The sequence below is a fragment of the Malaya genurostris genome, chromosome 3, assembly GCF_030247185.1.
Source record: "Malaya genurostris strain Urasoe2022 chromosome 3, Malgen_1.1, whole genome shotgun sequence".
Classification (NCBI taxonomy): Eukaryota; Metazoa; Arthropoda; class Insecta; order Diptera; family Culicidae; genus Malaya; species Malaya genurostris.
In genome coordinates this window covers 189,816,270-189,888,358 of record NC_080572.1, presented here as the reverse complement: position 1 = coordinate 189,888,358, position 72,089 = coordinate 189,816,270, and the positions used below count along the sequence as shown (strand labels likewise).

Sequence of the window (72,089 nt, the reverse complement as noted above, 5' to 3'; positions counted from 1 at the left end):
CGCACTTTGGACTTGACATTCTTCATTAAATTCTGCACAGTTACTTTTGTGACTTTCCTGGTGGCAGCTGTCCAGTGTTTTTAACTCCTGCATGTTTTGGGACACTGTACCTTCCTTCCGAAAGTGCCGCTTGACAATTGCCCAATTCCTTTCAATTGGCCGAAGATCCGGGCAATTCGGTGGGTTGTCCTTTTCCACGAATTGTACATTATTTTTTGACAACCACTGTGGAACGGAGTTGGCGTAGTGGGCTGAAGCCAAATCCGGCCAGAAGAGAGGAGGAGCCTTATGCTTTCTGTACACCTGGCGTTAATTGTGCCCTTCGTGAAGAAAATCGACGACCGCAAACCACAGGTACAAATTGCTTGCCAGACCAACACCTTCTGCCCAAACTTTCCCATCGCCACCGTGGTGTCAGCGTCGTCCAGGTCCTGGTACACCGATTTCGTATAATATTGCGGTCCGGGCAGCGCTCGAGAGTCTTCCTTGGCGTAGGTTTCGTCGTCGATCAGGTTGCATCCGTCTTTATTCTGTAGAATCCGGTTATAAAATTTTCGCGCTCTTGTTTTGGCCTGAACTTGCTGTACCAGGGACTTTTTCGGCACCTTCTGTTTCTTGTACGTTTTCAGGGAGTTCCGAACTTTGATCCGTTGAATCATCCCGAAGCTGGTGTTGAACTGCTTGGCCAAATCCCGCGTCGACGCCGGTGGGTTTTTCCTGATGTACTCAACCACTTTTAAGTCCCGGCCGGGCTGGCTGGGACCCGTTTTTCTAACGGATCTTTACAAATCCTTCATGGAAAGCGTCTTACCGAACTTCTCGATAATATTTTTGACACTGGTGTGGTGAACTTTCACCCGTTTTGCAATTTTGTTGTACGTGACACCACTTTCTGAGCACCAAGTTTGCAGAATTTTCTTTCGCGTTTCCGGAACAATTCGACTCATCATTGAAACGATAAACCGTACCGAGACCAATCGATTGCGCAGCTGTTATTGACATGTAAACAAACATGTCACCGCAAAACACGCTGCAAAAAATTAAGCCATTTCAGAGTAATAACTGTTTGAATGTTGCTAACTACTTATCGATACGCTCCTTAGTTGAAAAATCAGCCGTATACAGTATAGTGAAGGAAAATTTCTCATAATTCTGCAGGTATATTATGGTTCTAAACAGCAACATGCAGAATTTTAATGTCGATTATGTAGTTTTGGATTTGAATATTCTAGTGAAAGAAACTAGGCAGTACGGGATTAATATCTCTAATATGAAATTAATTACTATTATTATTATTATTAATATTAAACACTTGCACTGCGAAAATTCCACAAAGCTGATCAAGTTATCCTAGATTTGCACTACAATGATGGTTTAATATCCGATTGGCAAAGAAGGAATCTTTTTTGTTCTTTAGATAACATTTGGAGCCATTGGAAGGATCGATTTTGCATAATGTTCCCCATTGTTGTCCATTTTTCGTTGTGTTTTACTCCAACGCAAACGACCAGCAACAGGATGATGAGATCAATCTTTTGGGAGGGAAATTGACTCAGCGACTTTTATACCACGCAAAAGGTTTGCTTTCATTGCCGACTGCTGCTCCTGACGACCAGAATCCAGATGACAGCACGACCTGAGTGGAGATGTCGTAATATCGATCGATTATTCGAGTAATCGATTAATAATCTCGATAATCGAGTAAAATTTATTCGATCAGTTTGAAACTAATGTTCGATTATCAAACCAATCGAATAGTTTAAAAAAGAAGTGTATTCTGTGTATCTTGCTTTTAAAGTTACCTCTATTCCTCGACTTTACCTAACAGGTTCGACACTAACATCCGTCCGATTCTCTCCTTCCCTCGTCCGTCGACCATCTCCATCGAAACTAACAAGATCTTTATACGGCTATTAATTTTCACTCACCAATCCTTCGTCTCTTCACCCTCTCGATGTCAACTAATAATAATTTTTGCCGATCTAAGTCATTTCGCTTCCTTACCCCTTTTTCAATCCCGTTTGCTACAACATTTACTTCTCTCTGTTTCCTACCTTCTCTTCCAAAAAATTCATAGGCCAAGGATAGTCGCTCAACGTCGGAACGTACCAACGTCACCTGGACAATTCCTCATGATCTTACCCACCAGTCATGGCTGGACACCAGTTGGACACTGAATATCACAGAGTTGCTGTAAAGCATTGTAACAAATTGCTAAATTATTCTAGTTTCAAATAGTTATAAAAAAATACATGTCATGTAATGTAGTGTGTCTTAATAAACATACATTAAAAAAAATAGACCCACATACAATAATATATAGTACATATATCAGTACTATATATTATTGTATGTGGGTCTATTTTTTTTAATATATGTTTATTAAGACACACTACATTAGCTCTACCATACCCATTACATATATCACTAGGCCCGGGTTGGTGGTTCAATGCATAGGGCGCTAGTCTTACAAGCCAGTTGTCGTATGTTCGAGCCCCGACCTGGAAGGATTCTTAGTGTCAGTAGGATCCATTGTACTAGCCATGCAATGATTCTGTACACTAAGAATCGGCAGCGAAGTCTGTTGAAACAGAAAAAGGCCAAATTCCACCAAAGGAATGTAATGCCAGGACTTTGACTTACATATAACAGTTCGGCTGAAAAGTTCGTATCGTTTAATAGAAACACACATTTTTTTGCCGAAATTCGTTTTTATTATTCAACATAATTACCATCAGAGGCGATACAGCGATTATAGCGATCTTCCAACTTTTCGATACCATTTTTGTAGTACGATTTGTCCTTTGCCTCAAAATAGGCCTCAGTTTCAGCGATTACCTCTTCATTGCTTCTAAATTTTTTACCAGTGAGCATTATCTTGAGGTCTGAGAACAGAAAAAACTCACTGGGGGCCAAATCTGGAGAATACGGTGGATGAGGGAGCAATTCGAAGCCCAATTCGTTCAATTTCAGCATGGTTTTTCGTTGTTGTTTTTGATCGATTGTGAGCTCACGCGGCACCCATTTTGCACAAAGCTTTCTCATATCCAAATATTCGTGAATAATATGTCCAACACGTTCCTTTGATATCTCTAGGGTGTCAGCTATCTCGATCAACTTCACTTTACGGTCATTGAAAATCATTTTGTGGATTTTTTTCACGTTTTCATCGGTAACAGCCTCTTTTGGACGTCCACTGCGTTCATCGTCTTCGGTGCTCATATGACCAGTACGAAATTTTGCAAACCTCTTACGAATTGTTGCTTCGCCCGGTGCAGAGTCTGGATAACACTCATCAAGCCATTTTTTGGTATCGGCTGCACTTTTTTCATCAAAAAGTAGTGTTTCATCAACACACGAAATTTCTTTTTTTCCATTTTTTTCACAATAACAAAAGTAGCTTCACTCAAAATGCAATATCTCACAAACTAATAATCAGACAGCTGTCAAATTTATACACGTATCTTTTGAAGGTTGATACTAACTGAAAATGGTATGGATTTAATTCTAGTGACGCCCTCTCATAGAAACGATACGAACTTTTCAGCCGATCTGTTATCAGACCCATTTTGGAATATTGCAGCCTAGTATAGAATCCATATAATATTATTCACGAAGAACACATTGAATAGATTAAAACACAATTTCTTTTATACGCACCGCGTATATTAAATTGGACAGCATTTCCTCTACCATCATATGAAGCACGCTGCATGCTTATCAATATACAAACACCTAAAAAACGCCGTGACTTTGCAATTCACTTATTTTATCAGCGACATTATTGCATTCAATCAACTTTATTATTATTCAACGATTTTGTTTTAGGCTTTGTTAAGACGTAAAGCCGCCTTGAGCTAGTTTTAACATGATCAGTATCTAACGGGGAAACAGATTGGAAAACCGACATGTGAACACAATGATGTAATGAAAACCGCGAAAATGTTACCGCAGAGACGGGACTCGAACCCGTAGCTAACTCCTAACCGGGGAAATTGTTTTACCAATTAAACTACCCTGCATATGAAAACACATGAAGAGAAAGTCCAATTGATTATTATTGCAATTAAATTTTTATATACCTAGCCGTCAACTACGAACCAAGAAATTATTTTTAGAAAGGCACACAAGTAAAAACTATGCAATATACAGTCCAGTCAATCGAATAATGTGCCACTATAATCAATACTGCGAACATCTGGACCTTACTATGTCAAAAAATAACATCATATCTTAGCTTTGTCGTAAAAATAATACCTAGCATGTAAGTGAACATTGTAGCCTACATTTGCTTGATAAAATAAATAAATAAATAGTTCTGCCTTTCTCTCATAGAAAAGCTAAGCAATCACGTTTGAAAGGAGACCCGGAAGGCGGAGTGTCATATACCATTCGTCCAGATCACAAAATGTGTGTTGCACCAAAAAATGAAAAAAAACGTTGTTACTCACTTTACTCAGAGATAGCGTGACCGATTTGCACAAACTTAAATTCAAACGAAAGGTGTTACAATTCCACAGATCGCTATTGGATTTTATTTTTATCCGACTTCCGGTTTCGGAAGTATAAGGCAGTATGAGCTTATGAGAAAATGCGCAATCAATTTCTTCACCGATTTTTACAAACTTATATACAAATAAAAGGTCTTAAAATTCTTTAAAAAGTACCCGAAAAGTTGATCCAGATCCGACTTTTGGTTCCGAATTACTGCGCGAAAATTTTAAATTACATGAGTATTTTTTGAAAAGTGATGTCGAAACGAGATGCAAATTTTTATAAAACTTACTGGTATATTCATCTAGTTGGCAGACCTTGTTAGTTAGTGGATATAAATTTACTTTGGGACTACTAGTCCGCTATTAAGGCCATCGTCCAAGTATCATGAGCGCGGGTGGTTTTAAGAAATTTTCGATGGAAATTTTTGAAAAATTTGCCAAAACCAATAACATATAGACCTTTGAAAAACTTTTATCTCTACGTAGAGTGGAAATTGCTGAAAAATTCGCTGGATTCGTGTGAGAATGAGTGTTTTCGTGATCTTTCATACAGGGTCCGGCACTCGAAGTGTAACCAACTTCAGATCTTCGAGCCTGGCGTCAAGGTAAATGCGACATATTATCGGGAAAGTATTCTGGAGGTTGCTTTGAAGCCGTGGGCAAACAAACATTTCGGTGGCAGACCATGGACGTTTCAGCAGGACTCGGCACCGTCTCACAAAGCTCGAGTGAACCAAGAATGGCTGAAAAACAACGTTCCGAACTTCATCACGTCCACACAATGGCTCTCGAATTCACCAGATGCAAATCCAATGGATTATTCTCTTTGGGCCATTTTGGAGAGCAAAGTCCGAACTAAAAGATACACCAGTCTCGAGGCGCTGAAAAAAGTTATTGTCCGCGAGTGGGCCAAAATACACCTGCAAGTCACATTCGGGCAGCTTGCGATTCGTTTTTTGACCGTCTCAAGGCCATAGTCAAGGCAAAAGGTGGTCATATCGAGCAAAAGTGAATTGATTCTGAATTTTGTATTATTTTTACACATTTTGTACTTTGAATTAAGTAAAAGTAATTTTCCAAACTGAATTTATGGCCTTTTTAATTGGTTACACTTCGAGTGCCGGACCCTGTAATTCTTTGGAGAAATAATGATATGTTAATTTTTTTCGAATAAACCTTTTTCTGGCTGCAGATACATTCAGATACAGTTTTGGAAAAGCTTTCCATGCTTTTCATGGAAAATTAATTCGTTGTGTTTTGACGATTTGAAAGTACTAAATGAAATACGAATTATTTTGCAACGATGTTCATTCAGTTCATAAAGAGAGTAATGTCAGTTTTGCAGAGTTTTTTAAGTTTTCCACTGAATAAAATCAATTTTACAATTAGCTGAAGAAAATCCGCTTCAGCTGGAATGTGAGTAATAATTGTGAAAGATCACAAAAACTCTAATTTTTCAGAGCTATTTTTTATAACACTCGAAAAATCCGAATTTTTCAGCCATTTTTGCCCTGCAGATAAATAAAAGTTTTTCAAAGGGTTGTATGTTATTGGTTTTGGCGAATTTTTCCAAATTTCCATCAATAATTTTCTAAAACCACTCGGGCGCATGATACTTGGACGATGGCTTTGATGAAGAAAAACTCCAAAGCACGGAACTCACTTTGATATCTCAGCAGCATGATTTTCAGAAATCATGATTCAAATTGAAGCTCTCAGTGTCCTAAAAGATGCTGTGCAATTTCATCCAGATCCGATTTTCGGTTCCGAAATTATAGGGCGATGAGTATCAAAACTTTCAAACAGAGATGGCATTTCACTAAAGTGATACACCAGGGCGTAGGTTTCAATTATACACTGCGGATACATTTGCTGCGCTCCACACAAAGAGGAAAGCGCACTTCTTCTCAGTGTCCAGATAGACAGACTTTGAGTGCGTGCTTGTGTTCAAAGAAGCTGGTGCGAGAGAATAACATTCTCTTCGCACGAATCGCTCTCACGTGCTCTCGCTTAAATACACCCAAGTGATCACTGGCGCGTGATGGTGAGCACTTCTGTGAACTTCAATTAATAGAGAGTAGATCTGGCCTTGTTATGAAAAATTTGCAATGAAAACCGAAAATTTAACGATGAATTGTTTTATTTTGCGTGCCCCGCGCTTCTTCTACGCAAACCATACACCTTTGTGAAAGTATCTGCATCCACCTTAGAGAATTTATTAGCTAATGCTCTAGCACTTCGGAGCGATTCAGTGAAGGAGGTAAAAGGAAATAAACAAACGCACTCATGAAGCGTGCATACTTTATACAACAGTAGTGTATATATGTGAAAGAGAAGAGCTCTCGTTGAAGTTGTCAGTGCGAGGGGAGAAATTTTGCTCGCTCTTCGTCACACAGAGGAGATGGGCATCTCTGCTTTCAAACTATCATACAAAATGATGCAAAATCAGAACGCATCGGTACATGCCAGTACGGAAAAAGAAAACACCACCGCCTAGCACACAGCGTGCTTTGTTCAATTTTGTATAGGGTCGCCACATTTGAATCTATATTAACTTAACATATCTGTTTACAAATTGTAAAGGTTATGGTAGTTTGTACCCAAATAAAGTTTTTGATTTTATTCAAGTTTGAAAAAAAATCTTGACACAATCTCCTAGTGATGTTTTTGAAAATATAAGTAATATGAGAAATGCATCGTTACATCACTAGGTAGATTAAAAAAGGTTTTTTTTTTAATTTATACCGTTTATTTATAAATGAATTTTTAAAAAAATTCCTCATTAAATCAATTTAAACATATTTTCCAACTAACTTCTCATCGTTTGCAACGAATGGTAGTCCAGAACGATGCCAGTTTTCGAAGTCGAAATTACAATGTTTGAAGAGTGAAAACCACTTGCGACATGTTCTGTTAGTAGTAACATCCCGACAACGAACATTCGATTAGTAGATCTTTTCTTAGCATTGAAAATGACAAGCAAAATTTAACGAGATATCAGTTCAAAACTGGAATTCTAGCGATAATATTGGGTGATTGTTTGATATTTCAGATCGATTCATGTCGATCGATACCAACCCCAGGAGAGGATGTGCACTGTGCGTTATTTAAATTCTAAATTTAGATATGACTCGACGAAAATAAATGGACTTTAGACGTTTTGAATTGCTTGTGCAACCAACCCCTGATGACAGTCCAGTTTACCAATGAGCTGATGCACTCTATAATTTGTCGTTGATTATACAGTTTGGAAAATGCGATATGAAGAACCAGAGTGCAGTCAATCGAAACCACTCTTAATGAATCTTCATAAGAAATGCATAAAGTTCAACTGGTGATTGTTGATGAGTTTATCTATCTTGGAACACTTGAACAAACGTGCACCAGAAACATCGACCTTGAAGTAGAAAAACGTAATTTTCTAAGGCTTTGGTAATTGGTTTTAATCCATTTTGCTTAATGACACACATAAAACATAAATGTACAAATTGTAGATTGTACGCCTTGATTTTCGAGTGATCGGCGTTTTCGATGGAATAAAGTGCACTTTACTGCACTGGAGAATGACGCAAATACCCGCTACCCGCTACCTATATAGTTAGCAAAAAACTAATAAAACATGTCAGATCATAGCGAGCTAGATATATAACTTTGGATATATCCAAAGAAATGGATAGTAGGGAGCAGAGATGCCAGAGCTGCAGATTTGTCTGTAAATCTGTAGATTTCGGAGATAGTGCTGCAGACATTTTTTGTAGTGCAGACTTTCGCAGACTTTTGAAAATCGAGTTTTTTTTGCAGACTGTCGTCAAAATTTACAGACTGTTCAAATTGTCGCGAGCTTTTTTTGTTGCTCGCCAAGTAAGTTTAGAGTACCATACTTTATAGAGAAATTGCAGCCAGCAAGACATTCTTGCTAATTACAGAATTTTTTTTCGGATATACAAACATTTGCAACCCTGTCTGAAGATATTTGAAATTTTTACCTGCATCTCTGGTAGGGAGATAGGAATCAGAATGAAGCTTAAGGTGAAATGTAGCGGAATGCGCTAATCGCGTTTTTGATCAATTATTCAAAAACTAGACCGATTTCAAAAAACTTTTCGAAATCAAATTTATCACAAGTAAGTATTCTTCGAATTTTAAAAATTTTCGTTGTCGAGCCGTTTTTGGTTTTTGAAATGTATAAACGGTTACTGTTTCGTTTCACGGGGACGGTTTTAGAACTAACAGTAGTGTTTGTAGCAGAAGAATTTGAAAATGCAACTCAAAATTATAAAATTTTAGCCAAAACAACCGAAATTTGAAAAAGTTTACATAAACTTTTCCGCATTTTTTTATTGCTTACGTGCTGCTATTTCGTATTGAGGTGGTGTGAGAAATGCACGGTGGGCACGGTGGCATTATATCGTGAGCAAAAATTACATATCAAATAATGACGCGAATTTATGCAGCATTGGATTTTGTGTTGAAATGAAAACGAGTTGAATACAATAAAATGGGTATTGTAAGCAATCGTTTATTTTCTAAGTAACTGTCATTTATAATGCTAAAAATGTCCAACTCTGTTATTATTATATAATAAGTATAATTTTGGATTTTAGCAATTTTTATAGCAAAACTAAAATTTAAACCATTTTTACAGGCTATTGAATGAAATGAACACAAGCCAAGTATTATCGTATGTAGAATATTTGAAAATATAACTATTATATAACCTGTGATACAAACCTGTGATACAAACCTGTGGCCTGGTGAACTACAGGCAAAGATATCGAAAATACTTGAATGTTCTCTTCTCTTCAATCGGTCTTTTAAAGAAGAATCCATGCTTGCTACAAAACTCAAGCATATATACGGTTAGCAAGTTAGTCAATACATGTACATATAACCTCATGTTAGTCATTCATAATTACTCATGATTCATAGCTCTAGTGTAAGAGTAATCACTAACAATAACGATTGAATTACCAGATATTCAAAGTTTGAAAGATACAAAAATCCATTACGTCCAATCTTTTTTGTCCCGAGTTGGCGGTTCAATGCATATGACGCTGGTCTTACAGGCCAGCTGTCGTATGTTCGAGTCCCGACCTGGAAGGATTCTTAGTGTCAGTAGGATCCATAGGATCCATAGCCATGCAATGATTCTATACGCTTAGAATCGGCTGCGAAATCTGTTGAAACAGAAAGGCCAAATTCCACGGAAGGAATGTAATACCAAGACTTTGCCAATCTTTTTTACAAGGCAACATAACGAGAGGTAAGCCCACTGTGCTCAATCACTGGAAAAAGTTCTGGTTCGTTCAACTGAAGCGGATGAAGTTTTGCGCGCATTTTATGACGCTACATTCTACCTTAAGGCTCCCTCCAGAAAACTAAAGCAGAACAAACAAATGTAATACAAATAATATTAAGATTGGAGAATTAAGGATTTCTATAATCTTTAATTCGTTCGGCCGTGCACCTAAGACGAGTCGTTCTTCTCACACATCCTCTCGTTTCTATTTCAGTCCACCACTGCTCATTTATCCTTTCATGATGTTTGTTCCTCTACCAGTAAATTGTTCGTTGAAGCTGAGACAACACATAAGTTCCTATCTCATGTCTTCCCGGGTACCAATGATGACTTTTGGTCAATAGAACGGGCATCGGATAATTGAATTGGTTTGGGTGTTGAATACAACTGCAAATGAGATTGGTTTGTTTTCATCCAGGAAATGCCAGTTTTAAATACGACTAATCAATCTCGGTCGACACAAGATTAATTTAAGAATTTTTCTAGCCAAATATTATCCACGTCCCGGACCTATAATGTTTCGTGACGTTGACCTTGTCTGTCTCTATAAAACGAATTTTTCTAGAAAAAAAATCTTTGTTATATTGGATGTATACTGAATACTCATCGTGTCATCTGTGGGAAGCTGGAAATTGCACAATCGACGGCACAACGAACGTTTGACTGCTGATCGGACGAAAAAGGTGGCCAAAATAGTTTTCCTTATTGTGAAAAAAATCACAAGCAGGTAGTTCAAGCTTTCAAGAGAAATCCATAGCGGTTTGAGAGAAACTTTCGTGCAAGACTCAAAAAAACGTAGTGGACTACACACGTACAAAGTTTAAAAGACGCCGAATCGCAATAAATACAGCAGAATGCGATGCGAAAATCTCGTGCACAGAAGCTCTACACATTGATGTTGACAAAACCGCTTTGTTTCATTATGGATGACGAAACGTACGTGAAAGCAGACTTCCGTCAGCTTTCGGAACTCCTGTTTTTCACTGCCCATCATAAGTTTTATGTCCCAGAAGACGACACAAAGCAGAAGATGACAAAACTTTACAGAAAATAAACAATTTGGCTATCAATTTGCTTATATGGAAATCGGTATGATTAATAAGCAAGTATATAGGTATAAATGAATGTATCCAAAAGCGCCAAAAGCTTGCTTCAGATAAAATTGGAACAAAGACAATTGCCTGTATTTCAGTTATTTATTATTGAATTCAAGATCTTTTTTTATACAAATGTAACGTTTTCTTCATACTTTTAAGAAAAAAATACGGATAAAATTATTCGTCACGGTTTCGAAGTAATTCTCGAATATTTCCTGTAACACGGCTCATTAGGCGGCGCACACCTTCTTCGTCCATCGTTTTAGCTATCTTATTCCACCAGGTCGTCATCTGATTGATGTCTTTGACAACCTTTTCCTTTGCCTTGAGTCTCCTCTTCATGATTGCCCAGTATTTCTCAAAAGGGCGGAACTGGAGGCAGTTGGGTGGGTTAAGGTTTTTCGGAACAAACTGGACCCCTTTCTCTGCATACCATTCTTGAACGACTTTGCTGTAATGACAGCTTGCCAAATCTGGCCAAAACATTACGGGATGGTCGTGGGATCGAATGAACGGCAAAATTCGTTTTTGAAGACACTCTTTTTGGTATAGTTCCGATGTTATTGTCTTATTTGTTACAAAAACTTTCGTTTTTTTGCCACAGCTGCAAATACTCTGCCATATCATAAAATTTTATTGCAAATTTGTCGGCAAAATCAAATTGAAATTTGGCTGAAACATCCCCCCGAGCCGTTGCCAAGTAAAATTTTTGACCTGGGATTTGCCCGAAGTCAGCCTTGACATAGCTTTCATCGTCCATCAGAAGACACCCGTCGAACTTGGTCAGCACCTGGTCATATAGTTTCCGAGTACGAATTTTGACCACACTATTCTGTTTAATGGTCCGATTTGGCTGCTTGCTACCTCGATACGACTTGATTCCTTCCCGGAGTCGAGTTCTCCTCACAGTACTATGGGCAGCACCGAATTTTCTGGCGAAATCACGGTCCGACAGATTAAGATCTTAATCGTCTTAATCGTCTTCGAAATCTTACCACGCAGTTTCCGGTCGACAGTTCCACTCCGACGATTGGCTTGAGGCTTCCTAATCGTCTTCAATGTTTCCTTATACCGTTTGATAACGTGCCATACGGTATTTCTGGGCAATTACTGGGACTACCGGGACGTTTTTTTCCTCATCGGCGATGACTGAGCTGCCGGCGTGAATATGTATTGGAATCCCGGATCCGGGATAAAATCCATTTGGTTGCCACCGATACTCCTCGCCGAGTTTTTTCCAGCGCCGACGGTCCCGGTCGTCCCATGTAGTGCGAACAGGCTATAACTGTGCCCAATTTTTTCCCTTCTTTTGGCTTCCATGTTGATTGTTTACAAAGTACAGTCGATTTGCGGAATGTCAAAAATCAACACGTGGGCGCCAAGAACTTCCAAATCCGTCCACCAGGAGCGCCACAATATGAGCAAAAGTTTGTTCCAATTCTAAGTGAAGCAGACTTTATTGAGCAATTCCAGGAATGAGTAGACGAAAAAGTGACAACATCAGAATCGACTTTCTCCGATTTGGATGAAACTTTGCACATGACTTCTATATGGCAAACCATAAGTTTTGAACCGATGGAGAGGTTAATCCGACTCACGACTGATTTTTCAAAAGGGCGAATGTATTTCTGCATTTCACAAAAATTGCTTTTTTTCAAATCTTTTTAACTCGGAAACCGTACAAAAATGGCGTTCAGGAAGAAGTTGTATGGAATCGATTGGGCACTCTAAAAAAATATGTACGGGAAAAAGTTTTTGATTTGTTTTCTCAATAATTAAAAAATAATCCGAAAAAGTTTTATAAAAAAAATCAGGGTTTTAATTTTTTTTGATAATTTTTATTTTAAAACTCTTTATAAAACCTACAGATTGATGGCTATCCCATCCGTGCCTTTTAAAAAATGGAGAAGTTACAGCCAAGGATGGCTTTTATCGTATCAAAGAACGTTTGCTGGCAACTCTTCAACGATTGAATCAGTGCCATCAAAGAGAGTTGAAAATCATCGCAACAACAAAAACCCGGCATGGCTCATTTAACATAGAATCGACACCAGTGCGAGAGCGAATTTCTCTCGATGATATTTCTGAGAATCAAAGGTTGGCACGCCGCTGTGGGGATCTTCTCTGAAGCAACAAACGGTCGCTTATTCTCGTTTCTCGATCCGATTCTATACAGGCAGTTGACAATTGCGATAGAATCATTTTACTATTTCCGCTTATTCTAACTATGTGCATATAATCTTTGTATAAGTTGTGTCTATGAAAATGTATGTGAATGCTCCACACAAGGGTTTTGAAATATTGCAACCTAGTGTGAGAATCATCAAGTTGAATCATCGATTCGATTTTCTGCGATAATTGTCAACTTGCGATTCTCTCTTGGTAAATTCCACACAGCGGCGATCATTATCAGACTGCAATTTTTTTTAAGGGCCGAGAAATACTCAGAGTATGAAGTGGAGTGGAGCGAAGGAATGTAGAAAAATTCTCTCGCGGTTCATGCATTGAGAGACTCGAGTTCTTGTAGCATCTTCTACCGGATTGAAAATGTTGTATACAATATAGATAGCGATATAGCAGCTTCTGTGAAATTTTCGGCAATCACCAACACTGGTTACAGCTATAACAATTTACAGATATATTCGAAATTTCAAGTTCTCGTTGAAAGATAATCATTAAAAAGTAGAATATTATTATTCTAAAAGTAGTTGGTCTTGAGATACTTGAATATTTAATTATAACACCATTTTTCATGTTACCATGAATTGTTTATTTGCTTGCTATATCTACAATTATTACATGTAGATGAATAATTCTTAATTATATTTATGGTTTTAAATTTTTAAAAATTGTATGAGTACTACGTGCATAGTCATTCGAATACAGTCTTGTGACGATTGTGGTTTCTGAAATCGGAACGAAAGAATGGTATTTCTGTGCGCCTGGAATCATTTTGGTATCCTTATAAATACTACTCCACTCGGCCACTCCCCGTTCATATTCTTATTGTGACACGTAACAAAAAGACATGGTCGTGAATGCATCTTGAGGTCTCTGCTCTGCCCATTCATATACTTGTTTTGCAGTTGTGATTGGGTATTCATGTAGTTTAGCCAAGCTTTCATGTCGTACCATTCCCTTTAAATTACCCCCGAGTGCATCACATGGCCATTTACCATGAGAAGTTGCAAAAAAAATGCCACTCAGCATCACATTTATACATTGATTTAAATTTACAGCGACTTGCAAATTTTTTTTCTGTTTTTGTACTGCGGGGAAGCTGCTTGCTTTTAATTTGAATTTTGCATTTCAAAAATGACATTAGTTGTGAAATAAACACTTGAACTGCGATGGTATCGTGTTTAAGCACTTCTGAAATCACAATGAAACTTAAATATTTAAGCTCTTTTGATTCTCTATAATAAATTTCAAACGGATGAATGGTTGTTTGATCATTGCTCCTATAGTGGCATTGAACAGCATCCTGAAGCATAAATAAAAAAATTTCTGAAAAATCACAAATAATTACTATTTTTCCTGTCTTTAAATTATATTTTGACTTTTTATGAAAATCAGATTGCTGATTTTTAATAAAATCATGAGTCACAAGTTTTTCTAGTTTTTCGCAAAAATATGCTGCAAATTCTTCTACTGATTGACAAATTTCTCTAGATCACATCTGTCAGTAGAAACCCATTGTTCAAATTTTATCTCAGTCAAATCACGTTCCTCGAAATTGTCTAAAACGCTTCTCTCCAGATCTTGTGTCGCTGGCCAACTTTTGCATTCACGGAGGTAGCAGGATCTTTTTGATGAGTTACATAATAACTTTTTTAAATAATAATTCTTATCATCATACTTGAAACATTTTTCAACAGCATGAATCAATAATGAAACATTCTCATGGATTGTGCAAACACATATGTTATGTGAACCAGAACTTCCAACCAACGTGCAGTGTTTTGGGCTTAATACTGTAAATGTGCTAAATCCAATATTTCGATCTGGAAATTCCTCCTTACAGCTCAAATAAATTTCTTTCAATGATTCAATTTGTTTGCGTTCACACTTACCATTCATTTCGACTGTGTCGCAATCTCTTGATCACGGCATTACACTGCTGACGTCATCGCTGTTGAAATATTGAAGCACCTAGTTTTCTATCGTTTCGTTCTTGCTGCGTCCCGTTTGTTTCTTGGCTTTTTTTTTTCGTCCGTTGATTCTCTTGCCTCCTATTTGTGCGCCTTGAATTGGGTGGCTATTTTCTCCTTTGACCACGAGTTTGGCAAGACTGACAACAAACGAACTTTTTCTTTCCTAGTGCAATCAGGCTTAGCAATTTAGTAATCTAAACTGCCAAACTCACCAGAACTTCGTCCAACAGAAACATTTTAGGCGGCTTTGAATTGTAAGCTCCGGAAGAAGAAGAATAGACTTCAAAATCGACAAGATTTGTTGAAAAAGTTGATGAAAGTGTGTAAAAAAGATGGCACAAATATTGCACAGGACTCAAAGGGTAGTGTTGAGTTCAAGGTGCGGGCACTTTGCCTAAGAGAGTAGGTAGTATAATCCAACTTCGCAAAAACATAGCCAATATGAGAAACATAACATGATGCACGTGCATAACAAAGCATATACCATTCGATGTCTTCTTATTTATCGATATAATATCATTTACGTATCTCCTAGACCATTCGAAAAAAACATGGGTTCCGTTTATCGCGCCGGGATATTCATAACCACTTGACTTTCACGTACAGAGGCGAACAAGCCTCCGACGGAAAGTTTTCCAAATATAATAAACCAAGAAATGAACGAACATCCTTTACCGCCGCAAACCTTACGTCGATGCGATCCCACGCCCATTTATCGCAATATTTATGGAATGAGTATTCATCAAGCTCCCGGTCGCGTGTCGCTAAGTAGAATAAACAATGATTGATTGATTGATCTTTAAGAGCCCAATACATTAAAATAATGCAGCCCTACAAAACTGGTCGGTTATTACCAGTCAAACTGGGCTCTGTGCAGCAGCTGTGACATCCATTTGGGAGATAAGAATAATGATCGATTGTTGAATTTAAAGGAGTTTTCAGCTTGTATTCCTTAATTTTGAAATACAATTTGATGTTGCAATTGACGTAATATTCCATTATTAATGGTTCTTTGCGAAATATTTCTACGTACGAGAATGCAATAAAACTTAAATTGACTTAGGCTGAAAGCGGCAATAATATGATGCTACATATTTGCGACAAGGCTCTAAAATAGAAACTTTTTCGCTTCATCCGCCTCCGATATCAGCCTCCTATCAGTCCAAATTGGGCCAATCAAATTTTATGGACCTACACACACTCCCCCAATTTAAAAATTGAATCAGCTGTTGGTTTTGAATGACGCTTGAAGTGACTGACTAATTCTGCCATAATCTTTAACCAGCTAATCAGTTCAGTGGTTTGCAACTTTTCACAGGCGTTGATGTGATCTGTAGTATTTTTTTTTGCTGCCAAATTTGCGTTTTTGACGATGCAAAATCGGAAAAAATTCTTCTAAATTTGACCCGAAATAATGCGGTTCCGAAAGTATTGGAAATAGGGATAAAAATCCCCACACCTCACTCAATCGCTTTTCTACGGGATGGTTCAATCGATTTTCTAAAACAAAAAGCTCAAATAAATGGTATTCGGTAGCTACAGGGTGAGGTTTGTTAAAAATTTCAAACCGTTATTTAGACAGATGCTGCAAAAGAAATCGGAACAAACTCTTCTAATTTTGGCTGTTAATATTCAATGAGAAGTTCTTTCCAGAGTGCCATAGTAATACTTCTGACTTCTGAGAGTATGACTAATAGGAGAAAGGCATCTGGCTGAATTCAAACTGTTTTTTTTTGGAGTGCATATTTACTCTAGATAGTCTTAAAAGCTACCTAAAACATCTTCGAAAAAAAAACAAATCGATTCACAGTGTTCCGGATCCTCCAATTAGAGGAACAAACATATTTCTGGCTTAGTCTTAGGTCGCTATCAGAGTGAAAGCGTCACGCGAAGCGTCTGGACGCGCGTGTGAGCTAGTTACATTTGATCAAAGCAAACCTGTCAGAGTGAATGCGATGTGGCAAAAGTGCATCGCATTGAATCGCTTCGTTTCGGTCCGCATTCCGCGCTCACTCTGACATGAACCTTATACTTTATGGCTACGATTCCTTCAGAACAAATGATCAGTGTCAGAGAAATCATCTTTGGATATAGGTGGTATTAGGGTGACTCTTATTATGATGATGATCCGAAAATAGTTTTCTGAGTGTGTTTAGGTACTGGTTTACAATGTTCGGCAAGATTTAGTGTAACTTAAGTCAACCAGCAACTGAGGGCGTTCCTCAAAATTAGTCCTTTTGCTTTAGTTTGTTTTTATTTTTCATTTCTACTATTCAGTGGCTTTGAACATTTTTAGAGGTTATAAAATCAATTTTTTTCGTACAGTGGTATTATTCTTAGATTATTTTGAAACTGTTATGTTTATGGTCAGGTTCCTTCAATTCAATTTCAAAAAATTGAATTATTTTTGCCTTAATTACTAGTAAATACTCTTAAAAATGATATAGGATTAGTACACGTGACAAAAAGTTGGTAGAAAAAGGGGGAGACGGTGCGTGTCCAGGCACGATTAGTCACGAATGAAAACTTTGTTCGACTTTTTCTCAAAACCACGTTTTTCCAACTGGGTGTCATTCGTGTTCAAAACCAATGGGACGTATCAACATGAATAAAACGGCATTTTACTCGTCCCTATGGTCGGATCTACAACCAAAAATATTCATTGTTATTTAAAAAAGTTATTAACAATTACAAGTGCAAAAAAGAGTCAAAAATAGGAGAATCCGTCACGCTACAGATTTTTCCTGCACGCTGTACGGAATTGAATGAAGTACGTTGTTTACCTCGTCAGAAAGGCGATGGTGTTTTCTTCTTCCGTACCAGTACGTAGCGGTTTTACATCGCCATTTTGAATGATGGTTCAAAAGAATTGACACTCATCGGCATATAATTTCGGAACCGAATGTCGGATATGGATGAAAGTTTTATACAAATTTGCACCTCGTTTCGCCATCTCTTATGAAAAAATACTCATGAAATTGAAAAATTTTCACTTATCGCGCTGTAATACCGGAACCGGATGCCGGATCCGGATCGAATTTTCGGGGACTTTTTGAATAATGTCAGGACCTTTTATTTGCATCTTACTGTGAGTGTGACTTTTTTCATAGATTCGCACATATTACCTTTTAATTCCGGAACCGGAAGTCGGACAAAGATTAAACGATCACTCACTTTTCTCAGAGATGGCTGAAACGATTTTCACAAATTTAGTTTCAAACGAAAGACTTTATGTTGCCATAGCTTATAATTGAATTTCATCTTTATCCGACTCCTGGTTCCTGAATCACCAGGTAATATGTGTAAATTTATGAGAAAATGCTCTCTCATTTTTCTCGTAAATTTTTCAACCGATTTGCACAAAACTAATGCAAATAAAAGGTTCTGAAATTCTTCAAAAAGTTCCCGAAAAGTTGATCCGGATTCGATGAGTAGTTTTTCACAATCGATGACGAAACGTGGAGTAAATTTTTATAAATATTACAGGTAAATTCATCCAGATAGTTCATGATAGTTAAGAAATGCTAAAAAAACGAAACTCACCTTGATTTCTCAGCATCGGGTCAACCGATTTGCATGAATCACATTACAAGTTATAGCTCTCAATGTTGGAAAAGATACTGTGCAATTTCATCCAGATCCGACTTCCGATTCCGAAATTATATGGCGATAGATTTAAAAATTTACACATCGGTACGTGCTGGTATGGAAGAAGAAAACACCACCGCCTTCTCAAACGAAGCACAATTTTCTATAGACTGTACGGGAGAACGAAAAGAGAACAAAAACTTACACCGTTTCTAAAAGACACCCGAATTTATCGGCACCAAGCACATTCATACTGTAATTATATATTGATGATAACAAAGAAAACCTTTTCTAATCCACCTAGTGGTGTAATGATGCGTTTCTCATATTACTTATATTTTCCAAAACATCACTAGAAGATTCTGTCAAGTTTATTTGTTTGAAACTTGAATAAAATCAAGAACTTTCTTCGATATAAACTATCATCACCTTTTTGAAAACAGTTATGTCAAGTTAATAAAGATTCAAATGTGGCAATCCTGCACGCCATACAAATTTACACAAAGCACGCTGTGTGCTAATCAGGTGCGTTTTCTTCTTCTTCCGTACCAACACGTACCGATGCGTACCGATTTTGCATCATTTTGTATGACAGTTTGAAAGTTTTGATACTCATTGCTCGATAGTTTCGGAACCGGAAGTCGGATCTGGATGAAATTTCACAGTATTTTTTAAGACAATTAAATTAATTTGATTCATGATTTCTGAAAAGTGCTATAATTTGAGTCATGATTTGTGAAAATCGGTTTAATCGTTGCTGAAAAACCGAAGTGAGTTCCGTTTTTGGAGCTTTTCATCACAATTACTGGTGCGTTCGGAAGCGGAAACCGGGCACCAATAGTCCCAAATTAGATTGATATATCCACCAACTAACAAGCTATATGAATTTAGTAGTAAGTTTTATAAAAATGTTCATCTCGTTTTGCCATCGCTTGTGAAAAAATGCCAATCTCACTGTAATATCGGAACCGGAAGTCGGCTCTGGATCAGTTTTTCGAGGACATTTTGAAGAATCTCAAGACCTTTCATTTGCATCTTAGTTTGTAAAAATCAGGTGAGAAATTTCCGAGAAAATTCACTTTGCTTCAGCAAGCCAAGTAAAACTTAAAACCATGTGCTTGCTTTCGTCACACCGTTCGGACTAGTTGGCATTGATCAAAGCATGTTTATTTTTCATGTATGTCGTCATAACGAACTATTTACAAATTTTTGGTTACCAACGCTAGCAAGTCATGAGGGTCTGCACCACATGTTTCTATCGCATTGCCCAAATACTACCTATATCCAAAGATGACTTCTCTGACACTGATCATTTGGTTTTTTTTTTCGATTATAGAGGTTTTAACCTTAAGGTCATTCGCCTCTTCGGCCAGAAAAATTTTCCGACCCTATGTGCGGGGTTGGGAATCGAACCCAGGTGGGCTGCGTAAAAGGGCATCGACTTACCCATCACGCTATACCCGCCCCTCTGATCATTTGTTCTTAAGGCATTGCAGCTATAAAATATAAGATTAGACCGGAAATATTTTTGCCCTTCTAAATTGTTGATCCGAACCACCGATTGCACTCGAATAAACAATTTACGAGGTACAGATTTAGACAAAATTGTACGAATTTTTGCTTTGGCTTTTTTTAAAAGTTAGGCTAGAATCAAAATGGCAAAACTTTCCTTTTTGGTCATGAAGTATGCCTATGCAAAGTTTTAGCCTAATCAAAAAGTGGGTGGGTAATGTCAGAGACATAACTGGATGAAATGAATACGAATAAAAATTTACACTTATGTATTTCTCAAATCGAGAAACGATCATAAGTTGATATATTGTGTGGATTGTGCAAGGTATCATTTATTTATATCCAGAATTTTAACGGTGCACCTAAAGTACGACGAATTAAAGACACACTAACTCTAACACACAATTTAATAATATAGGGCAACAGATAGTAAAAAATATTTGCCTGGAAAAGTACACACGGGATGAATAATAATAATTTCAATGGAAGAAAATATCAAAAAGCTATTTGATAATTAATTTACTGATATTAGGAATTACCTGTGCAGGCTAGAATGAATGAAATGATTAGATTTATGTTCATTATATTTATTGAAAGAAGAATTACATGTCTTCTACACGCAAAAAAAATCACGGTTGTTTAAAACAACACAACGATCAAACCAAAAAAACTGTTTTAATCCACCTAGTGGTGTAATGATGCCCTTCTCATATTACTCATACCATCATATATACTACTGTGGAATTCGCAAAAACAAATGTTTATTGAATAGAAATAGAAAAGTTTGTTCGGTCTTAATCTAACAAACTCTACAAATCCTGTTTAGCCTGTAGTTCCGGAATCGGAAGTAGTATCCACAACAAATTTAGGAATTCCGTATAAAACTGTAAGATTTTTCTATTGAATCTATAAGTTTTAAAACATCATTTCCAATTCTTCCGAAACCGGTTTCATATGAACGGAATAGCCAAAGTTGGTTCGTTTGCCAACAACAAATATAATCTACAAATTGGGACAGTTTTGAACGTAGGTAAACCTATACTTACTATATCATACTATATTTCGATTAAACCAATTAAACGAAATCTAACAAACGAAACAAACCTGCGTCTCTGTTACTTCTTTACATGTAAGTCAAGCTAAACAGTATGAATCAGTAGCTGTAACGGCTGTGAAAATTGCATATTTTTTCAAATAAATTTCAATTCATTGACATTCTGCTATTCTTTCGGTTACACTTATTATAAAATAGCTAAAATTTCTATCAATCGCAGCACCGTCTTCTACTCATAGCACACACTAGTAGCAGACATCCGCAACCGCTTCGTTTTCTTTATAGCGTTTACGAAATAGAACAAAGCACGCATCGCTCGTTTTGTGTCTTCTTCTTCCACCGTACCACCACGTACCGATATTGTATATATTGTCATTCTATATGGCGATTTGAAAACTTTGACACTCATTGCCCTGTAACAGCGGAACCGAGGGTCACATCCGGATAAAATTTTACAGTAGCTTCAGAGATAATATGGGCTTTAATTCAAATCAAGATTTGTGAAAATCGGTTCAATCATCGCAGAGAAATCAAAGTGAATTCCACTTTTGAGTTTTTCTTCACTACTGTCGGTGTTTCCGGAACAGGCAAAGGGGGAACCTGTAGTGCCGAATAAAGTTTTCATGTCCACGAACTAACAATTTCTGCAAATTGGAAGAATTTTCAGACAGTTTTATGAGATTTGTACCTGTTTTTGACCATTATTCGTATAAAAATACTAATAAAATTGACAATTTCAACTAATCACGCTTTAGTTCCGGAACCGGAAGTCGGTTTCGTACAAAATGTTCCAGCAATTTTTTGAAAACTATAAGATCTTCCATTTATATCTTAGTTTGTGAAAATCGGTTGAGCCGTTTCAATGAAAATTAAGTGCACACTTTTTCTCTAATGTTCACATATTACCATGTAACTCCGGAACCGGAAGTCGGAACCAAATGAAATTCAATAGCAGGCTATTGGACCATAATACCTTTTATTTGAATCTTAGTTTGTGAAAATCGGTTCAGCCATCTCTGAAAAAAGTGAGGGCATATTTTTTCCATTTTTTCGGTACATCCTATATCTCCAGAACTGAAAGTCGCATCGGGATGAAATTCAATAACAAACTAATAGAGGGCCTTGATAACTTTTATTTGAATCTTAGTTTGTGAAAGTCGGTTCAACCATCTCCGAGAAAAGTGATTGTATATTTTTGTTACACATAATCCGCCCCCCCCCCTCCCCCCCCCCACACACACACTGACCTTTGCTGAGTTCATCGGGCTGAGTCGAATGGTATATGACTCGGTTAAAAAGTCGATTTTGCATAGCCTTTCTATATATGAAGGGCAAACATTATGTTGTTGGGTTAAGGACAACAAGAGATATTCAAGATTAAGTTCTACCAATTCTTGTACAGGGTAAATTTTGAAAAGGTGACACATAGTAAAGTCGATAAAAATACAAAAATAATTCGACCTTCGACTGCATGTGGAATTGCTCGATGACAACATAATTCTATTCCATTCAGTTCTTTGATTCATTGAAAGAAGAATTACATGTGTTCTATACGCAGAAAAATCTCGGTTCTTTAAAACAACAATACGAATAGTTGTCTATCAAGCCATATAAAATAGTTGTTTCAAACTGAGATCTTGCAGATTCAAACAAAAATTTGAATACTTGAAACTATAATATGGTTGTTTCAAGCAAATGTTGGTTGCTTTATAAAAACATTAGTTGAATGAAACCAGAATTGCAATTGTCACAATATCAACAAAAATCGTTGTAATAACTAGGAACCTATTTATTATTACATTTTTTTCTGCGTGTAGAGAGTAATTATGAAACTATTGACGGCTCTACTATTATTTGACTAGTATGAAATAAATATTTTAATAAATATTGCTTATCAATTATTATTGTTAGAGGTTACCAAGAAATAAACCAGCGTAATTTTCGATGACAGTTTTTAATAAATTTCGATTAAAGGAAAATTATTAGTTTTACCAATCGATATTCCTAACTTAGATTTTCTGTACGAAATTAACACGACAACTCACCTGACGCCGCCCGGTTCATGTGCGCAAATTCGGCGGTTATGTTGATCGCAGCGTGTGAAGATGCACTGTTTGACGAATCGATTATCGAAGCACGGCCGGCTGGTTTCGTGATAAATACATTTGGCAGAACCACTGCCGTCAGTCAGTCAGTCAGTCAGCTAGGACCTTCTGTGGCTGTCCGTGTGTTACTTCTAGCGCCGGTGGGCTAATATTAGACGCGGCCAAACAGCCCAACTTCAGTCGGCTGCTCGCACTCAGCACAATCGGTTCGGTTCTCGTGAGTTACTTGGCTGCCGGGAAACGAGTGAGAAAGTGAAGAAATTTGGTGGTTGACTACTACCTAGAACCTAATGGTCAACTAATTTCTTGCAACGGCAGTAATAATAATAGATAATAATTGGTTAGTTTTTTTTCTCGAGACTCGGTATAAATCAAGTAGCGAATCACATTCGGCGGTTGAATAAGAGCTCCGGCGTTGGATTGCGTGATTTTGAGTATTTTTTTTTCAAGACACTTGAAATCCATCAACGAGAGCAAGAAAAAGTGCAGCCTTCTTTTTTTTTCATAATTGTGCCCGCGAAGTGAATTGTTACACGTGACGATCAAAAAACAGCACCCCGAATTTGTGATCGAGTTCTCCGGCCGACCTTCTGTTCGTTCACTGGCGTGCGGTTTGAACAAGTGCTCCAGGGCGTGTGAAATTCCACTAACAATGAGACGTAGCACTACGATGCCAATTATCGAATGCTAGGCTGGTCTGTCGATACGACTGTGTCAACTGGTGCTGCTAGGAATTTCTTCCGTCGGCAACCGAAGGCAACAAGTCTGTCGGAAAGTGAGTTTTCCGCGAATTCCGGGCAGCAGCAAAGCGGACTGCATTCACCTGTTGTTTTTTGTATGATCTGCTACAGAATTTCAAGCAAAACAATCGACGCATCATAAGCAAAACAGTATGGATGTTGTGGAGAGTAGCAAATTGAGGTAATAACTGCGCCACAAATTGTTGTCATGATTGTTGTTTGTTACTTGGTAGTTACTGTGTAATGTCTCATAAACCGAATTGCACGATAATGATGGCGTACCGACGTGCTTTAAATAAGCCTCATTGATAATGTAGAGAATTTATTTTTTTTATTAGAGGTTTGTCCCTATCGGATGGTACTGGAAACGAAAATGAAAAAAAGCAAGTTACGCCAGCTTGATTCAAATAAATTAAGCAAAATAGTTAAATTTTATAGAACATTTCCTCCAGTTACTGTTGCATTTTTGGTTCGTTGATTCGAGTAAAATATGTAAAGTATTTTCCTCTCGCCTTTAGGCAACGAGAAAATTTACACATTTAAAATAGACAAAAAAAATGTTTTGTTTTGTCAGATTCCGTGACACGTTCGGTTGCTTGAGTAGAATTGTAATGCTTTCGATATAAACTAGTGGAAACAGTGGATTTAGCCGCATTCAACAATTTCGCCAACTTAGTGTGAGAAAAGTTTGGATTTTTGCGATAGGCGAGCAAAACTTTGGTGCATTTAATTTTCACATCTAAAGATCAAATGTTGAAATGGAAGCTTTGGTTAAATGCACAAAGCATATAAAGCTGGCGGAAACACATTTTTATCACAGCATTCACAACCATTACCGCGTTTAAACTGTTACTCGTGTAATTGCATAAAATTCTTGATTCCCACTGGAAACAAATCAAAATTTGGTTCTGCACATTTTCATTAAATTCTTAAGCTACGAAATTATCCAAAAACACTTTTGAAATATTCGGTTTGTGTAAACCAGAACTCAAACGTGAAAACTGATCTGAAAAACAGTGGACGACAGTTTCACTCAGATCAAATTTGATGGTTCTAGAGTACATTTATAACACATTTGTTGTGGGCTATTTGGCTATTACTTTTTTGGTTAAGTGTAATGTATATTCAGGAAAATCTCATGATCGTCATTTTGATGTTCTCTATCGTAGCACTTAGTGACATGAAATAAACTTCGAAATACTAAAACGTGGAAATATGAAGGACTCCTCTGATTCATTTTTAGAACGTATGCACAATTTTTGACGCAACGAAACAGATTTATACAAAAATGACGATAAATTAAAAAAAATAAGACATGAAGAATTATGCAAAAACTACATTTATTACAAGGTGATTCAAAATAATTCTTATTTTTATCTACATATTCGCGATAAAAATAAAAGCGCATGAAGTTTTAAATAAAAAAAATCTCAAGCTCGCACTTAAAATCTAAGATATTCTTACTTATTGCATTCAAAATGACAGATTAGCCATTGCGATATGGTTTCAAATTTTTTTTTGAATTTGGAATCAGTTCGAAAAAGATATTACGCAGATTTATGCTGATTCTTCACTTTACTTTATAAACCCTTTGAAAAATAGTCCACTTGGCAGGAATATGCTCTTACACGGAGAACCCTTCGATCATAAAATTGCGATATCACAGTTTTTGATTTTTGCGATAGTTGATTTAACTAATTTCTTTTTGATTCAACCAATATGGTTTTTGATTTGCATATATTCAAGTAGTTGAAAAATATGTTGTTTTGAATGCTGTCAAATGCCGGAGACAGTTGAAAGCAAAACAATAATCGCAATGCGAAATCAACAACTTTTTTAGTTGAAATCTGTTCGCGTCGCTTCAAAATGTCAATGAAAACAACGTCGACGGTTAAAGCGTTTGGTGAAATTGTGTTCATTCGATTTGAGAAATTTATGATAACAAGTGTTTATCTAACAGCGGTGTTGTGATAAAGTTAATCTTGTTTAAGACGAAAAAGATTTGGTGACAAATTAGAAAATGTTAATGAATGATCATCTCGTAATCTTTCAGATATGCGCAAAAATTTTAGCTTGAGCTTGAGCTTGAGCGACCACCCCTGGTTGCTACTCCGTTACTGATCGGGATTAGCTGAAATTGTACAGGGAGTTTCTAGATGATCCGACCTGGGACTGGTAAATCATCCTTCAATGTACATCTTCTGGTAATCCCAAAATTAATCGATCAGTACCGGCGCCGGCCAGGCCCGAACGTAGATCGTCTAAGGAATGGGAAGGGATGTTAGTCCAACACTTGTTGTTACTAGATGCCGTATATACTACTGCGCACTCCACAAGTGTCACGGGAGAAGGATATTTGTTAGTAAAAAATTCAGTATTGGTTTCGCGCGCGACTTAATATGTTCCGGTTTCAAGATGCTCGGATGCACCACTAAACTCACTGACTTCCCGAGTGAACGTTTCAACAATATCCTATATTGAAGTCCCGGGAAGTCTTGATTCACAGCTTTTTTTCGAGGAAACTAAAGAAAAAATTGCAATACTATCGGGTAAAGAATAAAAACTTCCCTATTTTTTTATAAATGAAATTACGTGATACAAAATAAACGAGTGAATAGGATTTAGATAAAATAGTTGATTCATTGCATTGACATATCCTAAACAGTTATAAAAAAAATCATTTTAAATCATCAAATAAAGGTCAACAGATTTCACGCGCGTCTCGATTCTGTATTATTTCCGCTTTATTATTTTAATTATTTATTAAAATTATTAAATGGTTATATTGGTTGATCTGGGCAGCCGGCTACCGAGAAAAATAGTAATTTATTGTTTGAAATATTAATATCAAGTGTTTTTTTACCTTTTTTTTATATATATAAAAAATAGGTATAGAATTCGCTCAAACTTTCGAAAAATTTTCCGAGGCCCGGAGGGCCTAATGTCATATACCAATCGATTCAGCTCGACGAACTGAGCAAATGTCTGTTTGTGTGTGTGTGTATGTGTGTGTGTCTGTATGTGTGTTGTCAACTAAGAGGTCGAGATCTCAGAGATGGCTGGACCGATTTTGATCAAACTAGTCGCAAATGAAAGGTCTCCCCGTCACCCAAAACGCTATTGAATGGTTTTGAGATAGGATGTTTACTTTTTGAGTTATACGGAGTTTTATGTCAAAATTTTCAGATTTTTGACAGTATCTGTCACAATTGACCTTGAAAACAGAATATGTTTCCAGACTTAGATTTCGCTCTGTAATACCTATCCAACAAGCCATAGATTGTTAAAATCCGTCCATTTTTAACGGAGATATCGATATTTTTGTGTAAGCCTCATTCCAGTAGAAGGAATTTGGAGCGCTATATGAAAAAGCAATGCTTGGGAGCAACATGAAACACGATTTTTTATACTGTTACATATAATTGTTTCTAAGTACCAAAAAGACTGTGTAGAGCATCCTTTTTCATGACAATTTGCCTCGGACCAATTTTAGCACGATTCATTTTTGGCAACATAATCTTTCGAATATGGCATATGTAAACCAGATGATACCAGCATTATCGAGTTGGAAGTAATTCCATAATTATATTGATTCAAACTATTTACAGCAATAAATGCTGGAAGAACATGACTTCCATATACCATACGACTCAGTTCGTCGAGATCAGCAAATGCGTGTGTGACAAATAATTTCACTCAATTTTCTCGGAGATGGTTAAACCGTTTTCTACAAACTCAGATTCATATGAAAAGTCGTATACTCCCAAACAAGGTTCCTGAATTACGTTTGGATCCGACTTCTGATTGCGGAACCACAGGATAATATGTGAAACGAAATTAAAATAATGCAATTAATTTTTCTCGTAGATGGCTGAACCGATCTAAGATTCAAATGAAATCTAAGAATAATCTATGATTCAAATGAGAGGTCTTAAAATCCTATAAAACCTCTTACTTTTTAGTCAGATCCGACTTCTGGTTTAGAAAATGCAGGGTGATTAGTATAAAAATGTCCATTTCACATAAATTAATCAGGTTTATCGGGTTTGCAGATTTGGATAGTCGATTACCAAATAAATTTATTTCAGTTTGAGCGGTATTCGTTTTTGGATTCGGAATGTACCCCCAAATTTTAGTTCGCACTACAATTTCTCAAAGATGTCTACACACTCCTCAGGTGAATTTAACTGATTTCGGCTACACCGATTTTAGAATTCCGGTTCCAGTATCGAATCGATTCTCAAAGCTCAATCATTTTCTCAAAAAAGACCAAATCGAACTTCAAAAACAAATATTACAGGGCTTAAGGTCCCAAACAAAATTGGTGACTTTTATCCGATTCTGGAATTACAGATGATGAGTTTATAAATTTCATGTAAATTGTTTGGCGTAATAATTTATGGCCATTCGAATCATTTTGGGCTATGCTAATTCCTGAATACCGGCTCTGGAAGTACCATAAATAATGACGAAAAACTCTAAAGTGGAACTTACTTCGACATCTCATGGAATGTTCAATCGATTGTCACACGCTAAGATTGAAATTCGATATGTTTTGCAGTTTCGGCATTACAGGGTAATGAGTGATCAAAATCTCAATTTGCCTTTTAAAACGACGATAATTAAAATAATGTCATGAGAACTAAAACACCTAAGAATATCCATGCAAAAACACATGCGTATTGATAAAAAAAAAAAGGTATCATCTCACTGCTAGGTGGATTAATCACGTTTTTACTATGTATTCAATATACCGATATATGTTATCTCTGTTATTAACTTTGTAATATCAACGGATTTGTGCAATAGTTGATTTTTATCATTCAATTTATAATCCTGAAAGACAATCAATAACATGGAAAAAGAAAACATTCTAAATAAAACTTTTCTCCGTAGCTAGACGGAAATTGATAGGTTGAATGAAGAGATAATTTAGTAAAATAGAGTCATCAGAAGTGAAATATTGAAAATATCTGATAACTGAAAAGAAAAAGAAACTCCTGCAATTGTCGCCTTTTACGACATGGAAGCAGAAACCCAGTGGATCTATTCTTGGTTCATTTTTTTCCACCGGATTCCACACGGCATCTAGGCTGGCACTGTCCGGAGAGAGCTAATAGGTACTATCAATCTCCTAGTGGACCCCAGCCCCTTTTCAGGTATGCGCAAAAATTTTATGTTTCAAATTCGATCATTGATTTACTTCCAGCCGACTGTTTTACTTCCAGCTGTTTGATACCGATGATGATGTTCATGCATTCGCAATAAAACACTCTTTGACATGAATTTAATTTATAAAAGTAACAGGAGCGCAGGGTTAAGAACACACAGAACGCGCTGCGATTGGATGGCGCGTTTGAATGGCCGTCGCAAAATTCCAAATCCCAGCGGTTGATGCACCCAAGCTCATATAAATTGACTAAAATTATCAGTGCATAACTTTAGTTCAACCGTTTGAAGGCATCATCTTTCAATACTCCCCCTTTTTTGGGCCCTTTTGCTGATTAAAAACGTTTTTCTACATCAATCATTTCCGATCAAATCAGAAGTATTTTTTTAAAATTTAGATCTTTACTGATCTCGACTTGATCATACGAAAATCAAAATCTCTTAGAGATCAGATCAGTTCTGATTTCGTAATGATAATTTATTCCTTGGTTAAGATCACCTAAAATCAGCATTGATCGGTGGTTTTCCCAGCCCTAATGATATTACATGTCAACATAAAATACTGTTTATATTTTAACAACGATATTTATTTCATGAATCTCTACATATCGAACTTATTTCAAATAGATCATGACGTGTATCAGTAAGTATATTTTGATTATTTTCGCAAATCAATAACATTGTTCGAGTTGATTCAACTATTTGCAATGTCTAAAACAAATAAAACCGATTTATTTTTCAACTAACAGAATTTTGTTTCAAAAACAACTCCAGTTATTTCAACTAAAATATTTGTTGAAATTGAAAGGTACGTGTCCTCACTAATTGACAGCATTTTTTTTTCAAACAGTTAAATTAGTTGTTTCAACCATCGTTTCTGCTAATCCAAAATCAAAAATGAGAGTTTAGTTAAAACAACAATCGATTAGTTGTACCAAATTTCAACCAATCGAATTCAGAAAATCAACTAATATTCTGGTTGTTTTGCTTTTAACTGTCTCCGGCATTTGACAGCATTCAAAACAACATATTTTTCAACTACTTGAATATATGCAAATCAAAAACCATATTGGTTGAATCAAAAAGAAATTAGTTAAATCAACTATCGCAAAAATCAAAAACTGTGATATCGCAATTTTATGATCGAGCAATATTTTATGAGCAATATGTTATTAAAAATTTCATCACATATATAATTTTTCTTGTGAAAAAAATGAAAAATAAGCATGATCTAATGAAAAGACATGATTTTCATATTTTTTAAATTATGATACCGACAATAGTTTTTTATGTGTATGGGGTACAACTTTTGGCAAATATTTACTTTCGCAATTCAAATCATTTCAAAATTTCAAATCTGTTTTTCGTGGGATAAACCAACGCATATAACGGCTTCACGTCAGAACCAAAATATGAAAACTTTTGTCGTGAATACGACTTATATTACTAATTTATCCTGTACCAGAATGGGTAGAACTTAATCGTGATACCCCAGTTATATTGAGATTTGTGCCTTGCTGTGGCTACTCATCATTTTCCTGATGGGATGGGAAGGATAAAAGGAACATGGAAGGAAATTGTGAAGTAGGCAAGAGGGAAAACAGCACAAAACATAAAGAAACAAATCGTTCTCCACCCCAGAAAGGATGCTGAACGATCTGCATGTGCCAAAATGCACAGTTAATGAAACCTCCAACCCCCGACAGGATTTAGAGATTTTGCTGAAGCGAAACCATTCTGAATTCCCGGAAGAATGCAGAACGATTCGCTGTATGTATGAGCAGCAGTAAAGTTGACACCCCATAAGGGATGCCAAGCAATATGCTAAAACCTATTAAGGTGAATACAGAAAGGATTCATACACTTCAGGAAGAACGATGAGCCCCTCTGACTATAGCTCCTTGCCACATTGGGTGTGGAACGATAGAATATCCCTTAATTGTAGCTTCGCATGCACCGACTCAACCTTGTATGGAGAACCAAAAACCCGGATACGTGATTGCTTCAATGCGGGACAGTTACATATCAGATGATATGAAGTACCGTAGTCGCATGCACACAAATCACACGAATAATACTCCGCACGCTTAATAGTATTCATTTGATAGTTGAGTTTGCAATGTCTAGTCAGAACTCTGACCAGAATACTGCAAGGATGCTTGGAAAAATGCAGTAGACATTTTGACATTTGTAGATTCAAATCTGATAATAATGTTTTTGTCGAAGCGTAATTTTGCAAGCTATGCCTGTAGCTGGCACGTTTGGATGCAGCCCAAGAACGAATCTTGTGCTTTATCCTTATAGTTGAAAGTGGTAAAGCTGGTTCAGGACCAACGAGATCATTCGTAGTACCAGCGCTAGCCAACTCATAATCCTATTCATTTCCCATTCATTTCCAGAATGGACGGGTACCCATAAGAAGTAAACAGCAAGTTGCCGCGTAGATTTCTGCTTGAAACACAGAACAGTATCCGCTAAGTGAATGAGACTGCTCTAGTACCATTTCACGACAGTAGACTTCAGCGTCAGCATGACTATCCAACTGAGAACCATCCTTATAACAAACTATTTGTTCATCAAGATGTCGATCCAAATAACCAGTCAACCATCACTCACAAGGAGGATATCTCACATCGAATGTTTTTGTTTTCAAAATTTATCCTGTACAAAATTGAGTAGAACTTAATCGTGAATATTCCCTATTGTATTTAAGGCAGCAACATAATTTCTACTCCATACCATCGGAAATATTTTCAGCAATTGATCGAAAGTAGTATGATATATCCAACCATAACTAAAAGTTGAAGTTTTCTGAAATGTTTGGTATGAACGAGCAGTGCGAGGTAAGGTGAGCGAGTCATCTCACAAAGCTTATACAGCAAAACTGATGCATAAAAATACGGAATATTTTCAGTGATCGAGTACTGTGGGCTTACGACACGTTTTGTTCTATAGTAAAACAGTCACTATGGATCGTTATACCCGTATGTATGAAAACTATCCTACGTACAATTTAAACCATTTTCTTGAACGTTTGACGATATTCGGTATAGTTAGTTTAGGGTATTAGTTTATGTGGGTAAACCATGAGTATTTTAATGGACTAATATGAGGGATACATATTTGTGAATGTTGTTTAAGACGGTTAATTGAGCCATTCAATTTATAACCAAAATGCTCACCTATTGCGAAATTGTTGATTCTTTGTTACAGATTAAAATCTTAGGCATGATCTATGTACTGCTCATTCGGTTCATAAGAGAGAGATATGGATGCTGAGTGTGATACTTGTTGTTATCGACAATTACTTAAAAACTCTTTAATACTCAGATACATGGCAGCTCTCACAGACAACACGAGTAGTAAGAATCCAACTACACTACAACTTTATGAGTTGATGAAACCGATCAGTTATTATGAATCTCATAAAATGTTTTTTATAAAATTCATATGAATTTTGAGTTTCCTAATTCAAGCAGCCAAAATGGAGTAGATTCTATGAAATTTAATTTGATTGTATCCTCTTATTTTTAATGTATGACTTATACATTGCTATATTATTCAGATACAGCAATTTACCAAATATGTTTTGACACTTTCCAAAAGGTACCCTTGAAAATACAAAAAAAAAACAATATATAGTAAGATTTGACATGAATGTATTCATATTATGTTTGCTTATTTTTATTCGGATAACTAGGTGTTCCGAGTTCACTCAAATTAAATAAATTTTTTGCGAAGTGAGGATAAGTATGTCTGTTATATTCCTATTCACGTCATCGAATTATATCTCTGACATCACTCACCCGTATTTTTCTGGTTGGGTTCGATTGAATACTGTATCGAGAATTTCAACGTGGCAGGATGCATATTATTTATAAATGGAAATTTAACATAAGAAAAATAAAAATATCACGGAATTAGACTTCGTCGCAAGGCGGTATTTTGTTAATTAAGAGGTTACACCACTGTAGACTTTTCAAAAATCCGGAATTTTTTTTTTCATTGCAAAATATCATGTATCCCGATCAGATGGTAATAACAGAATTATAACAATTGGTGTAATTTATTTCAGAAATATTTTGTAACAATTTTTGGCTGGTAATCTGTTAAAATAACAAAAGTCATAACAAAAAAAACTCTAGCGGGAACCAAATCGTTACAGATTTTGGAACGTTTCATTTTTTCAATTAATGAACTTCATCATGAGTCTTGCAAATGAAGATAAAACATCATAGCTGATTTTGTTATTATATTGTTATCATGAGTATTAACTTTCAACTGTTTTCATTTGTTAAATATCTCAAAATAACACAAATTGTCATACATATCAACTGTTGATATATTTGTGTTATGATTTTGTTATGTACATCTGATCGGGATGATCTTAAAAATAATATTCCAAAAGATGAAAAGCGGGTAGAATTTCTAGACGTCCTAATTTCGAGTATGAGATACGACCGTACAGCACCGAAAAATTCAAACGCGTTTATTTCAGAACCACGTTTTGTGAGCTGGGAAACATAAGTCAAGTAAATCTTGACCAATCGATTCAAAAATTCTACAGAATATTCTCGATAGTTATCTCCACAGAGTACGTAGGGGTTTTTGAAAATTGTGAATATTTTTTATTAACAATTTTGTGATGAAAAAATTTTCTCACCCTACTAACATTGGCCTTTTTCTGTGACACTTGTGGTAAGACAGAGAATTCCTCGGTCGTTAGTAGGAAGAATTGTTGAACTAACATTCATTCCCTTCCTACTGTGATTATCATGAGAAGGGTAATTAATGAACATTTCATGTTCTAAGTCTGTTTAGGTGGCACGTTGATCGTGAAGTACTATGCTCAGGTATCCATTTGGTTCAATATGCAGTTTCAACTGAATTTTGTTTACGTTTCGTCTTAGACTCATCAGTGCATTACAGTCCAAATTGAACTGCATAATGAAAACAACTCTGATAAGTCTAAGAAGAAACGTAAACAAAATTCGAAATGGTTATGTGCCTTAAGCACAAAATTAGGCTAAGCTTTGAATGAATTTCAAATGTTTGTTTTTATCAATCGTTGCATTTAATGGAGCATCGTTTGCATACGATCAATATGCCACTTCCAATGTATATAAACTTTGTATTGATATAAGTTCTATTGGATTTTCTGTATAAATTGTACATAATACGTACATTTTTATGAGGATTATAAGTGTCCATATGAATTCTTTGAATTGTAATCTATATACGATTCATATGCCAAATCTAGTGAATGTAAATAATATTTTCATTTCAGTGTAGTAAAAATCCAGAGGATAAATACCTCACCTTCCAGGATGCTACATGAGATTGAATATTTTATCACTCTCTTAACAAGTGCCACACCTCCTTGTTAATCAGTTAAATGCAACTTTGGTAGTTAGCAATGAGCTGCAAATTTTTGAAGTGTGCTAAGATAACCTCAGTTTTCTAGATTGACGTTTAATTGATATGGTTCGAGTCTGACGAATCCAATTGATTAAGTGACAGTTAAAACTAGCAATCAACAGTATCTGCTCTTATCTTACAATTATGTACGCGAAGGGTTCGCGTAAACAACTCCAACCTCCAAAAATAATACCATAGTTAATGGCCAGGGTTATTCATAAATTTAAGTTCATTCATCAACACAATTGAATACAAACAATTATGGTTTCGGTTCGCTTATCACAATCATGAACTGTGTACATGGGCAATATCTTTATTAGTCGTCCATCGTGAGCGTAATAACCTTAAATAAACTTTAGCAATATGAGCATGAACAAATAACCAATTCGTACGCAACCTTCTGCCATCAGATGGGAATTCGGATTCGGACTTTTATCTCGGTAAATTCCAACTGATAGCTTTATAACCCGCGCAGTATGCTATATTCTGTGAAAATCCAAAATGGTCAATCAAATGTTACCACCCGCTAACAGATTGTCCTTTATTGCCGCTCGGAAACGAATAATGGTTGATAAGAAAGCTCTATATCTCACTGCGGTAAACTATGATGGGGCAAGTGGATAAACCTAGCGGAGCAATATATTTCGTGTTTTTTTTCATATTCTTAAATGTTTGAACCAGGAAATATTCTTCGGCAGTTGTTTCCTGTTTAATTGAACTTAATGTCGTGAACCAGAAAAAAGGGAAAATCCATCCCGAAGTGTTCTTCTCTACCAGAAACTCTTTACCTGTCCTCCTCACCAATCTGTTATCCACTTTAGCAATAGCCAATTCAGTGCGAAATTGATATCGATAAGAAAATAAATAAAAGCTGTCAGTAAATATGATATGGATATCAGATCAACTCTGCTCAAGCAGAACCGCAGTGAATGGGATTCTTACTACTTTTGTTGCGTTATAGGAGAATGAGATTGGCTCTCGGTAACAAACCTATGTAGGTAGCATCTATCTTTAAGACTTAATTTGTACATGACTACATCTCGTTTCAGTAGTGAGATGGATGATTTTGGTCGTGAATATTTTTTTCTAGTACTCAACTGCACATTATTGGCAAGCACGTCAACTCAATCGTCAAGATGAGTAGGTATACAAAATTGAGTTGATTATACAGTGAAACAGTGTTTATATACATTCAAAGTGACGTAGTAGAGATTGTTCATCTGGTCCAACACAACATAAAACCGTGTTAGAAATGTTTGTAGCACTCTAAAAATCTTTATTTATTATTAAAAACCCATTTTAGGTACTCTTTTCGATTAAAAATTCCTACACGGGTTAAAGATGATTCTCTCATGTATATAATAGAACAATCAATTTACTTGAATAATATTTATGCTCATTTTTCTTCAAAATTAGATACAAGTTTTCGTTTCGATCAGATATGTCATCGTGCTAATTTTGATCCGTGTATTCCATGTCGTTGTTGGATCATTTCTAATCATTTCATTATATTGACATTTCCAGTAGATTTTGCAAATTAGAGACTTTTTAATATGTCAAAATTGGGATGCCAAATCTCTTATAACGGGTTTCAACAGCTATAACTTACAAAAAGTAACACATATAACGTTTCCTAACACACAAAACTTACAAAAGAGAAACGCTATATTGCTTCGTGACACCTTGAATCTAAAAAATTGTGACGCATAAAACACGTTTCGTAACGCCTGTAAATCACAAAAAGTAACGCTTCGTAACGCCTGTAACTTAAAAAAGGTCACGCTTTGTAACACCTAAAACTTACTAAAAAGTATCGCATGTATCGCATCGTAACGCTTGATGATGTAACGCATGTAACGCTTCGAAACGCATCTAACCTACAAAAACGTAACGCATATAACACTTCGTAACACCTGTAATTTACAAAAAAGTAACGCCTACAACTCATAATAAACTAACGCATGTCTCGTTTCGTAACGCTTGTAACTTTCAAAATGTAACGCTTCGTAACACCTAAAACGTACTAAAATGTAACGCATTGTAACACTTGTAACGCATGTAACGCTTCGTAATGTTCATAACTTACGAAAAAGTAACGTATGTAACGCTTCGTAACGCCTATGATTCACAAAAAATAACGCATGTAACGCTTCGTAACGCCTATAACTTACAAAATAGTAACGTTTGTAACTCTTCGTAACGCCTGTAATTTACTAAAAAGTAATGCTTCGTAAAGCCTTAAGCTTATGAAAAGTAACGCTTCGTAACGCCTTCAACTCACAAATCAGTAACGCATATAATGCTTCGTAAAGTCTTTAACTCACAAAAAAGTAAAACTTCGTAACGCTCCGTAACGCTCATAACTTACGCAACAGTAACGTTAGTAACACTTCGTAACGCCTGTTACTTAAAAAATGTGACGCTTCATAACACCTGTAACTTACAAAACTGTAACGTTTGTAACTCTTCGTAACGCCTGTAACTTACTAAAAAGTAATGCTTTGTAAAGCCTTTAGCTTATGAAAAGTAACGCTTCGTAACGCCTTTAACTTACAAATCAGAAACGCATGTAACGCTTCGTAAAGTCTTTAACTTACAAAAAAGTAAAACTTCGTAATGCTCCGTAACGCCTATAACTTACAAAAAAGTATCGCATATAACGCTTCGTAACGTCTATAACTTTCAAAAATATCAAAAATGTAACGCTTCGTAACGCCTGTAACTTACTAAAAAGTAACGCATGTAACGCTTATAACTTATTTGTATTTCTATTTCTCAAACTTTTTTTTCGTGACTAGTTTGGGGATGTTTTAAAACTGCAAAACAACCACCAAAAACTTGAAAAATATTTACTGGGTTGTGTACAAGACGCGACCGATTGCGATGACATTGAAAATGCAGTAATTCAAACATTAACGAAATCATTTTAATGGTACTCAATACTTCTGTATTAGATATATAATCGCAAATTTTACGTGAAAGCCTATTTTTTGAGGGGTGTAAAAATATCGTCTCAATTTTTGTTGCGAAGAAAAAAATGCTATCTTAGACCAAATAATTTTGGGATTCGAAGTCAAAAGCAGCACTCACTCAATCAATCAATGGCAAATCATTCTTATGCCATAAATCTGTGAGAGTTTCAAAGGCTTTGTTAAGCAGAAGTTTACCTGTCACGGGTAATGCGATAACGGTTTTTGTAAGGCATATATCGGAACCACCGATTCCTGTCACAGTTTTACTACCTGTCGATATGGATCATTGCTTTGACAGCTGAGTTCATTGCTTCAGTGGCAAGATAAAAGGGACTTATCAAGCGATTGAATCTGTTGAAAAATTTGAACCGATGTTTTATTAGCAGTGTTGCTTTGGTATCATTTTATTTACATACATAATTTATTTAGGCTTCTTCGTGATACTGATAATCAGACCTCATAGTACTGTTATTGGATCGTTTTTTTGCTTTTCTATTGCAAATCTTTTGAAACGAGGCCGAGTGTCATATAACATAACAATATGTATGTGTGTATGTCATTCATGTGTGTTATTCATGATTTAATTCATGAGCAGAATACTTGATCTGGATTCCAAATATCGAATTTTGTTCTTGAGTTCAGTCTCAGTTCCTGAATTTTTTTTTTATTCAATAATATAATATAATATTAAGGCACACTGCTTAAGCTCTAAGATGCCAAGGGTATTTACTAATCTTAATTATCGTCTAACTTAAAACTAGAGTAGTATCATTATGTAATATAGTATCTGGCGATCGGTAGTGGCCGGTGAATTGAATTTAGGATGAGATGATTCCAGATGGCGATGGTAATTTTCTATGTTGGCCGCATTCTTCGGTCCGTGAGGGTCCGCGGGAAACACCCCCAGGCTACGAAGGCCCGGCGGGTGGCCCGCATGCTGGTCATTAACTGGAGCGGTCTTCCGGTGATGGTGATGTTACGGAAGAGAATGAAAAAAAGAAGTAAATATTGTGGGAAACGGGGTAAAAAAGGGGTGTGGGAACAAAATGTTTGAAAATGACAGAGATCTAATTAGTTGCCATCGAGATGGTGAAAAAACAGGGAAAGGGGAACGAAAAAGTTAGTGACAAAAAAAAAGATCTTGTTAATTCCAATGAAGATGGTGGACAGGGACCTCAGTTCCTGAATACTGGTTCAGAATTTTAGTACCGGTGTAGATAAATAAATTATGATAAAAAGAACTCAACAGTTGCAAACATTGAATTCCGTTAAATTAAATTAAAATATTCTCAAAGGGTTGTGCGGGGGGTGATAGAAGAAGCTAAGACTGATCATTGCTTTTGATAAATTTCCCATGGAAAGTAATAATTTAAGCTTATTTGCCGAAAAATTTTACACCCTTGCGAGCGACCTTCCGGCAGTTAACCGGAACATTCGCCAAGGTGGACGAAATTACACGTGTAGGTATGTTCTTGAGTTCTTTCTTCGTTTTTTTTATCAATTCGTCTTCACTTCTCGCGACAAATTTGTTGTTCAGGTTGGTCCGGAAATTCTTGGTGGGACGTAGCTGGAGGGCATCGATATTCAGCCGCTCCATCTCCACCAAAGATCACTTCGAGTAGTGGGCAGACGCCAGATTCTGGTTAGGGAGATATAATTCCATAATTGACGTAAACGTCAAAACTCATTGCCGGTCAATTTTTTTTGTATGTGGATGAACCGATTTAAAAAATTTTTTAGGCTCGTTTGAGACTAAAATTGGACTGTGGGCCGATTTCGAAGATCATATTTCGTACAATTGGCGTAATGGATAAATTTTTTTTTCTGTTCGTATAATTATTCCAAATAGTAACCTATAACCACGCTTAAATCGCTTTTTTAATGCACCTAGTGGTGTAATGTTGCCTTTCTCACGTTACTTATATTTTTGTAAACATCACTAAAAGATTGTCAAAAATTTTTCTTTCAAACTTGAATGAATGTAAACTACCATCATCTTTGAAATTTATAAACAGTTATGTCAAGTTAATATAGATTTAAATGTGGCAATCCAGTAGGGATGTCCGATACCGAGTCGATACATTGCGGTATCGATACTTTTGTTCAAGAATCGGGTATTTTTGGTATCGATATCGCATTAGAGCGATACTGTTAGTATCGATACTTTAGGTCTCGATACTTACAGTATCGCAACAGATTGAAGTTAATTCCCATTACGACGGAACATTTTTTTTGTTTCAATTATAGAGGCTTTAACCTTAAGGCAGCGATGCCCGATCGAGCGCGCTGAATTTCCGTATTCTGCTAGGAATCGAGTTGGCAGTAGAGGCAAAACATCAGTATAATTCCGTATAGCTTATTTTACATTGATTACATGTTTTTTCAATATCAACTGTTGCGTTCTTTATGTCAGGGCGATTTTTCATCTTTTGAACAATTTTTTTACTCAATAATAGAGTTTAATCCAAAGAATAAAATGTTTACTTTTATAGCACTCTTCACCGATCTGTAAGTCTCGGATTATACTCGAGACTTTCTACAATGTTAATGGTTGTGTTTTTTTCATTTATTTATTTAAATAAAATCCAAGAGGAATAAGTATATATACATGAGAAATAAGTATATATGAACATGTCTTTTAATTTTCTGAATTCGTCATGAACCGCTACCGTGCTCTTATTGAAAAAGTTGGCCACTAAATAAACATTTTTCGTATCATTCAAGTTAACCGGGTCGACAAAACTCAGTTGTCTGATCAATTTGATGCTCATTTCTCTAAATGGAGTTCTTTTATATAATTGATCCAAGAACACCACCATGAAATTTCGACAATTCGAGCGAAATCTGTTGATTTCGGCGACAGATGTAGTTGATAATTTCATCAACTCTGCAGTGACGAAAGGTCCTAAATCCAAGTTTCGAAACGGCTCCATATTTTCTTAGTTTTCCTTGCTCAAAAAGAAGTCCAGCTCTTCAATGTCGGTTCGATCCACATACGCTTCTTTCAGATACATCCGTGCGATTGGTGATCCGGTAGATCTAACGTCATTTGAATTTCCTGAAATGATTTCAGCCGATTCGGACTATGTTTAAAGTAACTATAGACGTTGTTCAAAAACTCTTCTACTCCATCGGGAATTTCTTTGATTGCATGTGACACACCAAGCGCCAGAGAATGACAAACGCACTTCAAAACAAATAGATTGGGGATGTTCTTTTGGAAAAGCCTAACTACAGAGTTGTGCTCGCCAAAATTCACAGCAGTGCCATCCGCTGCAAATCCTACCAAAAGTTGTTCATAAGGAATCTTATGATCGTCAAAGAACTTTGTGGCCTCTCCGTGGAGACCTTTGTGTGTTCCATCGTCAACCTGAAAGTTATAAATTGAAAATGTATATAAAGCTAACCCCATTCATTTGTGTTTTATGGTGTCTATTATTAATTAAATCTATGAATATTGTTATTGAATGAAAAAACCTGTTTTTATCAACCTACCAGGTTCATCGATTTTGAAAAAAATGAAAAATTTCACAAATGTATGAATCCTAAGAATATACATACTTTTAAACATGCTAAAAACTGGACACGAACTTCTCCTTCAGGAGTTTCGAAAATGTTTTTATCAACAGATCTAACGTGCACGCCCCAATAACATTCTTCACAATGGCAGCACTTTTAGTACGACCACACGAAATTTGACTTTGCACTGACTTGTCAATGTCGATAGTTCGCAAAAGCTCTGCCAAATCGTCGCTGACCGCCACTGGCAATTTATTTTTCACTAGAAAAAGTGTCGCAAGAGAGCTTCAACTTTTCGTGCCCGTGTTTTCGTTTCAGACGTGTTCTTGCAAATGTCGAATAAGTTCTTCTTCGACGACTGTACTGATTTGGCAACTTGGACGTGCTTCGAAGTACTTCCATGCTTCTTCAGCGCGTGCAAACCATCTTTTGCACATTTCCGATCTTCGCAGCAAAAAGTACAATGAAAGTGGTACTCACCTGTTAAAAATTGTATAATAATTATATTATCTTCTCTTTATATTGATAATGTAACTAAGTAAACATATTTATTAAACTCACTTAATGTCGATTTTCTTGCCCATTTAAATTCGATGCTCCAGTCAGCTTTTAATTTTTGTAGCACCCTACAAATCAAAAATTACAAATTACTATAATTTTCGGATATATGAAATTGGCTGGTAAAAGTCACGTAATGGTAGAATTTTTTTTTGTAACAAAAAAAAAACGATGACTTAAGGATGAAAAGCGTTGAAAGCATAAGAAGAATATAACATAAATTCAAACTTACCTCGTTTTCGTATTCGGTCGCTGTTTGGTTCGAGCTCCTTTGTCACGAGACTGTTTCTTCTTTTCAATCAAATTTCGCCTAGAAAAAAGTAACAATTTTTTTGGTAAAATATGTTGCACTGTGAGTGGGTGTATTTAGGAAATTAAAAGATTCAGCATACCTTTTTTCTTCACCACTTGATTTCTCATCATCTGTATATTCCGATTCGTCACTAACCATGTTTCGTTTTTGTTGACGTTCACTTCCCAAGCAACATTCATATAAACTCGGCCCCCTGTCACGACGCCATCTTGATGAGCTCAAAATCGGAACTTCAAAATCAGCTGATTGCAGCGTAAACAAACAAACAGTAATACATTTGCGTTCACCTTGTTCAGTGCACGAAAATTAGTGAATTGTGGGTCGACTCTCTTACAATAACTTGTCGATTTACCTAAAATACAGCAGACAGTGTTTTGGGACAACAAGTGGAGATAATTTTCACAATTTGAGAGTCGCGATAAGTATCAAAACATCGCAGTGTTTGGGGCTCGAAACGCGAGGTGCTCAACGTAATCGGTATACTTTCAAATGGCTGGTGCTCACTTACCGGTGCCAGATGGGTGTATAAACTGTATAATGCTACCAGAGGTGCCAGGTAAAAATTTCAAATATCTTCAGACAGGGTTGCAAGAGTCAGTAAATCCTGATCTGCAGTCAACAAGTGCAGTCAACAAGTGTGTGTGTGTATGTGGCATCAATTTTTCTATAAAGTATGATACGCTAAACTGACTTGGCGAGCAAAAAAAAAAGGCGCGGCAATTTCAAAAGTCTGTAAATTTCGACGAAAGTCAGCGAAAAATGTCTGCAGCACAATATACGATATCTGCAGATTTACAGACAAATCTGCAGATCTGCCATGTCTGAATGCTACAAATGTTGGGTGCGTTCTGATAGTTCAACAGTTTCATAGATCAACTGAATTCTGCATGCGCAAGTTTTCAATTATTTCACCCAGTGAAATTTGTTGGCTAGAGATGGTTGGATTGTCGAATCAATTGAGCATGATCCTCTATCATCATATAATAAAGCAGGAAAAATTATCTTGCTCATATTGGAAGAAAACCCCGACTTTCTTAAAAATCTGTATAAAATCAGTATTTTCAGTAAAATCCGTATAAAATTCAGTAGATTTTGCCAACGTTCCTGAAAATCAGTAGAATACTGAAAAATCCGTATATCTGGTAACCCTGCCTTAAGGTCATTCGCCATTTCTTCGGCTTTGGCGTAGCGCCAAGCTCACGCAAGGATTGGTACGGCGTGGACTAGCCGTCGTTGAAATTCGTTCTCGACAATCTCGCTTCGTCACACAGGTTCGCTGAGAGCGAGTGCAATGAGACCAACAACAAAACACGCACATAAAGGTCATACTTTTAGAGGATTCAATCATTTAAATTTTCCACAGTCATTGCACTCTTTTTCAGTGCGCCTAATAGCGATGGAATAATAGCAATAGGAATTAGCTTTTAGTGTAGTATTCGTGTATCGACATAAAAGTTATGACATGAAAATTGTTGAGAAAATAAGTAAAATGTGAAATCGACACAAAGTGGCGTGCGGAAATTTTTTGACGTGGACCTAAAGTCGCAAAAGGCGAAGTACAATTTATGTGGCAAAGAATATACGCACGGAACCACCCGCGATCCCATTTCAACCAGAATATTAGTTGATTTTCTGAATTCGATTGGTTAAAATTTGGTATAACTAATCGATTGTTGTTTTAACTAAACTGTCATTTTTGTTTTTCGATTAGCAGAAACGATGGTTGAAACAACTAATTTAACTGTTTGAAAAAAAAAAATGCTGTCGATTAGTGAGGACACATACCTTTCAATTTCAACAAATATTTCAGTTGAAATAACTAGTGTTGTTATTGAAACAAAATTCTGTTAGTTGAAAAATAAATCGGTTTAATTTGTTTTAGACATTGCAAATAGTTGAATCAACTCGAACAATGTTATTGATTTGCGAAAATAATCAAAATATACGTCATGATCTATTTGAAATAAGTGCGGTATGTTGAGATTCATGAAATAAATATCGTTGTTAAAATATAAACAGTATTTTATATTGACATGTAATATCATTAGGGCTGGGAAAACCACCGATCACTGCTGATTTCAAGTGATCTTAACCAAGGAATAAATTATCATTACGAAATCAAAACTGATCTGATCTCTAAGTGATTTTGATTTTTGTATGATCATGATCATTTCAAGTCGAGATCAGTAAAGATCTAAATTCTAAAAAATACTTCTGACTCGATCGGAAATGATTGATGTAGAAAAACGTTTTTAATCAGCAAAAGTGCCCGGAGGAACGAGTAAATTAGCGAAAATATTAATATTAATATTAATATCAAGATGATGCCTTCAAACGGTTGAACTAAAGTTATGCACTGATAATTTTAGTCAATTTATATGAGCTTGGGTGCATCAACCGCTGGATATTGGAATTTTGCGACGGCAATTCAAACGCGCCATTCAATCGCAGCGCGTTCTGTGTGTTTGAAACCCTTCGCTCCTGTTAGAGCAAATTCAGAAGCTGCAAGATTCATATGGGTGGTCTATAATGTAAATGAAACTGAAACAAACGTATCCCCAGCAATCCGTTTTAGTTTTATTTATTCGACAAGTTCTACTGTCAAATTTAAAACTGGTATACACTGCCGTTCTATTTTTTCTATATTTGAAACACAGATAAAACGCTGCTGGGGCTGCCAGTTTATTTTGTTATAATTTATAGATTTAATTTTTTTTTTATTTTAAATTATAGAGGCTTTAACATTAATGTCATTTGCCTCTTCGGGCCAGAAAAACTTTCTGACCCTATGTGCGGGTTTGGGAATCGAACCCAGGCGGGCGGCAGATTCAAATTTTAAAACTGACATAAATTATGCATCTAGAACTAGAACACTCCAGAATATGTCCATACTTTTATAAATTAAATTCATGTCAAAAAGCGTATTATTGCAAACAGCTGGAAGTAAAACAGTCTGCTGGAAGTAAATCAATGATCGAATTTGAAGCATAAAATTTTTGCGCATACATGAAAGATTACGAGATGATAATTCATTAACATTTTCTAATTTGTCACCAAATCTTTTTCGCCTTAAACAAGGTTAACTTTATCACAACACCGCTGTTAGACAAACACTTGTTAAATTTCTCAAATCGAATAAACACAATTTCACCAAACGCTTTAACCATCGATGTTGTATTCATTGAAGCGACGCGAACAGATTTCAACTAAAAAAGTTGTTGATTTTGCATTGCGATTTTTGTTTTGCTTTCAACTGTCTCCGGCATTTGACAGCATTCAAAACAACATATTTTTCAACTACTTGAATATATGCAAATCAAAAATCATATTGGTTGAATCGTGTACTGGTGACAAATTTATGCACAGCAAAAAAAAAAGGAAATGTAATAATTTTTGAAATGTAATAATGTTCGGTTTTCAAGAAATATTGCAGATAAATCACACGTTATTTGATTGAAATAACGTATTGAGTACATTACACCACCTTAACTGTATATGATTCTGATCTGAAATTATGTATCGTTTCGTGTAATATTACAACCTTAAGAACGACACCAAGATTGTTGTGATATTATATCGTAATCGCTGCACATCAGTAGTGAGTAGTGATGTGCACAATTTTGATGTAATATCACAAAAGTGTTGGTGTCGTTCTAAAGGTTGTAATATTACACGAAAAGATGCATAAATTCATATCAGTATCATACAAAGTATTCAGTCAAGCTGATGTAACTTACTCAATACGTTGTTTTGATGTAATAACCTTTGATTTATCTGAGATATTTCTTGAAAACAGAAAACTATTGCATTTGATATTCAGTACGTCTAATTTTTTTCACCTCGATTGATAATTACATTGAGATTGTTACAATTCTATTTTTACAAGTCGACAATTTTATTTTGAAATGATTGCTGCGCAAGTCTCAATTGATACTTACAGGTATCGATACTTTATTGCCTTTTGATACCTTGTATCGATACCCAAAATGTCGGCACCCAGATACCACAAGTATCGATACTTTGCCTTCCCAGTACCAATCCCTACAATCCAGAACTCATTCTGCTAGGCGGTGGTATTTTCTTTTTCCGTACCAGCACGTACCGATGCGTACCGGGTTTGCATCATTTTGTATGACAGTTCGTTACTCATCGCCCTGTAATTTCTGAACCGGAAGGTTAGTAAGGTCTGTCAACTAGTTAAATTTACCAGACAGTTTTATAAAAATTTGCACCTCGTTTCGCCATCACATCATATTCGCGAAATTGAAAATTTTTCACTTATCGCGTTGTAACATCGTAACCGAAAGTTGGACCTGGATCAACTTTCCGAGGACTTTTAAAAGAATTTCAAGACATTTTATTTGCATCTAGTTTTGTAAAAATCGGTTAAGAAATTTCCGATAAAATTGATTGTGCATTTTCTCACTGATTTGCACATATTACCTTGTAATTCCGGAACCGGAGTTCGGATCGATATAAAATTCAATAGCGGTCTATGAGACAATAAGACCTTTAGTTTGAATCTGAATTTGTGAAAATCGGTTAGGCCATCTCTGAGAAAATCACAGACATTTTGTGATCTCGATGAACTGAATCGAATGGTATATAAAATCGGTCAAACGATTTCCGAGAAAATCGAAGGCATATTTTATACTTCATTTTCACGTATTACCCTATAACTCCGGAACCGGAAGTCGAATCAAAATGAAATTCACTTGCAGACTATGGGACTAAGACCTTTTATTTGAATCTAAAATTGTGAAAATCGATTCTGTCATCTCCGAGCAAAATGAGCAAAATACATTTGCTCAGTTCGTCGAGCTGAATCGAATGGTATATGACATTCGGCACTCTGAGTGTGACATTCCGCCCACAGTAATTGTATAGCCTTTCTATATGAGAACGGCAAAAAAAGAAATAAAATGAAACTATTGAGATTATGAAAATAAGTCATCTGATAATTATATTTTATTTGTTTTTTTAATAATTATTGCTTGATAAAATGCGTACTGCAAAATGTACTGTTTTTGGTCAAACAAATACGAGCATTACTTATGCTAGTTGCTGACCAAACGAACCGATATCAGCTATACCGGTATCCAGCTTCCGGTTCCGGAAGTACCGGCAACGGTGGTCAAAAACTCATAAACGGAACTCTCTTCATTTTATCAGAGACTGATGAGTCGATTTTCATAAACTTAGGCTCAAATGAAAGATTTCACGGTTTCATTGACCTCATTGTTGTCTTTCGTTTGGGTCCGACTTCCGTTGAAAATTGTTATTTAGAGCGAAAATATAAAAAAACAAGAACTAGGCTGTTATAGTTTAGACTGGCTAGGCTCAAATAATTTCCTTTGTTCTAATTCAAGATTCAAAGAATCACTTAATAATATCAATGAAAACATCATTACACCAATAGGTGGATGAAAACAGGTGTTAAAATATATCAAAGAAAATTATAAGAACAGGATAGAGTTATTTGCAGCCAATCAGGATGGTTAGACACATTCATTTTTTTTTAAATCACAGCCGGTATTCTAAGTAAAGTAAGAAAAAGAAATAAATTGGGGCAAAACGGTTATTGTGGTAAAATTTTCGGAAATTTTACCGGTACTTTTGCATAATACCTAAATTAAGAATATTTTCTAAGATTTGTATCATATAAATGTTTAAAATGTTTTGCTAACACAAACACTCATACTCACTCGCTTTCTCATTCATTTTAGCGATGGAATTTCCTCGCCTCTGTGGATGTTTTGGAAACGCCGCCGGTACATCGTGGTGTTCATGGCCTTCTTCGGTTTTTTCAATGTGTACGCACTACGAGTGAATCTCAGTGTGGCCATCGTGGCCATGACAGAAAAACGAGAAGTCGACTATGGGAATGGCACAATTGGAACGGTAAGTTCCGTTGAATTCAGCGACAAATTCAACGTTTGAATCGCCTAATTCAATTGTTATTTCGAATTAACGATATCGATTCTCCGAATTGTAGGAACAATATTTCGATTGGAGCTCCCAGATGCAGGGATATGTGCTGAGTTCATTCTTCTATGGTTACATACTTACACCATTCCTCGGCGGGTTCATCTCTAACCGATTTGGTGGAAACTATGTAAGAAATTTCAATTACCGCCACTAAAAGGTTTTTTGACAGGAAGCATTCAAAAGTTCACGACTGATGGCATGGAAATCACTGTAGCGAGAGATGAGAACAAATATTTTCGGTCGATTGATTTCATTAACACTATTAATTATTGTCGCACTCAATTACCTAGAGTCAACAACATGTGCAAAAATAGATCCAAATCTAATGCTATTTCCTTCTGATGCTTGACAGGTTTTTGGCGTAGGAATCGGAGCGACCGCGGTGCTGACGATTTTAACACCTCTGGCGGCGAAATTCGGGGTCGGGATGTTAATTGCAGTTCGCATCATTGAAGGGGTTTTCGAAGGTGTCACATTCCCGTGTATCCACGCCGTTTGGTCCAGATGGGCACCGCCGAGTGAACGATCCCGAATGGCGTCGATTGCGTTCGCAGGGAACTACGCCGGAACCGTGGTTTCGATGCCCTTGAGCGGTGTCTTTGCCAAAGAATTCGGTTGGGAAAGCGTTTTCTATATTTTCGGCGCGATTGGATGCATCTGGGTTTTGATATGGACCTTCATAATCAAAACATCCCCGGACGTTGATCCATGGATTACACCCAAGGAAAAAGAGTTCATACTGACCAGTCTGGGTAGGGTGGAAGGAGCGTCGGACAAAGTAAAGCATCCTTGGAAGGGAATCGCAACATCACTGGCCGTTTGGGCCCTGGTGGCGTCCCATTTCTCCGAAAACTGGGGTTTCTATACGCTACTCACACAACTGCCAACCTTTTTGAAAGGTGAGTCTTCGTGTTATGAACCTGAAGTTACACTGTCCAATGCACCGTTTGATAACTGTTTCCTTTTCTTACCTGCAGACACCATGCACTTTGAACTTCAGAAAACCGGCTTTGTGTCGGCTATTCCCTATCTAGTAATGGGAACTTTCTTATTTGTTGCCGGATATTTGGCCGATACTTGCCAGCTTAGAGGATGGCTAACAACAACTCAGGTAATTTTCTCCATCCGATCGTTTTGCTTGTGCCAATGCAGAAAGCTTCATTTTCAATTTTCGACTTTAGGTCCGCCGGTACTTCAACTGCGGTGCTTTCCTTGGCCAAACGGTATTCATGATTGTCGGAGCTTTCATCCTAAAACCAGGTCCAACGATAACGTGCATCACAATCGCTGTCGGATTGGGTGCTTTCGCCTGGTCTGGTTTCGCCGTCAATCATCTGGATCTGTCACCAAAGAGCGCCGGTGTGTTGATGGGTATTTCGAATACGTTTGCCACCATTCCCGGCATTGTGAGCCCGATCATAACCGGTCACATCACTACGAACCACTCGGACGATGAATGGCGGGTGGTGTTTTATATAGCGGCAGGAGTTTACCTGGTCGGATGTGTCATCTACTGGCTGTACGCCTCGGGAGAATTGCAACCGTGGTCGATTGAGGCGCAGGAATTGCTATCCAAGAAGCATGCGAACGGCGAGAGGACCGACAATGGCGGCTACGTTAACAAACTTAAAATTGAAGACGAAAAGTGATTGATGTTTATCATATTTGCTAGATGTGTAGGCTCGAGATTAACACCGTAGGTTCATGTTTAATGTGAATGTTTACTGTAGATGTTGTAGATGAATGTAATAATATTTTGTCTGTTGAAAAAAAAGGTTGACTAGTGGCTTGAAAGAAATATCCATGCAATGTTGCAGGCAATACCAAACGCAAAGTTGTATGCAATTTCGTTAATAGCTTCGCAGTGTGCATAAGAAAAGGCGTACGTTGTGTATTGTGAAGTTTGATATTCTAATAAGTGAAATAACGTTGATGAAGGGTCGGCGTACCCATCTTCATCACAGTGCCATAAATAATATCAAAGGTAAACTCAATTTGAGTACAGAAATCCGGTAAGCATTTTCAGTCCCAAAACCTTGCTTAGTGGCTGTTGAGCAAATGTCGTTTCAAAACATCATCAGTGCAAACGATTCTAAACCGGCTGCGGAGTTTCGGCACGAAATTGCTGCATATTCTGAGAAACTGTTCTTACTGTTTTTACTCCGGCTTTTGCGTTCATAGTTTTATTTTTGCTGGTTGAATAAATCTGTATTTCCATTACGGAAAATACATAAAATCCAAAATAAATGCGATTTTTGTGTTCAGTCGTTTAATTCGTGCTGTACTATAAAACCTTTGGTTAAAGTTAGATCTTTTATCGCTAGTCAATTGATTGAAAGTGTAACTGCAGACTTCTGAAAATCGAGAGTTTTGCACACCTTGGGCAAAATGTACAGACTAGGAAACTTAGCTGTACTTCAATTTTTCATACTCAAGGAGCAATTTTCAACTTAGGAATGCAGCCAAGTTTTGAAAAAATGCAAAAGCAATTTTACCCGCTTTCTATGAGTGGAAATTCAGAACAGATCAGTTAAGTTCGTTCTATTCTTTTAGATAAAATGTTGTTTTTTCCTCGAAGATTTATCTTGTGAGGTATTTGTTTAGAGCTAAATTAGATGTTTGAATGTAGTTCTGTCGAAGTTCGATTAGTTCCTTCGTTTTGTTACCTGAAAAAATATATTTAAAAAATCAGAAAAAAACGTTAAACATAATTCGTTAGCATTTGGTGTATGGTTTTAAATCCGATTACCAAAAACTGTGAAATGGAGTAAATTGTGCGGCATAATTACGTAGTAAAGATTTCCTTAGCTTCTTCGGTTGACCGTTGTAGAATGTTTTATAAAAGAAATATCTGAAAAATGATCCATTTTATTTGCGTTCTCAATAGACGTTAGAGTCGTCCGCTGGAAGATTCGAAAAACATTGTCGGGCAAGCAAATGACAGGCTACTCGATCGCGAATATCAACCAGCAAGTCCAAAAAATTTCCGCACCATGTCGTATAAAAACTGCATAAAAACAACTAATTTCGAAAAAAACGCATAAGGAAACTCAAAAATATTTCAGTGCATATTTTCTGCACGATTCTTCATAAACCTTGTCAAAGGGCTGTCCATAAAAGACGTCACGCCACAAGGGGGAGGGGGGTGTTTCATAAAACGTGACCTTTTGTGACAGGGGGGAGGGAGGGAGGTTTTTGGAATATGACGTCCAATATTTTCAATGAGCGCAATTTTGAAATACTGCTTTGCCCTATTTCCTGAAAAAATCTCCACAATAAACGTTTACATTCTATAGGAAAACGTGTATTCGTTGATGTAAAAGCTTCTTCTTGTAAATTCGGAAATGAGTGATGCAGAAAATCATTTCTGTTGTGATCAGCAAAAGTGCACGGAGGAGCGAGTAAATTAGCGAAATTAATAAATTTTGCCTAATATGAGTAAAAAAGAAAAAGATGCCTTCAAACGGTTTAACTTAAGTTATGCACTGACAATTTTTTCAGTAATTTGATTTTCTAGCATTGATAATAGTATAACATAAGAATTTCTCTTATCTGATTCTGATGCAGTTTATTCAATTGTACTCCATTTGAAAAAGGGCGGGAGATCAACGATTTCAGAAGTCATGTCTTATCTTGATCATATGTGATTTTCCTCCACCAACATTAAAGCTTATCGAATCATCCAATGATTGAACTTACATAAATCAAGAATCATTTTAGCTCAAAATCACTACCCATTGTGTGACGGAAGATCAGTACCGATATTGATCGATGTGATTTAAAATTCACTGATCAAATGATCATGAAAAGATTCTCCGGCAGAGATCTCGTTTTGATGAGGTGTTGGTCTTCATTTTCTCAGCCCTGTATGCTATTGTGGCGGAATTACGAAACCACCACGTTTTCCACGTTAATCCCAATCCACATAGTCAGAACGACCTCAATACTACATTTCATTTCGACACAATGTAGATACATTGTAAACGTTTCCGTTTCCATACATTGTAGCACATTCAGTCTTATGATTTGGTGCATCAGCACTTTACAAATCATAAACTTTAAATATTTTATGAGTTGGACCGATACAGCCGAAATTATGCTCGGTACCAAAAACGGTCCTCCTATCTTAAACACTTGAACTGCTTACAGCGCACAAGTAAAGTAACGCAATGAATATAAACACTTTAAACCATTGCGCCGCTGGCGTGGATTTACCGCCTAGCGCGAAGGAAAATAAATAACTTCAATTGTTCTTGCCATCGCCGCGAGCCGAGCGATGTTTAATAAACACTAGCCTTCTCCAATCGTTACATCCAAAACTTCTTTTAAATATGTAATGGTCAAGACTCAAGACTTCTCGGTAAAAATGTACACTCACACTAATTGAAAATGTAAATCGAACAAAACTACAATTCAAAAAATAAATCCGTCAGTTGACGGTTGTAAGCTCGAACCCGTCAGTACCATTATTTTCGAAGTCCCAAACCCTGAACCTGCCACATGGCGACAGTGACAGTGGTCAAAGTAAAGACCCTCGGAAAAAAATTAAGTGGTTAAAGTAAAGACCCTCGAAAAAAAGTTAAGTCCTCGGTGAATAGTACTGTTCTGGTCTTGAAGTAAATGGATAAGCTTTGGTTTCGTTTGTGGCTGCAGCACGGTTCGGAATTAATTAATGTAGCGTGAAATGTAACTTCTGGTAGCGGAAAGTGCGGAAGTGTTTTAGTGTTACATACAAAGTTTAATGAGTGAAGAAACTACTACTACCTAGTGAAATACATTGCAATAATCATTGCATTAAACACTCAGTTATACAGTTCCAATTTTAAGCATCTAGCGTCAGAAAGTGAAAACAACTTAAATAAGGATTTAGCGAAAACCGAACGCAAAAAGTGACCTTGGCACTGATACCAAGAACAGTGAAAAAAAAAATAAAAAACAGTTATACAGTTCCAATTTTAAGCATCTAGCGTGAAAACAACTTAAATAAAGATTTAGCGAAAACCGAACGCAAAAAGTGACCTTGGCACTGATACCAAGAACAGTGACAAAAAAAAAAAAAAAAAAAAAAAAAAAAAAAAATAAATAAATAAAATAAATACAAGAAAAACATGGGTTGGTTCTCGTCGGAGGATTCAATGTCGAATATTATATACACCTCCAACGATGCCCAAACCTGGGCAGCAGTACTTTTGGCAGTTACAGCGGGAGCCTATATCGTAGGCAAAGCCGTATACAGGCTCAATAAGTTGGTCACGGAAAGAGCAGCGGAGCGAGCAGCCAGGAGGATAACAGCAACAGTTTAAAGATAAGTAGCTCATTATCAATAAATTTATTCAAAAAAAAAGAGAGAGAAGAAATTTTTTTTTACATCATATACTTTACAAAATCTTGTTTTCCTAATATAAAAAAAAAAAAATGCCGTACAATAAAGAGTTAGACGAAGAAATCAACGAAATGGTTGAATACTTCAGAGAAGTAGAGATGCAAGCTAAGAAAATTACTAGCACAAAACAATTCGAAAAGCAATTTTTAGAAGCAGAAGGCGATATTGAATTCGCTGTTACAATATTTCCACACCAACCGGAAAAAACACGAACTGTAAGAGTGACTATCGGAATTTAGGCAAAATGTATTATGAATAATTAATAATAATTAGAAATCATGAATTATACTAAATGGAAAAAATTGATGAATATTTAGCAATATTAAAAACAATAGAAACTAATTTTAGAAAATCCCCAAATAGAACTTATTCGACCCAAACTCTGCAAATAAAACGAAGTGAAGTACAATTCGCACAAAATAGCATCAACGAAAAACTTGCTGAGCTAGAAGATACCCTAGACTCAGACTATTTCAATTTAATCAACCGAGAAGCAAAATTGCTTTCCGGAAAAATTTTCAATTTAATAGATACCAAGTTAGTCCATGCCAAACCATCGCTACTACCCAAATTTAAAAAGGTAGTAAAAGCAATAATAATACAAAACAAAGAAACAAAAAGCAAAATGACTAATATAGAAAATACCATAAAAACGGTGACGGCTTTAATGCCCGAGTTCGATGGAAATCCTTTAAACCTGACCAGTGCCATCGATGCACTAAACATTATTAATACAATGGTGACAAACGATAACAAACAATTAGTTATCAGCATCGTATTATCTAAACTCAGAGGCAAAGCGCGAAACGCATTTGCCGCTAAACCCGAAAGCGTCGAGTCCATAATAGACAAAATAAAAACCATTGCACCTGCCTCCGTTGGAGCAGTGCAATCTAAACTAAAATTATGCAAACAAAAGTCTGACATAATCACATTTACCAACGAAATTGAAACCCTAGCAACGCAACTAGAGGCTGCATATGTAGCTAAAAAAATTAATGGCGAGGTAGCCAAAGAAATGGCTACCCAAGAAGCAATTAAACACATGGCGGAAGGTCTAAAAAATGAAAAAACATCAATTATTCTTCGAGCAGGAACATTCACGGACCTAGCTTCAGCGATAAATAAAGTGCTAGAGGTAAACCCGGCCTGCGAAGAAAAGATACTATTTGCAAAAATGCAAACGAATAAAACGAATATACAGCAAAAAAGTAACGGTGAAGGTCGTCAGTTTAAACAACAACCGATACCATTCTTCAATATGCCTTTTCAGCCACGGTTCCAAGTACAGCGTGGTTGGAATAATCAAAACAACCAACAAATGCCTAACCAAGCAAATCAAAGTCAAGGGCGCCAAATGAGACCAAATTTTAACCAATGGCATAACCTGCCTCAACAAATGTTCAGTTACGGACAGTTCCCTTATACTCCGTATCAGCAGTTTTATCAACAAAACCCATATCAATACCAAAATAACTGGAGAAATAATTCCAACACCAATTTCAGCAACGCACATCCAAACAGAAATGTGATGGTTGCGGAAAACACATCGGAGCTGACGTCTGGTCCCCAAGACGTCGGCCAGCAACGAAGTGCAAACGGGACAATCAAGACAAATCAGAACATGAGAATGGATGTGAACCAGAATGTGGGTCACATTCAAGCTCGGTTAACGAATCAAGCAAGCCAGCAATGAAAATATTCAATTGCGAGATAAGTTATACAAATTTTGTAATTTTAAAATTAGATGTCTGTAACAAACCGGTCACACTAATCGTAGACACAGGTGCAGACATCTCTATATTAAAAGAAAGCGCACTAAAGCCAAATATACTTATTCACATGAATGAGAACTGTATTATAAATGGTGTTACCGAAGGTAAAATGGAAACCGAAGGTAGCACATATGCTAATATTAAACTAAATAATAATTTAATACCACATAAATTCCAAATAGTTAACGATAAGCTACCTATCTTTACAGACGGAATTCTCGGTAGAGACTTTCTAATAAACTACGAATGCAACATATGCCTGAAAACATGGCTAATTACTTTCGAAATAAATAATGAAATCTTCGAAATACCCATTAGAGATAAATTCAAGGAAAAATTTATTATACCACCTAGATGCCAAGTAATTAAAGAAATAAAATTAAGATATATCACTGAGGATAGTGTAATCTTATCCGGTGAAATAAAGCCAGGAGTGAACTACTCAAACGCGCTTATCACTCCTGGTGCCCAATATGTAAATATTATGAATACTAGCGATAGTTTCGTACAGATTCCTTTTAATGATTTAATAGAAAAAATCAAAATAATCCCAGCTAGCAACTACGAAGCAGCCGGAAACGAAAATAAAAACTCTAAACGAAAAATTAATCAACGAATACTAGATTTACAAAATCAGATTAATATTAAAAATATACCAATCAATGCTAAAGGTAAATTAATAGACCTATGCTATAGATATAACGACATTTTCGCACTCAAGGATGATCCGTTAAGTGCAAACAATTTCTACAAACAAGAAATTAATCTAGAAAATAAATCACCAGTTTACATAAAAAATTACCGAACACCCGAAATCCACAAAGGAGAAATAAATAATCAAATTAATAAGATGCTTGATGAAAATATTATCCAACCTTCCGTATCCCCGTATAACTCTCCCCTTTTACTAGTACCGAAAAAATCAACTACTGAAAATAAAAAATGGCGATTAGTCATTGATTTTCGCCAATTGAACAAAAAAATTATTGCAGATAAATTTCCATTACCAAGAATCGATGAGATACTTGATAATTTAGGTCGAGCAAAGTATTTTACGACACTCGACCTGATGTCAGGATTTCATCAGATCGAATTAGAAGAAAACTCAAAAAAATACACAGCATTCTCGAGTTCAACAGGCCACTATGAATTTAATAGATTACCTTTCGGACTAAACATTTCACCCAATAGCTTCCAACGTATGATGACAATCGCTCTGAGTGGTTTACCACCAGAGTGTGCGTTCTTGTACATTGATGACATCATCGTGGTGGGTTGTTCAATCAACCACCATTTGAAAAATCTAGAGATGGTTTTCCAACAACTCAGGAAATATAATTTAAAACTAAATCCAGCAAAATGTAATTTTTTCGGAAATGACGTCACATACTTGGGTCATCACATTTCGGAAAAAGGAATTTTGCCAGATCCATCAAAATTCTCAACAATAAAAAACTATCCCACCCCAACAAATGCAGATGAAGTTAGGCGATTTGTAGCCTTTTGTAACTACTATCGTCGCTTTATCGAAAATTTTGCCAAAATAGCACACCCATTAAACAAATTACTTAGAAAGAATACAAAATTTGATTGGTCGCTCGAATGCGAACAATCCTTTCAAACACTTAAAAATCTACTTTTAACGCCAACAATTTTACAATTCCCTGACTTCAACAAGAAATTTATTGTAATCACAGATGCTTCCAAAATGGCTTGCGGTGCAGTTCTTGCTCAGACACACGACAATATTGATTTGCCAATAGCGTACGCAAGTAGATCATTCACCAGAGGCGAATCGAATAAGTCGACAATTGAACAAGAGCTGACAGCAATCCATTGGGCCATCATGCATTTTAGACCATATTTATACGGAAGAAAATTTCTTGTCAAAACAGACCACAGACCATTGGTTTATCTGTTTTCGATGAAAAATCCTTCTTCAAAATTAACAAGAATGCGTTTAGACCTCGAAGAATTCGACTTCGAAGTAGAATACGTACAAGGTAAATTAAATGTAGGAGCGGACGCGCTCTCTAGGATTAAAATCAACACAGACATGTTAAGTAATATGTCTATTTTTAAGGTTCAAACTAGAGCCGACAAAAGGAAACAAAATGACGAAAATATTATTCAGAAAGAGAAAAACTTTAAGGATTCGTTAGATACTGAGCCTGATCAACTCAAAGTATTTGAATCAATCAATATAAATGAAGTACACAACATGCAAAAATTAAGCATTGAAAAATCGTCGACAAATAATATAAATGGCCTAAAAATTAAAATTCAAAATAAAAATTACAAAAAGGACTTGACTCAAGCGTCATTTACCCGATGTATAATAACAAATATGAATGAATCTCTCGAGAGAATTTTAAATATTATCGAAGAAAAAGCTAATAAATTGAATATTGGAAAAATTGCTCTAGCGCTTTCGAATACAATTTTCAATTTTATTAGTATTAATAATTTTAAGTCAGCATGTAATAAACATCTGAAATCACTCCAAATCATACTCTATCAACCGCAACGCGAGATAGATGATAAAAACCTAATTAACAGAATTATCCAAGAAAACCACGACTCTGCAATTGGCGGACACATCGGAATTAACAGACTCTATCGGAAACTTAAGTGTCATTATATATGGCCAGATATGAAAAAATCCATTGCAAATTATATACATAATTGTATAAAATGCAAAGAAAATAAACACACCTTTAGAACAACAGAAAACTTTATTCAAACACCAACACCACAAAAAGCCTTTTCTACAATAGCTATGGACACAATAGGACCATTTACAAAATCAAATTCAGGAAATAGATACGCGCTAACAATTCAATGCGACTTATCTAAATATATCATCGTGCAACCAATTCCAGACAAGCAAGCAGAAACAATAGCAAAAGCTTTTGTCGAACACTGCATTCTAATATACGGAACCCCGTCTATTATAAGAACAGATCAGGGAACCGAATATAAAAATGAAGTCTTCCACAAAATTAGCGAATTACTCAAGTTCACTCAAAAATTTTCAACACCGTATCACCCTCAAACTATTGAAAGTCTAGAGAGAAACCATCGATGTCTGAATGAGTACGTAAGACAGTTCGTCAACGAATCACATACTGATTGGGATGACTGGCTGCCTTACTACGCATTTTGCTACAATACGACTCCTCACACCGATTTCCCATACACACCTTTTGAACTGATCTTTGGTAAAACAGCATCAGTACCAAACGAATTGAAAAATCCAGAATTCATAGAACCGACATATAATTACGACGAATACTACTCGGAATTGAAATACAAATTAAAAACTGCAGCCTTGAAAGCAAACCAACTCATAGACAAAATCAAAACTAAACGAAACTCAAATCAAGGAAATAAATCGAAACCCTCTTCCATTCAGATAAACGATAAGGTAATGTTAGAAAATCACAATAGAACAAAATTAGACAAAATTTACAAAGGCCCTTACATAGTAAAAAATATAGACCACCCAAATGCAATAGTAGAAAACCTAGAAACAAAGCAAACTCATACAGTCCACAAAAATCAAATTGTTAAATTGTAATCATATACAATAATATTACCACATGTTATACAAAAATAAATTACAAATCTATGGAAAACACGAAATTTTACTCAAGAACATATTTTTAAAACTATTATATTTTATATCATATTATATACCATATAATCATACACGTACTTACATCATTACCATAGCATAATCAAATTATATAAAAATATCGCTATACACCTATACAATTATTAACTCCAAAACATTATCTTATTACTATATCCCTGTTACATTCAAAATTACCTTATTGTCATTTTTTTACGTACCATTATACCACACAAATTACACTATTGACATTATACAATAACATAATAATATCTAAATCCAGGAATTATAACACAGAAGAAAAACCAAAACATTGTAAAACACATTACACTTCACACAATATTGTAAGAGATTTCTTGAGACCAGACCTTAATTTTTATCACACGAAAATGACTCCGTAAACTTCATCATTTTTTTTTACGGGGAAGGTGTGGCGGAATTACGAAACCACCACGTTTTCCACGTTAATCCCAATCCACATAGTCAGAACGACCTCAATACTACATTTCATTTCGACACAATGTAGATACATTGTAAACGTTTCCGTTTCCATACATTGTAGCACATTCAGTCTTATGATTTGGTGCATCAGCACTTTACAAATCATAAACTTTAAATATTTTATGAGTTGGACCGATACAGCCGAAATTATGCTCGGTACCAAAAACGGTCCTCCTATCTTAAACACTTGAACTGCTTACAGCGCACAAGTAAAGTAACGCAATGAATATAAACACTTTAAACCATTGCGCCGCTGGCGTGGATTTACCGCCTAGCGCGAAGGAAAATAAATAACTTCAATTGTTCTTGCCATCGCCGCGAGCCGAGCGATGTTTAATAAACACTAGCCTTCTCCAATCGTTACATCCAAAACTTCTTTTAAATATGTAATGGTCAAGACTCAAGACTTCTCGGTAAAAATGTACACTCACACTAATTGAAAATGTAAATCGAACAAAACTACAATTCAAAAAATAAATCCGTCAGTTGACGGTTGTAAGCTCGAACCCGTCAGTACCATTATTTTCGAAGTCCCAAACCCTGAACCTGCCACACTATACTAAGGAAATATTATTGTTTACCTAAAACAATAATATATCTGTGTACCCCTAGGAGGAATAAAACAGATGATTTAAATGTTTCATCAATTCCAACCAAATACTTTTGTTAATTTATATAATTGATATTAATAAAATAATTCCGATGATTTTGTAGTTTCATGGATATTTTTTAATCTAATGACAGCATGTAATAAATCGATTTTTCGCTCATATTTGTATGGTTTGTCATACATATTAAGAATGTATTGAGATGAATTTTATTTATTTTGAATTCGTGACATGTGACATAGGGGGGGTGGGGGGTTTTTGCTTCTGTGACAATTTGTGACAAAGGGGGGATGGGGAGTCAAAAATCGTCAAAAAAGCGTGACGTCTTTTATGGACAGCCCCTCATAGATACTTCATAAAATTTTTTATTAAATCTCGCATTAGAGGAAGAAAATCTATATAAATGTGATATAAACAGGTGGTGAAGACCACATAGCTTGCTTGCGTTGGTGACTAAAAAATTGTAAATAGTTTGGTATGACGACATAGGGTAAGGGCTCCCTATTTCATCTCATTTGTAAGAACGTCGCCTCAAAACCCCGATCACTAAAATCACTATAACTTTTTCATATTACTACTTCATTCGCCTTGCTCCACGTTGAGAATTGATTCACATTTCTTGAAAATTTAACTAATATTCATGAAACAGCTAAAAACACTTATGATGTGTTCACTACTCTGCTCCTAATTTCATCTCAATGGATTTATATCCATCCTATCGTTGGTCCTTAATTCATCCTATAAATTAGTAATGACGACAGCAATCAAAACAAAATATTCCACTACTACACTCTCAGGTTCAAAATGTCAGAATTCTTCTTAAAAACGGCCTAATGCCAACTATGAGACAACACACGATATTTTCAGAATTAGTTTGAAATAATTTCAACGTTTAAAAATTTTTCGGTCGTTTCCGTTACCTTTCGCTTTAAATTTTAAAATTTTATTGCAAGGTTAATTTGGTGAACTTTAAATAAAACCAAAAACGGATTTCTTACTATTTAGGCATTAGCCCTTCTTAAAACAAAATGCAGAGTCAGAGATGCCATTTATACAGATTTATCTGTATTGTATAGATTTTTGCGTTCGCATACTGTTTTAAATCAGATTACAGATTTTATACAGATTTTCTATGTATTTTTTTATTATTTACCAATATGTATTAAATTTGTACTGGTTCATAAAAAGTGAGATGTAAAAAAATAGACTTTTCTCTCTGAGTATCTATTAGTCTTTGATTGCAGTGATTCTTCAAAAGTTTATTAATCAACGGACAAATCACATGTTAAAGTGGAAATTTTTTATGTAGATAGTTGATTATGATTAACACCATTTTATTAGTGAAAACAAATAGAGCAGATAAAGACTTTCTATGCAAAGTAATACATATTTTCTATAAAAATATCTGGTATCTCTGTGCACAACCGATGAAACACACACATTTCACAGCGTTATGTTGACGTATAGCGGAATGAAACCAGTGCTACTAGATTTGCCACAATGGTTATTTCAATAGTATTTAACAAGCTCTTTCTGGTAATATTCGAAGCCGAAAGTTTTATTGAAATATTAATATCAATAATATAATTAAACTAATGTCACGGATACCATAAACATATTTTTTGATGATAATTTGAAGAAGAAAAATTTTTGTTTTGTAACATTATGAGATAACTTGGCAACTTTGCGAAACCAAATGAGATGAAAACAAAACCCAATCAAGTGGACTAAGTGAAAAACTTTCATCTTATATTTTTGAAGACTTTTATTGCTTGTCGCATTCAATGGTAGTGCAATTGTGTGAAATAATGATCATGTTTTGAGACGAATCGATTAGTAGATAATCAGAAACATGACTAGCTGTGAATCTTGAAACGAAAATGTGTACTAAATTCAGAAGTGAGTTTATTTTAAATGAAAAAACGATCACCGAAGAATTTAAAACCATTTCTTTCATTGGGAAAGTGTGACAATAGCTTTTATAATCATTATAAAACATTTCACAGTTTGGTTCAGGTAGGTTGTAAAATATTATGCATGTTCAAAGTAATGAGGTGACGGGATAAGATGGAAATAGGAGCTCAGATGAAATAGGGAGCCGTTACCCTAGATGAAATCTAAACATGCTTTGATTCAATGCCAACTTGTCCGAACGATGTGACGAAAGCAAGCACGTGGTTTTTAGTTTTACTTGGCTTGCTGAAGCAAAGTTTATTTCACTAACACAAAAGAGTTTTGTTTAACCCACCTGCTTCTACCACATTGAGTCTATATGGGTACAAACTAGCACAACCTTTTCAATTTGGTAAAAGTTTTGAGTCAAATTCAGAGGATTTTTTCGGCTCTTACATTTTCGCTCTAAAATTTGTAATTTTGAACACACTTCATCCTGCTGTTTCGAAACCGAAAGTCGGATCCGGATGAAATTCAATATTCAATTCGTCAGCAACTTAAGGGAACTTTGTCTGTAAACGGGGATTTTTGTTCCATAATTTCTAGTGTGGTTTAAAAAAACCCGATACCTAATCTTCTGCACACTGATACAGTGTAAATTTAATGTAAAAATATTTAGTTGTTCCGGAGGCATTATTGCTCAAAGTTGGACATGCTATTTTCGCAGAGGTAAACGGTCTCCTCTGTATAGCCTAAGGAATTGATTCTGGAACTGACAATGTCATATATTTTCTGTGTGTTTTTCAGTTATCTTTGGAGCGCAGTGTTTGTTTTGTTTTTGTTTTTGTCTTTGTCAAAAAAATAGAATTGCTAGAAAAACAGACTTTCGAACAGAGCTTCGGAGACCCATAGTGTTCAACTCAGATGGTCGAGATCGGAAAATGGTTGTTCGACCTTTGATAGAATTTTGTTACCGCTCTATTTTCTCGAAGATGGCTGAACAAATTTCGATAAACTGACAAACTCGTTCAAAAGCTACTATTGGGCCATTGATCTTGTTTTAAGATCAAACGGCTGTGATTTCTGGTTCCGGAGATATGGTGGTATAAGTGACGTAACCGACAAACCGTACTTTATTTCTTACCACTCAATTATCTCGGAGATGACTGGATCGATTTCAGTAAGCTTAGGCTTGTTTAAAAACTAATAACAAGTCAAGTTCGAAAATTAAATGGTTATGATTTCTGGTTTTGAGGATATGATGGTATAAGTGACGTAACCAACTAAACGTGCTTTTTCTCTACGCTTAATTTTCTCGTAGATGGTTAGATGTTCTAATGGCTGCTACTGATGATATAATTTCACAAGTGACGTAAACGTCAAAACTCATTACTGCTAATAATTTAATTTTAGGCTTGTTCGTGTCTAAAGTTTTGCTGAGAGTCGATATGAAGATTATATGGCTGACATTTCAAATTTCGGAGATGTAATCGTACAAGTGACGTAATGGATAAAATAATTTTTTCCCATTCAATTATACGAATTATTTCAGATAATGGAATCAGGAATCAGGAATTAGAACTAATGAGTTCGAGAGGCATGTTCCTTTAGTTATTTGAAGATTTGTGCCTTGCCGTGGCTTCTCATAGTTTTCCTGATGAGAAATGGATGGATAAAAGGAACATGAAACGGAATTGTGCAAAGAGTGAGGTGAAAAAAACAGAACAAGTACACAGGTTTTCAAATCGATGAAGTAAGTGATTGCATAATCTTTCCACTTGAAAAAGGTGAAAATCGGTGTGATTTCCATTTTAATCATCCATTTTGAGGTTTGAGTAGCTGGAAACTGAGGACCGGTAGAGCCGATGTGAGTGTGTACTTACCTTACCTTACCTTACCTAACAGCAATAGGCCTGGGGTGTCCTTTGCTGTATCAAGCATACGTCTCCACATAACTCGGTCCATGGCTGCTCATCGCCAGCCACTCAAGGCACGGATGCTTCTGAGATCACCCTCCACTTGATCGATCCACCTCGCTGCGCTCCTCTTCTTCTTGTACCAGCCGGATTAGATTCAAGAACCATTTTCACTGGGCTGTCGTCCGACATCCTTATGACATGCCCAGCCCATCGTAGACGTTCGATTTTAGCTGTCCGTACGATAGGTGGTTCTCCTAGCAGCTGTTGCAATTCGTGATTCATACGGCGTCCCCACGTTCCGTCTTCCATCTGCACTCCGCCATAGATGGTCCTCAGTACCTTTCTTGCGAAAACACTGAGGGCGCGTTGGTCCTCTGCCAACATAGTCCAGGTCTCGTGCCCATAGAGAACAACCGGTCTAATGAGCGTTTTGTAGATGGTCAATTTCGTGCGGTGGCGTACTTTTCTCGATCGAAGGATTTTTCTGAGTCCAAAGTACGCACGATTCCCTGTCAAAATACGTCTATGAACTTCTCTGCTGGTGTCATTATCGGCGGTCACCAGTGAGCTCAAATACACGAACTCGTCAACCACCTAGATATCGTCACCGTCTATCAATATTCGTGGTGGGAGGCGTAGTGTGTCTTCTCTAGAGCCTCTTCCTCTCATGTATTTTGTTTTTGACGCATTTATGGCCAGTCCGATACGCCTAGCTTCAGCTTTCATTCCGATGTATGTTTCCATCATCTTCTCAAGGTTACGTGTCACAATATCAATATCGTCAGCGAAGCCAAAAAGTTGTGCGGACTTTCGGAAGATCGTGCCACTCGTGTCGATTCTCGTTCTTCGAATCACACCTTCCAGGGCAATATTGAACAAGATACAAGAAAGTCCATCACCTTGACGTAGCCCTCTCCGAGATTCGAAGGGACTCGAGAGCGACAAGATACTCGGACGTAGCACATCACTCTATCCATCGTTGCTTTGACCAATCGCGTCAATTTATCCGGGAAACCGTATTCTTGCATTATCTGCCATAGCTGTTCTCGATCGTTTGTGTCGTACGCCGCTTTGAAGTCAATGAATAGGTGATGCGTGGGTACGTTGTATTCACGACACTTCTGGAGTACTTGTCTTATCGCGAATATGTGATCCGTAGTGGAGCGGGTTCCAGTAAATCCCGCTTGGTACGGCCCAACGAATTCCTTAGCTATTGGTGATAGACGACGGCAAAGGATTTGGGAGAGTACCTTGTAGGCGGCGTTCAGCAATGTGATTGCGCGGTAATTGCAACAATCTAGTTGTCGTAAGTTCGAGCCCCGACCTGAAAGGGTTCGTAGTATCAGTAGAATCGTAGCACCAGCCAGGCAATGGTTCTGTACAATCTGAATCGGCTGCGAAGTCTATTGAAACAGAAGATCAAATTCCACGACAGGAATGTAATACCAAGGCTTTAGCTTATCGCCATTTTTGTAGACCCGTCTACACTCCTTCCATCCATTCCTTCCATCCATTCTACACTCCTTCCATCCATCTCTTCCTCTCAAATCTTAGAAATCTTCCAATGCAGCGCTCTAGCCAGTGCCTCTCCTCCATGTTTGAGCAGCTCGCCTAGTAACTGGTCATTGCCCGCGGCTTTGTTGTTCCTCAGCTTGCGATCTCCTCAATTATCTCCGACAGATCAGGAGCTGGGAATCTGTCGTCGGCTGAGCGTGCACCCAGATTGATTCCTGTGTCGTTCTCTGTATCTTGTGCTTCGCCATTCAGATGCTCGTCATAGTACTGCTTCCACCTGCCGATCACCTCACGTTCGTTCGTGAGAAGGTTACCACTGGTATCTCTGCACATTTCGGCTCTGTGGCGTGTAGCTACTCATGGCGGACCTTATGTTCCTCCAGCCGTCTTCAAGAGTCACCGCGCCAAGCTGCTCTTCCGTTGGTAGAATTAACTCCAGTTGTTGCGCGTATTCCTCTGCAGTACGAATGCTACTTAGCTCGTGATTGAGTCCCGGCGTTCCTGTGCGACGAGTATTGTGCACCGTCGATAGTTTTGAGCGCATACAAACCGCGACAAGGTAGTGGTCAGAATCAATATTGGCACTGCGGTAAGTGCGGACATTGATGACGTCGGAGAAGAATCGCCCGTCGATGAGAACGTGGTCGATTTGATTTTCCGTATGTTGATCAGGTATTCTCCAGGTGGCTTTGGTTTATCTTTGCGCTGGAAAAAGGTGCTTCGAACTACCATTCCTCGGGAGGCTGCAAAGTTCACGCATCGTTGGCCGTTGTCGTTAGTTACCGCGTGCAGGCTCTCCAGCCCAATCACTGGCCTGTACATTGCCTCCCGGTATACCTGTAAGTTCATGTCGCCGATGACAAGTTTTACATCCCGCCGTGGAAAACTGCCGTAGATTCCAGCTGCACGTAAAATGCTTCCTTCTCGTCATCGGGTCTCGTCTCATGTGGGCAGTGCACGTTGATGATGCTATAATTGAAGAAACGGCCCTTGATCTTCAATACGCACATTCTATCACTGATTGGCTGCCAACCTATCACGGGCTGGCGCATCTTGCCCAACACTACAAATCCCTGTTCCTAGAACGTTGGTTGTGCCGCAGCTCTGGTAGAAGGTAGCCGCTCGATGCCCACTTTTCCACACCATCTGTCCCGTCCAATAAAGTTCCTGCAGTGCTACGACATCGAAGCCGCGGATTTGAAGCTCATAATGCAGCATTCGGTCGTATCCTGGGAAGCCAAGCGATTTGCAGTTCCATGTGCCAAGCTTCCAATCGTAGTCCTTATTTCGTCGCGTAGGTCTTTGCCGATTATTCCGAGTCGTATTTATATCCTGATTATTCGTAACAAGTGTTTTCCGGGCGTCTTGTTAGGCCTGCACCAACCTCCTGTCTCGCCGGAGGGCCATCGTGTCAGCACTGTTTAGAGTCCCACACTGACACAAGGACGGTAATCAGTCGCTCCTAACATGGAGAACAGACGCTGTTTCGAGCCACCCCAACATGGGGTACAGACGCTCGGGTAGGCTCGCTCTCTGTAAAGAGAAGGCAAGCCCCCCCTTCCCTGTCAGCATACGACCAAGGTCCCACCGGGACCAATATCTATGTATCGAATATCTTTATTCGTTGGATTTTGTCGCCCTTTCAAAATTTACCATGTACAAGAATGGGTAGAACTTAATCGCGAATGTCTCTTGTTGTATTTGAACATAAACAGCAACATAAACTATTCTCCATGCCATCAAAAATATGATCAGCAATTTATGATAATTTATATTCATGATTTATAATAAGATCCTCGCAAATTACTCAAATTTGTTTCTTAAATGTTTCTTATGAACAAACGATAAAGTGAAATTCAGTGCCAAAATAAGGTGCGCAAAATTTCAACCGCATGAGTTGAACTATTCATTGCACAAAGCGTATCGTGCAAAATCGACACTTAGAAATACGGAATATTTTCAATGTTTGAGTGCAGTGGGCTTACACTTGTATTGTTTGCTGTTAGAACATATACTGAACTGAATAATATTCAAACAGGATCTTTTTGCCTTTCTCATATAGAAAGGATATGCAATCACTGTGAAAACCGACTTTTAATTCGAGGCCCGCAGGGCCAAGTGTCATATACCATTCGACTCAGTTCGTCGAGTACGCAAAACGTCTGTGCGTATGTGTGTATGTAAAATTTTTTGCACTTACTTTTCTCGGAGTTGGTTGAACCAATTTTCGAAAATTTAAATTAAAATGATAGCTCTTTAGGTCCCATACTAAATTCCTAAATTTAATTTTGATCTGACTTCCGGTTCCGGAGTTATGGAGTAAAATGTGCAAAAAATGAAAATATCTTTTCTAGCTTTTCTCATAGATGGCACGACCGATTTTCACAAACTCAGATTCAAATGAATGGTCCTGTGGTCCTATACGGAATTCTTGAATTTCATTCGAATTCGATTTTCGGATCCGGAAATATAGGGTAAAGTGTGTTAAAAATTTTATAACTCAGTGATGGTATAAAGAGCGAAAAACCGTTAAAAAATTTCGAAATCGAACTGGAACTGATCACACTTATGTCAATAGCTAAAATCTGGCAACACCAAAATAAAGTTTGACATTTTTTAACATAAACGTACTCGGAACAAAAAATCAATTTGGCTAAAAAATGGAAATTTCAAGAGAAGGATTTCGTTGGATTATTTTTCACAACTTTCCACGTGGATTATCATAACAAGAATGTGTCGATGAACTTAGCTCTTTGTATGACAAAGAAGCATCATCAAAAACCACTGTATATCGCTGGTAAAGTGTATTCAATCGTGGTTGTAGTTCGGTCGCCGACGAATTTCGTGAAGGTCGTCCAAAATCAGTTGTTTTGCCAGAAACCATCGGTGCTGTGCTTGAACTGATAATGCAAGATCGTCCTGTGACATACCGTGAGATAGAGGCATCCTTGGGCATTAGATCCACATGCGTGCTTTTAATATTGTGTGAACACCTGGCCGTAAAAAAGGTTTGTTCTCGTAGGATCCCGCACAATTTGATATTCGCTCAAAAAGAGGCTCGTGTCGTTTGGTGCAAGGAATAATTTAAAAAAAATACGATCGCGGTGCATCACCCGACGTATATTAAAACATAACATGTGACGAATAATGGATGTAAGGAGTGTATCGTAAAGTAGCTAGCAACATTGATTATTGAATAAAAAACGAAAAAAAAACATATTTTGACATCAGTTTTCGATATATTGGAGAAAAATTAGATTTTTACGCATTTCACTGATTATATTGAAGAAAATCCTAGTTTCTGTGAAACGCTCGGACTTGACATTCTTCATTAAATTCTGCACAGTTACTTTTGTGACTTTCCTGGTGGCAGCTGTCCAGTTTTTTTTAACTCCTGCATGTTTTGGGACACTGTACCTTCCTTCCGAAAGTGCCGCTTGACAATTGCCCAATACCTTTCAATTGGCCGAAGATCCGGGCAGTTCGGAAGGTTGATGTCCTTTTCCACGAATTGTACATTATTTTTTGACAACCACTGTAGAACGGAGTTGGCGTAGTGGGCTGAAGCCAAATCCGACCAGAAGAGAGGAGGAGCCTTATGCTTTCTGTACAGTGGTAGCATTCTCTTCTTCAAACATTCTTCCTCGTACACCTTGGCGTTAATTGTGCCCTTCGTGAAGAAAATCGACGACCGCAAATCACAGGTACAAATTGCTTGCCAGACCAATATCTTCTACCCAAACTTTTACATCGTCACCATGGTGTCAGCGTCGTCCAGGTCCTGGTACACCGATTTCGTATAATATCGCGGTACGGGTAGCGCTCGAGAGTCTTCCTTGGCGTAGGTTTCGTCGTCGATCAGGATGCATCCGTCTTTATTCTATAAAATCCGGTTATACAGTTTTCGCGCTCTTGTTTTGGCCTGAACTTGCTGCACCAGGGACTTTATCGGCACCTTCTGTTTCTTGTACGTTTTCAGGGAGTTCCGAACTTTGATCCGTTGAATCATCCCGATGCTGGTGTTGAACTGCTTGGCCAAATCCCGCGTCGACGCCGATGGGTTTTTCTTGATGTACTCAACCACTTTTAAGTCCCGGTCGGGTTGGCTGGGACCCTTTTTCCTACCGGATCGGGGCAAATCCTTCATGGAAAGGGTCTTACCGAACTTCTCGATAGTATTTTTGACACTGGTTTGGTGCACTTTCATCCGTTTCGTTGTACGTGACACTACTTTCTGATCACCAACTGTGCAGAATACTCTTTCGCGTTTCCGGATCAATTCGACTCATCATTGAAACGATAAACCGTACCGAAACCAATCGATTGCGCAGCTGTTATTGACATGTAAACAAACATGTCACCGCAAAACACGCTGCAAAAAATTAAGCCATTTCAGAGTAATAACTGTTTGAATGTTGCTAACTACTTATCTATACACTCCTTATACGTATGATCTGGAAACAAAACAGCAACGGAGCAACGTAAAACGGTCCATTTTGAATGGTACACAACCATTTGTTTGTCTGAAGTCTTTGTAGAAATTCGCAAAACGAACAAGAGAAGACGAATCATCCTCCATCATGACAATGCGAGCTCTCACACATTCACCCACCAACAAATCGAACCGAAATAAAGCAGGTGTTTTCAGAGCCGCCATATTGATAAAATAGAAACAATATTTTTTATTATAAAGGTTAATATATGAACTTTGTATATGTGGAAAGTATAACTTAGAAATATTCTTTACACAATAAGTGGAATTTAAAAAAAACACGTTTCTTGAGCCACCTGGCCTTGAAAACTGATGTAAAACACTTTCCGAATCGAGATTTAACCAAGCCGTTAATTCGAACAAACGTGTCTAGTTATCGAAATAGATTTCATTCGTCAAAAGGTTGACGAACGTTATTCATTGATACATACTTTCGAATCGGAAAAGTAAACAGAATCGGATGTAGCAAATCCCCGCCATCTCGCCCGTGCATTCTCTCGTAATCGACTCAAGGTCAGGTCGGAAATACACTCACTCATCGCATCTTAGAATGGCAACTGGGTAATTAATTTAGTAAACTCGTGTAGTTTATTTGCGTTGCATGACCTTCGGTGCTGTTCGGCCCAAGAGAGCACGATTTGGGGCGATTGAACCTGACAGTCTACGAGTCTACGAGAATTCCGCTTCTTGGGTGAAGAGTTTTTTGACACTCGAGTTCTAGACCTCAACTGAAACAAGCTTCCCACGTTCGGGCAGAAGAGTTAATTCGTGGTAGGAATCAACTCGTAAATTTGTTAGAATAATATGATCCTTTTGGAAGACACGGTGCTTCGCTCCCGTTCGTTATCCGATAGTGAACCTGGCAGATTGGCCTGTCTCCGATGACTGATGAAGTTGTTTTTGGTCGGATGTGTCGATCGGAATGCTAGCAGCTGGTCGCCAGATTGGTACATTTGTTTTGATTTTCTGAAATAATTGGTTGCAAAAGTGTGCCAAGAAAAAAAAATTCGTTACGAAACATCGGCAAAAACAAACAAGTGACTAACCAACCCACATTCAACCGACTGCTGATGATCGGTGATCTAGTTTTATTTGTGCGGTTTGTTGATTTTCTTGAACTTGACCGTTGTCTCTGCCGTAAAATGCAGAAATTTACTGACAGCGATTTCAAAATGAATGGATTTTATTTACATGGTCGATACGGAAAGAGTTCGGGACATGCGAAGAAAATTGTGAAAAGTGTTTTTCCGCGAGCAAAGCAAGAAAAGATGATGGAATGCGGAATGGGCAAAAGTAAACACGCGCTGTGGCTAGATGATTTGTTGAAGATGATGACATAGAGTTGCAAAAAAATTTCCATGCAATATTTTTCAGATGTTTTGCTTAATATAAACACTCTCTATATGTAATCCCCAGGGGGTAGTGTCTGGGGCCAAAATATATTGTAAGAATACTTGTGCTTCGTTTTTATTCTTGCGACACATATTCGGCCTAATAAAATATTTATTTTAGTAGACAAAAGTTTTGACTTATCGTTTCTGTTGGTCGAAATTACTAATTTTTTTATCGTTGGTTAACGAATATGGGGGATTTTCAATAGAACCGATACAAAGGGTTCCACCACTTATGCATCTTCCAATACGTAGTACTTGGTTCTGGAAGCGCTCACGAGTACAGTTTGAACCATTGAACCTATCAAGATATCGAAACACCGAGAGGTCAACGATTCGTGAGAGATGCGCATTATTTTGTTTAAGTAACTTAGCGTAGACATGTGACCCGTTGTTTTCAAGGTTGGTACTCCTTATTGGTATGAGAAACATATAATCAATTTAATATAAGATTTCGCTAAATATCACAAAGCATTGCGGGGCAAAACCCCAATAAAAAGGCACATGTTTTTAAAATTCGGATGTCTTATAAAAACCTGTTTTTAATCCACCTAGTGGTGTAATGATGCCTTTCTCATTTTACTTTTATTTTCAAAAACATCACTAGAAGATTCTGTCAAGTTTCTTTTTTTGCAACTTGAATAACATCAAAAACTTCCTTCGGTATAAACTATAATCACCTTTTGAATTTGTAAACAGTTATGTCAAGTTAATAAAGATTTAAATGTGGCAACCCTGACCGCTATACAAAATTTAACAAAGTTCGCTGTGTGCTAGGCGGGTGCGTTTTTTGCTTCTTCCGTACCAGCACGTACCGATTTTGCATCATTTTGTAAGACAGTTTGAAAGTTTTGATACTAATTGCCCTATAATTTCGGAACCGGAAGTCGGATCTGGATGAAATTCCAAAGTATCTTTTGAAACAATTAGAGCTTTAATTTGAATCATGATTTGTAAAAATCGATTTAACCGTTGCTGAGAAATCCGTTTTTTTTA

General features: G+C 36.8%; 1 protein-coding gene across 1 annotated transcript; it reads left to right on the top strand.

Annotated features, from left to right (window-relative positions):
• The first annotated feature begins 23,396 nt into the window (after positions 1-23,396).
• Positions 23,397-49,722, top strand: LOC131436816 (sialin). Its single transcript, XM_058605744.1, has 6 exons — positions 23,397-24,226; positions 47,721-47,895; positions 47,990-48,109; positions 48,335-48,881; positions 48,960-49,093; positions 49,164-49,722. The coding sequence occupies exons 1-6, from the start codon at positions 24,198-24,200 to the stop codon at positions 49,629-49,631; spliced, it is 1,473 nt and encodes a 490-aa protein (XP_058461727.1). The 5' UTR covers positions 23,397-24,197; the 3' UTR covers positions 49,632-49,722.
• The last annotated feature ends 22,367 nt before the right edge of the window (positions 49,723-72,089 follow it).

Excerpts from the sequence above, each read along its gene's own strand:
- LOC131436816 (XM_058605744.1), top strand. The coding sequence starts at position 24,198 with ATGGATGTTGTGGAGAGTAGCAAATTGAG. Across the intron at positions 24,227-47,720 it reads GTGGAGAGTAGCAAATTGAG|CGATGGAATTTCCTCGCCTC; the intron begins GTAATAACTGCG and ends CATTCATTTTAG. Across the intron at positions 47,896-47,989 it reads GGAATGGCACAATTGGAACG|GAACAATATTTCGATTGGAG; the intron begins GTAAGTTCCGTT and ends TCCGAATTGTAG.